This window comes from Eubalaena glacialis, chromosome X (assembly GCF_028564815.1).
Source record: "Eubalaena glacialis isolate mEubGla1 chromosome X, mEubGla1.1.hap2.+ XY, whole genome shotgun sequence".
Taxonomy (NCBI): domain Eukaryota; kingdom Metazoa; phylum Chordata; class Mammalia; order Artiodactyla; family Balaenidae; genus Eubalaena; species Eubalaena glacialis.
This window is the reverse complement of record NC_083736.1, coordinates 95,222,398-95,294,486: the sequence shown is the minus strand read 5'-3', so window position 1 is coordinate 95,294,486 and position 72,089 is coordinate 95,222,398. Positions and strand designations below refer to the sequence as shown.

The following is a 72,089-nucleotide window of genomic DNA, read 5'->3' as shown; positions in this document are numbered from 1 at the left end:
TCCATTCCTCAGAAGAAATCTGTGAGGGCTATACTATCAATGTACCCATTTTACGTAGAAGGAAATTGAGGCACATAGAGATTAAGCAAATTACCTGTAGTTGTATAGCTAGTAAGTTTTAAAACCAGGATATAGCCCAAACTATTGGGTCCAGAATCAATGCTCTCAGCCTCTCAATAAAACAAATACCTAATCCATTAAAGCAATGATTGGAACAGCCACCTATTTTCTTAAATATAATTTTAAAATGGCTGTTTTTTAGATATCTTAGTAGTGGCAAATTCCAATCCTATTGTTTCCTCTAAAGGGAGACGGGTTTCCCCTCACATTGAATAAAATTAGGCATAGTAGAGATAATCAGGCCATCGATGTTGGGAACCAAAAAGGAAAAAAAGCAAAAGGAAAAAAATGGAGTCCCTAATATTGAGGACTTGAGAGGTAATCATGTTAAGTCCAAGGAGTTAAGGAACACCTGGAGACAGCCACCTATTTTCTTAAATATAATTTTAAATTTTTGTTGTTTTGAAACATATTTTAGTAGCAGCAAATCCTAATCCCACTGTTTCTTCTAAGAGGAATTGTATTTTCTCTCACATTGAATAAAACTGGACATAGTGGAGATAATCAGGCAATCGATGTTGGGAAGCAAAAAGGAAAAAAATGGAGTCTCTGACTGGAGAGGTAATCATGTTAAGTCCAACTTGTGAGGAAGATGAAATTAGGGGAGAGCAGAAACTATGAAGAAGTAGAAGCAAGGACACAGAGAAAAGCTTTCCAGGAGAAAATTAAGTCACCTGTCAGCAGTGGGTGAAGATAGGCATTTGTTGTATGAATGCATATTTTGTGGGAAAGGACGTGCCAAGTAGACTTTGTCAATCTCTTTGATTCATATACATTTTCAAAACTGAATAGGTACTGTGGGGTAGATAATATCTCCTAACTTGTTTTTAAAAATAATGACAGATTTATTTTTCTCTTTTAGCAAAACTTGGATGTCTAGTGAAGAAACTTATAAAGTAAAGGGTCACCTTTGTGACCAGAGCCAGCATTGCAGCTTGAACATCACTGAGCTGGAAGCCTGGGACAGAGAAACAGTGTTAATCTTGATTAATGGTGGAACAAATTTTGGACCTGTTGAGACTAAGGTAAGTTTGGGACATTCAGGAGGAAAGGTCCACTAGAGAATTGGATAAAAGTCTGTAGGGCCAAAGAGTAGTTTGGGCTGGACATGTGGAATTGTAGTGACAACTGCAGAAGTGAATGGGATCAGCCAAGGAGAGCATGGAGACTGAGAAGAGAGAGGACTTGCAATATTCAGGGAAGCAACACAGCTCAGGCTCTAAGAGTCCAGGTGTTGGAACTTGTCACTTCTAATTGGGTCTAAATCTCCACTCGGCCTCTCAGTATTCCAGTAAAATAAAACTATGAGATGGTTATATAAGATTCACGTTGAATATAAGAACAGAGAAAGGGTGAAACCAAGAGAATGCTGCAAGGTATATTATGTAAATTGTATCTGTAAGAATGCTGGTACCGCTTTTTAAATATCAAACACAAGGTAGAATTCAAGGCAATGGACATTTGTATAGATAAAGAGGGACATTTAATAAAGAGAAAAGATCAATCCACCAGATGGTATCCTAATCCTTTATTTATATGCACCTAAAGGCATAAAGCAAAAAATAAAAATCAGAATACCAGGACAAGTAGAAAAATGCATACTTGTAGTGAGAAAGAATAATACAAGGGATTTTTTTGGGTAACTAATAGTATTTTCAAAAAATATCAGTAAGGACCTCAAAGATTTTACAAAATTCTTAACATATTTGACCTTATCACATATATAGAGCCCAGCAAATAACAACTATTGAATAACTGGGGAGCTGCAGGTTGAAACAGTTTCAGAGCTTGCACAGGTGGGAAATCATTCAGTTGTCATCAGCCAAATTGCAGAGTCCTCCTGAATACTGGGAGCATTCAGTAGAGTCCTCAGAAGGAAAATATTTTAGTATTAGTAATAAAATAACCCTAGATTAAAACGTACCGTAAACATGCCTGATAAAGTTTAAAGATAAGCCTCAAAAGAGTTAAGATGTTCTGCCTGCCAGAACAAAATCCTGCACCCTTTAAAGGAAGAAAACATAATCCCGATATTCAACCACATAAAATTCACAATGTCCAGCATTTAATAAAAAGTTTCTAGCAATACAAAAACAGTAGGAAAATATGACCAATAATCAAGAGGGAAAAATAGTCAATATAAACAGCCCAGAAATTATAGCAGCATCTAAGTTGAGGTTAACATCCAAAGACTTAAAAGAGCTATTATAAATGTGCCCAAGGATTTAAAGGAAAATATTAATATAATAAGGAGTTAAATAGCAGATATAAAGGCTACCAAGTGAAGCTTTGAGAGATTTAAAAATACAATTTCTGAATGAAAATTTTATTCATTGAGGTTAATGGTAGACTCGACACTGCAAAATAAAAGGTCATTGAGTTGGCTGGCCTAGCAGTAGAAGCTAAGAGCTTCCTCAGTTATCTGTGGGACAATACCAAGATGTCTAATATATATATATATATATATATATATATATATATATATATATATACATAGTTAGGGAACAATAAAAATATTTGAAAAAATAATGGCAGAACATTTCCCAAATTTAAGGAAAACTAAAAACTCAGAGATTCAAGAATCTCAATGAAGCCAAGCAGGATAAAAACAAATAAGGCCACACCAAAGCATATAATGACAAAATATCTGAAAACTAGTAATAAAATCTTAAAAGCAGCTGTAGAAGTATGACAAAGAAACAGAAAGAAAAACAAAGGTAAAAATCACCATGCATGGATTACTTATCAGAAATAGTGTAAGCCAGAATACAAGGGAAAGTCATGTTTGAAGTGCTTAAAAAAAAAAAAACTGTCACACTAGAATTTGATGTCTATGTAAATATCCTTGAAAATAATGATAAAATACTTCAGTATTCAACAAAGCCTGAGAGAGTTTGTTGCCAGTAGACTAGCAATATAAGAAGTATTTTTAAAAATGTACTTCAGACTGAAGGAAAATGATGCCAGATGGAACACTGAATCTGGGCAAAGGACTAAAGAACACTAAATATGGTAAATATGTAAGTAAATATAATTTTTCTCAGTTTTAAATATTTTTAAAAGATTATTTTAAAACTAATATAAGATAAATATATTATGGAATTTATATGATATATACCAGTAAAACATACGACAAAAATACCACAATAAGGGAGAAGAAAATGGAATACGATTATTGTAGGATTCTTACATTTATATGTGAATTGCTAAATCAGTATTTGAAAGTAGGTAGTAAGAAGTTAAAAATACATTATGCAAATTCCACAGAAACTAGTAAAAATAAAGTGTACTAACAAGCCAACAGAGGAGATGACATAAATTACTAAAAATGTTCAAGTAATTCAAATGAAGGCAAGAAAAGAGGAAAAATTAAAAAAGAGACACAATCAAATAGGAAACAAATAGCAAAATATCAAATTTGAACCAAATTGTGTTGAAAATTACATTAAACATAAGTGTTATGAACACTCCAGTTAAAAGGCTAGCTTGTCTGACTGGATGAAAAGGCAAGACTCAAATATTTGCTCTACAAGAAATAGACTTTAGGGACTTCCCTGGTGGTCCAGTGGTTAAGACTTTGCCTTCCAGTGCAGGGGGTGCGGGTTCGAGCCCTGGTCGGGGAGCTGAGATCCCACATGCCTCGCAGCCAAAAAACCAAAACATAAAACAGAAGCAATATTGTTAACAAATTCAATAAAGACATTAAAAAATGGTTCACATCAAAAAAAATCTTAAAAAAAAAGAAATAGACTTTAAATATAAAGACACAAATAGGCTAAATTCAATGGGTAGAAAAGTATATTAAGAAAAACGCTAATCACAAGAAAGGCTTGTGGTTATGTTAACATTAGACAAAGTATACTTCAGAACAAGCAATATTACTTCAGAAAAACAAAGACATTTTTATAATGATAGAAAGATTAATTCATCAAGAGGTCATAGAAATCGTAAATATGCTGCACCCAATAATATGCTTCAAAATGCTTGAGCAAATCCTAACACTGAAAAGATACATAGACAAATCTGAAATTATAGTTGTAGATTTCAATGCTCCTCTCTCAATAATTGATGGAGCAAGTAGACAAAAAATTAAGGAAATAAAAACCTGAACATTAACACATGAAAATCTGCACACAAATATTTGTAGCAGTTTATAATTGCCAAAGTGTGGAAACAACCAAGATGTCCTTCAACAGGTGAATGGATAAACAAACCATAGTTCATCTATAAATGGAACAGTGTTCAACAATAAAACTACATGAGCTATCAAGCCACAAAAAGACATGGAGGAAACTTAAATGTTTATTTCTAAGTGACAGAAGCCAAACTGAAAAGGCTCCATACTGTATGATTCCAACTATATGACATTCTGGAAAAGGCAAAATTATGGAGACAGTAAAAAGATCCGTGGTTGCCAGGGGCCAGGGAGAAGAAAGCAAGGATGAACTGGTGGAGCACAGCGGATTTTTTGGGCACTGAAAGTATCCTGTATGATATTACAATGGTGGATAAATGTCATTATACATTTGTCAAAACTCATAGAGTGTACAATACAAAGAGTAGACTCATATAAACTCTGGACTTTAGTTAATAATAATGCATCAATATTGGTTGGTTCATCAGCAGATGTTAACTAAACTTATCGTGGTGATCATTTTGCAGTATATACATATAATCATTGTTGTACACCTGAAAGTAATATAATGTTAAATGTCAATTATCTCTCAATAAAAAATAAAATAATAAAATGAAAAAAATATTGGCTCATCAGTTGTAGCAAATGTACCATGCTAATGCAAGATGTTAATATTAGGGAAACTGTTGGGGGCAGAAGGTGTTTATGGGAACTCTGTACTTTTGATTTACTGTTTGTGTAAACCTAAAACTGCTCTAAAAAAATAAAGCCTATCAATTAAAAAAAAAAAAACCTGAACAACACTATTAACTTGACCTAATTGAAATTTGTAGAACAAATTTCAACCAACCAACAACAGCAGAATAAGTATTTTTGAGTAAACATGGAATATTCAAAAACATTCAACCATATTCTTAAGACAGACAAGTTTAAAAAAATATGAGGATTAAAATCATACAGAGTATGGTCACTGCTGGCAGCTGAATTAAGTTAGTAATGAATAACAGGAAGATATCAGAATATTCTCTAATACTTGAATTTTAAACAACATTATTATAAATAATCCATGGATCAATGAAGACCTCACAAAGAGAATTATAAAATACTTTGACCTGAGTAATAAGAACATAATATATCAAAATATGTGGGGTGTAGATGTGTCCATGCCATGACCAAGTGGTGTTTATTTTAGGGATGCAAGGCTGATTCAACACTCAAAAATCAACCAATGTAATCCACCAAATTAAAAAAAAATCATTTCAATTAATGCATAAAAAGCATTTGAGGGACTTCCCTGGTGGCACAGTGGTTAAGAATCCGCCTGCTAATGCAGGGGAAATGGATTCGAGCCCTGGTCTGGGAAGATCCCACATGCTGCGGGGCAACTAAGCCCGTGCGCCACAACTACTGAGCCCGTACTCTAGAGCCCGCAAGCAACAACTACTGAGCCCGCATGCCACAACTACTGAAGCCCGCATGCCTAGAGCCCATGCTCCGCAACAAGAGAAGCCACCGCAATGAGAAGCCTGTGCACCGCAACGAAAAGTAGCCCCCCCTGCTCCCCGCAACTAGAGAAAGCCTGTGCGCAGCAATAAAGACCCAACGCAGCCAAAAATAATAAAAATAACAATAATAATAAATAAATAAACTAAAAAAAAGCATTTGACAAATTCCAAACCCTTTCATGATTAAAAACTCTTAGTAAGTTAAGAATAGAGGGAAACTTCCTCCACTTTATACAGAGTATTGACAGTGACCTACAGATAACACTGTACTTAATGCTGAAAGACTGAATACTTTCCCTCTAAGATAGTGTCAGTCGCTGTTAGACTGAGGAACAAGTCCTGAGAGCAGGTGAGGGGATTAAGAAGAGACAGGGTCAGGATGGTGGTGGACAAGCACACACACTTTATTTCTCGTCAAACTTGTTTTTATATATTGCAGTAGACAATACATGTTTTTGTTAAAATCACCAAACCGAATCATCAGACAGTATTTCCTTAATGTTGAAATTATAGTACAAAACATTCTGCGAACCAGGATATAAACATGCGTGAGAGCAGACTGTGACTACCGAAGCATGCCGAGTACAAACTATTGTTAGAGAAATCGCAAGCAACCTCACGGGCTAAGACTCATATCTTCTCTAATAACTCTTTCGGGTCCTGTCAAGAATTAAGCAGGACTTTGCCATGCTTTAAGCTGCAAGGACTGTGTCAGCTTGCAGCTGGTTCCCGACAAGACAGGGTGCAAGACAAGAATGTCTGCTCTCTTCACTCTTATTAAACATAGTGTTGGGAGTTCTAGCCATTGCAGGAAGGCCAGAAAATGGAATGAAAAGCATACAAATTAGAAAAGAAGAAATAAAGGAAGAAATAAAACTGTCCCTATTTGCAGATGACATGCATGATTGCCTATATATTGTAGAAAATCCCAAGGAACCTACATTTTGTTATCTTTTAAATAACTCCCACATGAACTTGCAAAGAAATGTGTTTCAAAGAAGAATATATTCAAAAAATAAAATAAAAGAAGACCATTATTTGCTGACGTGTAAAGGATTCCTCTACTCTATACAAGTGTGTCATCAGGCTACTTATGAAATGTTAAGAGGCTTGGTTGTGTTGACTCTCCACCAGGCTGCAGCCTCAAAGTTCATGTTAAGCTAGGGGAAATTTGAAGTAGCCAGGAGAAATCATTCCATCTCACCAAGTTGTACACCCAGGACCACAAAGGACTGTCACACTCTATGCCCACCAGGGAACATCAAAGGGGAGAGTGAGTGTCTGGGGGTCATATGGTGTGGGTTTGAGTCCCAGCCTTGTCACTTATAATTAGCTGGTGCTGCAGACAAACCCCTTCAGCCTCTACTTCCTCTTCGGTAAAACAGGTATAAAAGTGGCACCTACCTCAGAGACGTGTGCTGAGGATTAGATGACTCAAGTAGAGCACTTAACACAATCCCTGTCACATAGTATAGGGTATTTACAGTAAAGGCTACTTACAAAACCTGTACAAAATGAGAAACTTCAGAGATAATGACAAAAATATGCAGAGGCAGAGACAAGGAAATTTGCTGATCTTTATGTTTTCTGCTCTTATGTCACATGGCGTGGAGATCTGTGGTTCTTTGAGCAAAGCCAGAGCCAGTTATTCAATGCCAAAAGGTGATGGTAATGGACTACATGATCTTCTCTTTCAGCCTGTTCTTTGTCTTTTTCTTCTGAGAGCTGCAGACACCAATGGAGTTTGAGAATCTTTCATCTTAGAGAGGCTGCATCTGCTGGAGTTAAGTTGTCCGAAGTTGTTTCCACATTTGAAAAGCCATGCGGGACGCTAATGAGATGAGGAGCAGAAGAGAGAGAATCAGCTGCAACATGAAAAAGTCATAGAGAATCATGTCTGACCAACCACCCATTGTGATGGACAGATTTTCACTCAGAGAAGGCCCTCTCTTCACTCTGCCAACAGCAAGGAGTCTATAATTTTAAAGTGTTGGAAGAGGAGCTGTCCCACAGTCACAAACTCTCTGGGTTGTCGTCTCCTCTTTCACTCAGTCTAAGTTCACAGCGATGGGTGATTTGGGCAAGAGGCTTAAAGGGAGGCTGACCAGAGGAGTTCAGTGTCTGTTGACCTGGCAACGGGGTGGCTCCATTATTACCTGCCTCCATTATTACCTGCCTCTTTTTTTCTCCTCTGAAACTTCCATTATTACCCTAGCATGCAGAGCTGCTTATCAGAGTCTTGGTTGCCAGTTCAGCCTTGGGTGGAGGAGCTACTGCTAGTTTTCCTAGAAACTTTATTCACTGACTAATTTATTTGGTGTTTCCCATTTTGTACTGAAAAAATGACTCGTGATTCTTTTCTGCCAGTATATGGGGTGGGAAAAGAAATGTTGTAGCACTCATCAAAAGTGTCCAGCCACTGCTTTGTCACATGTAGTTATCTCCTTCTGGGCTTCACTATAAATCCTTACTCTTGTTTTGGGTGGATTATGCTAGACATGGGGTTCTTTGTCCCCCAGGGCCCTCAAGGAAAGACCTCATCCACCCTCCTCCCCAATTAGTCTCAGGGAGAGGAGGTCATTTCTCAGAAGCTCTTTGCCTGGCTCTCATCAGAGGCAGCTCCCTTCACTTTGCCAGGAGGCCTAAATTAATTCCTTTAAAAGAATCTACCACATGAACAACCTTACTCTGTGACTCTCTCCATGTCTAAAACTGCTGGAACTGAATACAACCTCTGAGTTCTAATTCTTGCCTAGAAACAGCCTCCTTCCAAAGGAGGATCCCGCCACCTCCCTGCTCTCCTGGAGTGATCCACCAGCATCAGAAAGATGCTCATCAGGAGGCATCCAGAACCCTGGGAATGTGAGGACGGTACAGTCACTGTCTGACTTAGGGCCTTGGTCCCATTCCCTTCCAGCCTCAATGGGCCTGTGAAGACAGAAGCCGAGCCATACATTCAAAGGAAAAAGGAAGAGGGACTCACAATTTTTGAGGACAGATCTGCAGAGAGTCAGAAATCTGGTGGAGCTTTACCCTACTAGTAGTGGAGGGGGCAAGAGAGTGTGAACTACAGATGTGAATATATTTGAGGGGCAGCATGATCTGGAGAGCAGGTGGAGAGAAGAAGGAAAATAGACACACGTTTCCATTTTGACTGTGAGTCAACGCCGTTTCATGCGGTGGAATAAGTGCCCTGAGGGCTGGGGGAAAAAGGTGTTTGCACCATTTCCATTCAATTGAGTCATGTGCCCCATGAATGGAGTTTGGGGTAAGGGAATGAACTCACCACTGACTCCGTTTCCCGTGTTTCCCATGTTTTCCTGTCCCCTTATCTTATTTCCTTGTTTCACATGAGAGAAGAGTGATTCCTTTGAGATCCTGAAGGGTGAGATCAAAGCCACTTGTCTGCCAGACAGGACACTGGACACTGGATCAAGAGAGACAGGAGACCTCCCTGTTCATGTCTGTAAGTCACTTCACTCCTCTTAGTCTCACTTGGAAAATACATATTTGTGTTATGTGTGAGCTTCATTGCTATGGGGTAGAGTGATGGCACTGCAAACAGAAACAGGTGGAAACTGAGAGCTTGATGGATGAACCAATGGCCAGGGCATGGACTTCAGTACCTGTGTTTCCTGATGCACCATTCTGGTTGTCAGGCACCTCCCACCTTTCTGTCCCCACTATCAGGGCACCCCAGGTTCCTGGCTTCTGTCTACATTCCTCTAATGTCACAAAGGGCTGGGCTGGAGCAAAGGGGTAAGAAAGGGGGCAAAGAGAGAGCCCCTGGAAAACCTGCTGTTTTCTGCTCTCCTCCCCTGGAGAAGCTGGGGAAAAGGAAGAAAGTCATCATCCTGTTTGTTCTCGTTCCATGTGCTGTCATATTCTCTTACTTCTCCCTGCAGATAACTTCAAGAAAATACTTTTCCATTGAACCTTTGAAAGGTAGGGTGCTACATAGGATCAAAAACTATTTCTGTGTATTTTGTACAGGACCCTACAGTACCAGCCAGGAGATCTCCCTGGGTCCCAGCAGCAGACCTCACCTCAAAACTCTGGGATGACCTTGGGTAAGTCACCGCCCAAGGAGGAGGTGGTCTCACCTGTCAAAGAGGATCACACCAGCCTCTTCTCCCAGCCAGCTAGGTCTGGGCCAGAGAATAAAGTCATTTCTATTCAGAAAAACGCTTTGAGTTTCTAGAAGGGAGATATTTTTCCATGTAAGTTCAAGGAATTATTTTAAGAGTCATGCTGCAGGCTCACAAGAATTCTACATTCAGTCACTATATCTAAGTTCAATTCAGTTAAAAAGTCACCGAGTTCCAGACCCTGGGCAAGGCTTTAGAGATATCTGTTGATGCATGGTAGGATATCTTTGTGGTTAATATCAATGGGCTTTAATACCATACAGTCCTGGGAAGGGCCCTTCCTCTGTCTCCTACTAACCGTGTGACCTAGACAAGTTCCTTAACCTCTCCATGCCTTGAATTTCTGATCCATAAATGGTGATAAAACCTTAAAGGGCTGTTGTGAAGATCAAATATGTTAATGTCATTAAAGTAGTTAGCATGGCGTCTGTCACAGAAATATAGGGTACACTGGACCTTTAGTCTTCTGTTCCACCATCTTAATGTTGAGTTCTGGCTCTGGCTTTACCTGGTGGTAGTGTAACTCACTTAGACATGTTCTTCCATTTCAAATACATTACTTTTACAAAGGGAAACAAAAGCTAAGCAATAAATGTTGGGTTGAAAATGCAGATTTTGATAAAGTTTATAAGAATGATCCTACTTCAGTTTGTAGAACTGGTATAAGGATAGAAAAAGGCTTGACGACTCTCAATTTTATAAGCCATTTGCATTTATTTAACAAATATTTATAGGGCATCTATTACATGCCAGGCTCCATTAAGCCTACAAATCTTGTCTTCATCTCAGGACTTTTTTCTAGTCTCCAGACCCATGTATCCAACTACCTGTCAGAAATGTATATCTAGAGCAGTAGTTCTCAAATGGTGGTGATTTTGTTCCCCAGCTCCAGGAGACATGTGGAAATGTCTGAAAACATTTTTGGTAGTCACAACTGGGGGTGCTACTGAAATCTTGTGGGTAGAGGCTAAACATCCCACAGTACATAGAACAGCCTTCACAACAAGGAGTTCTCTGACCCAAAGTGTCAACAGTGCTGAGGTTGAGAAAACCTGCTCGAGAGCAAGGTAAACGTTACTACCCACCCTATGTGCACAGATTCAGGGTAGAACCCAACTTTGGAATCCAACAACCCTGGATTAGAATAACTATGCTGCCTCTTACCAGGTGTGTCCTTGGAAAATGTATTTAACCTCTCTGAGCCTCGGTAGAGTGTGCCTTGGAGGAGGAATGAGTTGTAACAGGGAATACTGATACTTAACTTACAGAACAGTTGTAAGAAGTTATAAAAACAGTATGTAGAGTTCTTAACACACTGTCTGGCCAGTAGTAGGCCCTTGAAGTGTTAGTTTCCTTCCTACCCCACTTCCTAACTTCTGCTTCCAAGATTACTTTAACCTAAACTACATAGCCCTAAACAGCATAACTATGTCCTAAAGAGCTTCTGGAACTATGACAACAAGAAGGAATGTAACTCACACAGACCCACCTTGTGTTTAAGAGTTGGTGCCACTTTTGTGTTGTAAAGTTGTCTAATGGAGGTGAGCTAGGGGAAAAATTGTCACCCCATTTCCATGGAAGCAGTGTACCTTTACTGAGCTCTTATGAGGCCCTCTTGGAGAGTTAACATCAGGAATGCCCATTAACTGGGTATGTGAGTTCATCTTGTGGCTCAGTAAACATAAACACCCAGAGAAGCACAAGCATGATGATGGGTGTTCTGGAGAAAGCAATGGAGCAAAAGGAAGGAAATGTTGGTCCCTAACTATTTTCTGTATGACCCTGGGTAAGATGCGTAACTTCTCCTGGCTTTTGACTCAGTTTTAGGGCATAAGATTTGAATTGATCTTCTATCAGGCCAAATTTGGGTATAAGCCATTTAGCTTCTCTCTTCACAAGCATTCCTGTCATCATTTAAATTCTCATATTCTAGTGTTACTGAAAGATTAGATGAGTGAAACTACTTCACAAGAAATCTGGGACATTCTGAGGCAGAGGGAAAAAAGAGTACTGACGGAACCTCTCAATGGTTCTTAACACTTCCACTCAAGGGGCATATTTGATTTCCTCTTATATTTGGCCACATCTAGTCACATGCCCAAGCCTGATGTCAGTGGGGTGGGATCAGTGAGCCTGGGAGTGATCTCAGGGACCAGCCAAACTGTGTGACCCCACCGCTAGGCATCTTGGTCCAAGGAGCAGGATTTAATCATCTATCATCTTCCTCAACAAGAGAAGTTGTTGAGTGTGTACCCATGAGGGCACAATACTGGGGAAGTGTAAAACTATCATCTTCTAAATGGGAAGCTCCTGGTCATACTGTGGAGAGGGAAAGAGATGGGACCTCATCCCATCCTGCCATTTATCTGAAAAGGTGACATAGGCTCTGTCAGCCTGAGCTTGGTTATCTGTGACTTATCTTGATACCTTTCTCACAGTGCTGTCCTGGGCTGTAAATGAGAAAACCTGTAAAGTACATATGGGACGTAGTAAGACTTCAACACGTGTCAGTTCTGGCCCACTGGGCTCCTCCCTTCCAGAGAGGAGATGACATTAACCTAATCCAAAGAGCACTACTGCCATAAAGAGCATTTGGAAAGGTAATAGCAAGAGCTGAAATATATCCCCATAATGTATTAGCTTTAGTGCCAGTTATGAATTACGGGATGAGTTACTTGTGGAAGTTGGGGAAAGAGAAGAAAATCACCGTTCCGTCTCCTGTTAAAGTGTATGCTTTCCTGTCCCCTTAGTTTATCATCTAGTTTGACACTAAAGGAAGAGCAGTTTCCCATTGATTCTGAGGTAGAAGAGATAGTACAGAGCAAAATAATGTGGATGCTGGAGAGGGAATTGGAGTCAGGAGACCAGACATATCCCTGACTATAGAACCTCGTTTGAGACACTCCCTCTGTTCTGGCCTCAGCCCTAACAATATGATGTTCTATACCAGTAGCCTGAGCTTTGGGTCAGAAAACTCAGTTTAAAGCTGGATATCACTGATTAAAGGTTGCACAACATTTTTTGGTCTGAAACTCCATGTGGTAGGCAGGATTCTAAGATGATCTCCAATGATCCTCAGACTTGTATAATCCCCTCACCTTTGAGTGTGGGTGGAACCAATGAATACGAAGAGATATCACTTCCATGATTATGGTATGTTATATTGCAAAATGGAGACTATCTGGGTGGGCCTGACCTAATCAGACAAGCCATTTAAAGCAGATAATTTTCTCTGGCTGTTTACAGGAGGAGAAGTCAGAGATTCAAAGTACAAGAAGGATTAAATGTGCTGTTGCTGGCTCAAAGAAAGAGGGGTCCACATGACAAGGAATTAGAGTTGCCTCTAGGAACTGAGAGCACCCTGAGCTGACAGCCACCAGACAGCCAACAGATATGCACTGTAGTCCTTGACCTTTGTGACAGTTCCAATGTAGCACTGCTGGGTGGATAAGTCTATCTGATTCTAGGTTCATTAATAGGAAATGCGGTGCCTGTAGATCTAAGCCACTTTCTCAATATCACTTTTATAAGGAATAAAGTTGATATATTCTTCTTATTCTTTTTTCATATTTCTTAATTGGTTTAGAGCTCAGATGTGGAACAGTGATGTATTAGGGGTGGGGGAGCCCTTAGAAGCCCAAGCATTTTGGAGCAAGACCATAGGAATAATTGGGAGCCAGCAAGACACAGAAAGGGGAGAGAACTGTGGGCCAATTGTAAGACCCACCTATGAGGGCAGAGCAGAACGTGTGCTCCATAAGGGCAACTCACCACCAAGAGTTTTGAAGGGAGCGGGCCTGGGCTGTGCAATTAGTTTCTCCTTCCAGTCTCACTAATCAGGTAAGTCGTTCCTGTGATAGAGAAGAAATGAGTGTATGGAGAGGCTAGAAGTGTTTTGGTCATGGATGCCCCTTTATATAGAAGAAGTTAACAGGAATGGAGGATTAGAATTCCCCAGGACAAACCAATGTATGGTCCAACTGACTAAGTTTCTGCCTACTAAATAACTATAATATTCTAGGCCTGCTTTCTTTAAATAATTCCCAAATTGCCTAAATGGCATTTATTTTGTGTGTTCCTCGATCATTCAGTCACATGATTACAGTCAGTCTCTTAGTTTTCTGCCACAGATAGCTAACTGCTTAGCATGGCCTTTGATTTTACACGTTCACCCTCCGAGGGCTAGTTCACCTCCAAGAACCCTAGGACACCTCCCTGAGTTTTGTTATACTTCCCTCCTGTCTCATTTTAAAGAACACAAAATTCCTGACGACAGGCACATGCCTTGTTACAACAACGTGGGCAGAATTCCGCCAACCGCCCGGGTCCCAGTCTAGTGCCTCTATTTCTCCGGTGGCAGCCTGAAGAGCAAAGGTACTCCGCTTTCAGCGAAATCCAGGGTGTGGATGGATGACTGTGAAGAGGCATTTCCGGTGTGGAGAAACAAGCCTGCGCCTCGCGGTTGCCATAGAAACCTGACGTCAATATGGCGACCGTGACGATTTTTTGTTACAGACGGGCGCTGCTTGATGAGAGAAGCAGGTCCCGCCTTCAGGTTTTTGGGACTCAGCTGAGAGTGTGGGTCCGTGAGGTGGGGGCTGGGCTGCCCTGGGGTGTGGGGAGATTAAGGGATCCACATCCAAGTCACCTCTTTCCCGCTTTGGGGCTCGGTGCCTCCGCTGTCTCGTAGGTAAAGCCATTGGGGTCCCTCCTGGCCCCAGTGGGTGCGGTGTCCTGCTCCAGGGGTGTCCTGGAGCCACTTTCCTTCTAAAGGCAGGGGCGCGGGAGGTGAGACAGGTAACGACTCTTTCTGAGCCTCAGCTTTCCCCTCTGTAAAATGGGGATAAGAATGCTTTCCCCACAGGATCGCTGTGAACGTTTAGCGATAACACGTGAATAAGCCGATGGTCCTGTGGTTATTGCACAGGATGTCTGTATGAATTCAGGCCACTTCTTATTCCTTTTCCACTTTGTTCTTAGGGGACATATGAGGAAAGGAGAAGAAAAAGGCCCTGGTGGGAAGCTCATTGTACCTTCTGGTGGTTAGGATCACTACCCAGTTGTTTCACTGTCATTGTCACTAACCCAGTGCTTAGCACGGTGCAGGGCACACAGTTACACCAGTAAAGCATGGTAATTGCTGGATCTGTCTCTCTCTGTGCAACTCCTCATGCCGATGGCCTTGCTCATATCACGTGTCTGAAGGGGGCAGGTTCTGAGGATCTGTGTCCTGATGGCTTCTGAAGCTTCTACTCCAGATTCAAAGGCAGCAGTCTTCAGGAGAACCCAACAGTTCACATCTTTATTTGGTTATGCCGCCTGGCTCAAGTGAGTTCACAGATCTGATAAAAGCATGCTGTGGAATAGCTCCTGTGAGGTTCACAAACTAGCCTAAAAGTAGAGAAGCTACTTTGATCTTATCATGGAAGAAGAGTTTTAGCAGGTGGAACTCCATTCTGTCAGCACCTGCATGCTTTGTAATAGCCCTTGAGGTCCATTAGAAATGTCTTCTTTTGTCTGAAAGCAATTATTTGTCCAGTCTGAGGGAGGAACTTGATCTTTAACATGCATTTGGAATAAATATACCTAAATTGTTCTCACTGGGTAAATATTATTCAGTGATTCCCATGTTTCTCTCAGGTGGTTGTTGAAATATTCATTTGGTTAGAAAGTCTTCCTAGCGATTTGAGATTGTAATATAGTTTCTTCCCTGGAAGCCACGTTTTTATCCATTCTATAATGAAAAGTTTTAAGAAGGCAGAAAATTTCCAAATGTAAGTTTAAAATACGTTTTAAGAATTTATATTTTTAAATAATTACTTTAGAGTGTCTTATTAATCTGCTAAAATAACCAGATACTCTTAAATATAGTTACGTTTACTTTCCCAGTACATAACAGTTTCAGCTCTTTATTACCTGGCCTCCCTCCCCCTCCCTCTGCAGTGTACCGAGGTAACCACTGAACTTCTCTCACTATAGATTAGTTTTCATATCCTGGAATTTTATTCAGATGGAATCATAAAGGTTTTTTTAGTTCATTGGTTTTGGTTTGGCTTCTTTCATTCAGCCTATTTATTTTAGATTTATCCCTTTTGTTGCATGTATCAATAGTTCATTCTTTTTTATTGATGACTAGTATCCCAGTATACGGATATACTGCAATTTGTTTGAAATTTGTTGTTGTTTTCTAATTATACCTCCAGTGAATATTTGTGTATTAGTTTTTGCATGGACATATGCTTTCTTTCTCTCAGGTAAATAGTTAAGAGTGCAGTGTCTGGATCATATGGCAGATGTAAGATTAACATTGTTAAGAAACTGCCAAACTGGTTGCACCATTTTTCATTCCCTCCAGCAGTGTGTGAGAGTTCCATCCTCCACAACCTTGCCAATGCTTGGGATGATCAGTCTTTTTAATTTTAGCTATTCTCATGTGGATGTAGTGGTATCAGATTGTAGTTTTAATTTGCAATTCCCTAATGATGTTGTTGAGCATATTTTCATGTGCTTATTTGCTAATTCTATATCTTCTTTGGTGAAATTTCTATTAAAAAATTTCCCCCATTTATTTATTATAGTATCTTTGTTTTCCTAAATGACTTTTGATAGATTTTCTATATTTTGGATATAGGTCCTTTGTCAGATATGTAATTTGCACATATTTTCTCCCACTCAGTGCCTTGACTTTTCATTCTCACACCAGTATCTTAGGAAGGGCAGTTTTTAACTTAGAAGCCCAGTGTATGTATTATTCACTTATGGATTATAGTTTCGGTGTCTCATTTATGAAATCTTCACCTAACCCAGGGTCACAAGGATTTTTCTCCTATATTTCGTCTAGAAGGTTGATAGCTTTAGGGTATATTTGGGTCTATGATCCATTTTGAGTGGACTTTTGTGTATAATGTGATATGTGGGTCACAGTTTATATTTGTGTATATGATATCCACTTGTCCCAGCACCGTTTGTTGATAAGACTATCATTTCTCCACTGAATTGCCTTTGCCTCTTTTTCAAAAATCAGTTTTCCATGTATGTTTGCATCTATTTCTGGACTCTTTATTATTTTCCTTCAATCTACTTATCTACCTTGATTCCAGTACCACACTGCCTTGATTGCCGTAGGTTTATAGTAAGTCTTCAAATCTGGGAGTGTTCATCCTTCAACCTTATTCTTCTTTTTCAAAGTTGTTTTTCATAGTCCATGGCCTCTGCATTTCCACATGAACTTCAGAATTGGCCCATAAATTTATTTTAAAAGATATTTTCTAAGATTTTTATTGGGATTGCACTGAATATATAGACCAATTTGGGGAGAAGTGCCATCTTAACAATACTGAATCTTCTGACCCTTAACGACAGTTGTCTCTCCATTTATTTAAGTCTTCTTTAATTTTTCTGAGCAATGCTTTGTAGTGTTCAGTACAGGCCTTGCATATTTGTGGACAGATTATCCATAAGTATTTCAGACTTTTTGATGCTATTGTAAAGAGCATTATTTTGTAAATACAGTTTCCAATTACTATATTTTCACTGAACTGTCAGCAGCCAAATGCTTAATAATAGCCATTGCAGGAACTTTTTGGTTGAAAGCATAGGCTACCCTAGGGTGGAAAAGCTACTTAATGCATAACATGCTTTTGACTGTGTTTCTATATCAGCTTTTAGATGTTATTGGCAATGTGCTGAAACTAGGCACGAAAATGTCATGGAGATAATTCTACATGACATCTCCAGAAAAATTAGCCACTGAAAGAAAATAGTTACGGTAGCTTTTAACTTCATGTGTGTGGTTAGAATTGAACCGATTTAATTGTGGGGTTCTTCTTTTCTGTCCCCCAGCAAGTCCTCCTCAATGAATTCCTGGGTTCTCGGATGGTGAAACAGACAGAAGGAGAGAGCATGTATGTATATGAGCATGTATGTTTGTATGTATATTGGGGAAGCTGCCAGGAATCTTTATTATAAGGAATACTTGAGATTAATCCTGTGGTCATGTCAGTCCTGTTAACTTCCTAGCACATAATCGGAACCAAATCACAGTGGTTGTTGTTCGTTTTTTTTCCAGCTTCACTTGGCCAGCATGGTTACCATGGTGACTCAGTGACTGCTGTGGGATTTGGCGCAGATTGAACATCATTTTATAATTCTAACCTGAATTATTTATTACTATGATAGTTGTCAAGTGTTGCTTTTCTGATTTGCTCATTCCTTTCAGTTTGTTCATTGAAATTTGACTGGAGGTAGAGCTTTCTCTTCTCTCTATTTTAAAATTTATATCAGTATGACTCATAGATTCCTATTTTGCTCAAAGGGCTACCATCTGATGCTATATTTATTTATTTATTTATTTTTAATTTTTTTAAAGGGAATGCACATTTTTATTTATTTATTTATTTATTTATGGCTGTGTTGGGTCTTCGTTTCTGTGCGAGGGCTTTCTCTAGTTATGGCAAGTGGGGGCCACTCTTCATCGTGGTGCACGGGCCGCTCACTATCGTGGCCTCTCTTGTTGCGGAGCACAGGCTCCAGACGCGCAGGCTCAGTAGTTGTGGCTCACGGGCCTAGTTGCTCCGCGGCATGTGGGATCTTCCCAGACCAGGGCTCGAACCCGTGTCCCCTGCATTGGCAGGCAGATTCTCAGCCACTGCGCCACCAGGGAAGCCCTATATTTATTTTGATGCTCAAAATGTCCCAGAATCGGCCGATAGAGGCCGCTTTAAGTTGGCTTCTGTGTCTATTTGATACTTCCTTAGAATTCTTTGAACATGTACTTTGTTCTCTAAACCTGAGTATCTCCTAATGTGTAGAAAGAAAATTATGATCCCCACCTCAGAACATCCCTTTGAGGAACTGAAGAGAAAAAGTCTGATAATTACAGCCTTCAGTGTGTGGCACCTATTAGGCCCTCAGCAATGTTAGTTCCCCATTCCAACTTTGCTTACTTCATTCTGTCAATGTGATGCCTCTGGCATTACCATAGTAGCATGACCTCCAGAGAGAATACTTGCAGGGATAAGCGCACATGCAGGGATAAGCGCACATGTCCATGACGTGTGAGCTTCAGTGTCACTGCTGTGTGTGCAGAGGGGGCTGTGTGATGGAGCTGGGGAAGAGGAAAAGCATCACTGCACAGCTTCCAGTGAACTGAGAGGGGGCAGGCAGAACATCCTCACCTCTTCCCCTGTGTTTCATGTACTTTCCCTTCATCTCTCTTTCCTCTCTATTCCATGTGCTGTCTTATCTCCTTACAGTGGAACATCAGAGAAGGGTGTGGACTTCGAGTCCCAGGAGCAGGATCCAATAGAGAAGAACCAAGTGTGATGTCAAGTCTACTAGACAGGTTCCTGGAACAAGAGGGTAAGGTAAGTCACCAGCCTTCCCTCCATTGTCTTCTATACATCAGGATAACAGTACTCAATGTTTCTGACCACCCAGGAGTATTGTGGGCTTTAGGTATGAGCCCATGTGGGAAAGCAATCTGTGCTCATAGATGGGAGGGAAGGACCAGTGCACATTCAAGTAATAACATTAACAGATACACCCCAGATATCATAGAACTCTGCATGGTAGGCATTAAATTAATGCTACGCAAATGTTAGCTGTTTGGGTCAGGATTTCTCCAAGTGGGATCCTCAAAGCACTTTATTAAACTCACTTGGGGTCTTGTTAAAAATCCCAGATTCCTGGGCCCACCCCAGGTCTGCTGAATCAAAACCAGGGAGGTAGAATGCAAGGTGTCTACATTTTGAGTAACATCTCCAGTGTTTCTGGTATTCATCCCATTTTAAACAGCTCTGCTGCAGATTTGCAACAAACACTTCTTAAAATTTTGAATCCTTTAATGTCTAATTTCCTTGTCAACTTCTCTTGTACCTCAGTCTTAAATATTTGTCTCTGCTCCTGTATGTCAAATAGGTAACAGTTCCTTCATGTAAGTAATATTTATTCAGAGATTTATATGTGAAGCACTGAACTAGGCACCAGGGACACAGCACAGAGAACAAGACAGGCAAGGTCTCTAGTGACATGCTCTGATTCACGTGCTCACAAGGTGACTCTGGCTGCTGTGTGGGGAATGGACTGGACAGGGACAGGATAGCTATGGGGATAACCATTAGGAGAATTTGCAGGGTCCAGGGGAGAGACGAGGGTGGATCGGCCCTGAGCTGCAGTGGTGTGCAGAGGATGGGTGACCTGGACAGGGCGTGTTGGAGGTAGGGCTGGAGGGACCTGCAGTGGATGTGCACGGGAGGTATGTGAGGATAAGGCAGGATCCTGCATGGGGCCTCAGCTTTATGTTTGGCCACGTGCAGAAATGGTGGTGTATTTCCTGAAATCAGTTGTTCCAAGTACTTTGAGATGTTCTCATAATTAGTTAGGTATCCAACAGTGGTTAACAGTGAAAGTTAATGATATACAAAATCTAACATTTGATGAAGAGGATTCAGTTGTAAGACTATTAAGCTTCATTAAACATATGTGTAAACTATAAAACTATAAAAATATCATATTGTCAGTATTTGTTTAAAGCAGCTAGCATTTAGTGAGCTGTTATTGTGTGCCTAGCACTGTTCTAATGGTTATGTATTAACTCAGTTCTTAAAGCAGCAGCCCATGACGTAGGGATGGTTGTTTTCCCCCTTTTACAGAAGCGGTAACTGAAGGGCAGAGTGGTTCTTTCAATCTCCCAAGATCACAGAGAGCCAGGTATCCCAATATCTCTGCAGTAGAATTTTTAAAATATTGGTATTCAGGACCATTTATCCTTGTAAAGACCAAAACACAAAGCCATATTTGTTTAGAAACGTTTCGTCTTCTACAGTAAGTACTGCACAATCCCAATTTTATACATAAGGCAATTGAGTGACTATAAGGTGAAGTAAGAGTATTCCAACTCACACAGTTTATAAGTGGCAGAAGGACGGTTTGGACCTGGTCTGTCTCCACAGCCCACACTCCTAACCAATACACTTAGGAAGAAGAAAGAGACATTTGTTGAACTATGTCAGCCCACGATGGGTGATGTTAGGTTAGGGCCATCCGTATCTCTTTGGGTGGAAACTATGCTTCGTTAGGCATTTTGCCATGTACTAGATGGTATTTATTTAATAAAAAGGTAATGATTATAGAAAAAAATGTCAAAGATGAACAAAGCCAGACCCTAGTTAAAGTGGTAAGGACATATTTTAATCAGTAATATACTATTATGACAGGGAAAAGAGTCCAGCGTGAACTGACCCCAACTTCAATTTGTGCAGAGGTGACTAGGCTTTTCAAAGTGAGCGTGAGGGAAAAGGGAGGGGGTGAGTAGGGGCCAGTACAGGCAGGGAAGTAAAAATTACAAAAAGCAGGAAAGGGGTGTTCATCCATGTGAAACCCATTTGGGTTTCTAACTGGCACTTGAATTCAAGTTAGATTTCTACCCTCCCACAGAGTCTGGGAGAGAAGGTCCTCTCCTCATGTGTTAGCTGGAACAAATAGTAAATTGTCCTGGAAGCCTTGAGTGTTCTCAGACAATCACTTTAAGGGAATTTAGAGTCATCTTAGGGATGCAGCCTTGAGCTGTTAGAAACTACGTTAGTGTTTTGTTCAAGACTATTGACCAGGTTGAGGCCTGGTTCAAAAGAGAGCTAAGAGGAGTGTAACTAGTGTTTAGTCAAGGAGAGAATCTTTTTCAAGGGCAATAATTATTTATTTATTTATTTTTATTGAAGTATAGTTGATTTAAAATGTTGTGTTTGTTTTGGTGTAAGCAAAGTGATTCAGTTTTATGCATATATATATATGTATATATTCGTTTCCATATTCTTTTCCATTATGGTATATTATAAGATATTGAATATAGTTCCCTGTGCTATATAATAGGACCTTGCTGTTTATCTATTTTATATACAGTAGTTTTTATCTGTTAATCCCAAACTCCTAATTTATCTCTCTCCCCCAACATCCCCTTTGGTAACCATAAGTTTGTTTTCTATGTCTGTGAGTCTATTTCTGTTTTGTAAATAAGTTCATTTATATTATATTTTAGATTCCACATATAAGTGATATCATACAGTATTTATCTTTCTCTTTCTGACTTACTTCACTTAATATGATAATCTCTAGTTGCATCCATGTTGCTGCAAATGGCATTTTTTCATTCTTTATTATGGCTGAGTAGTATTCCATTGTATATATGTACCACATCTTCTTTATCCATTCATCAGTCGATGGGCATTTAGGTTGCTTCCATGTCCTGGCTATTGAAAATAGTGCTGCAATGGACATAGGGGTGCATGTATCTTTTCGAATTATGGTTTTCTCTGGATATATGCCCAGGAGTGGGATTGCTGGATCATATGGTAGCTTTATTTTTAGTTTTTTAAGGAAGCTCCATACTGTTTTCCATAGTGGCTGCACCAATTTACATTCCCACCAAGAGTGTAGGAGGGTTCCTTTTTCTCCACACCTTCTGCAGCATTTATTATTTGTAGACTTTTTAATGATGGCCATTCTTACCAGAGTGAGGTGATACTTCATTGTAGTTTCGATTTACATTTCCCTAATAATTAGCAATGTTCAGCATCTTTTCATGTGCTTTTTGGCCATCTGTATGTCTTCTTTGGAGAAATGTCTATTTACGTCTTCTGTCAAGGGCAACAATTATAAAAACAAATGGAAAAAGGGAATACTAATTATAGTTCCTATGCATTAGACAACTTGGATGTTAAAATAATTACTTGGACTTCAATTATGAATTATTTTCCCTTTTATGAACTCAAGGTGCTTTTCAGATGGGAATCACATTGCTCTGTGCTCTAGGCTTCACTGGTTGGGAGGCAGGGATGGTCTGATAGGTGAGGCCAGAGGAAAAATTCCTGGAAATATGCAGCATGTACTCTTGAGTATGGTTCCTTTTAATCAACATGATGTATATATGAGTGATTTACGTTGCTGTCATTTAGAGTTGTAGATCATTCATTCTCATTGTGTATAGTATAGTATTACATTGTGTGGATATTTCATAATATATGTATCTGGACTTTTTGATGATGGCCATTCTGACAGGTGTCAGGTGATACCTCATTGTAGTTTTGATTTGCATTCCTCTAATGATTAGTGACGTTGAGCACCCTTTCATGTGTTTGTTGGCAATCTGTATATCTTCCTTGGAGAAATGTTTATTTAGGTCTTCTGCCCATTTTTGGATTGGGTTGATTGATTTTTTGATATTGAGCTACATGAGCTGCTTGTATATTTTGGAGACTACTCCTTTGTCAGTTGCTTCATTTGCAAATATTTTCTCCTATTCTGAGGGCTGTCTTTTCGTCTTGTTTATGGTTTCCTTTGCTGTACAAAAGCTTTTACGTTTCATTAGGTCCCACTTGTTTATTTTTGTTTTTATTTCCATTTCTCTAAGAGGTGGGTCAAAAAGGATCTTGCTGTGAATCATGTCATATAGTGTTCTGCCTATGTTTTCCTCTAAGAGTTTTAGAGTGTCTGTTCTTACATTTAGGTCTTTAATCCATTTTGAGTTTATTTTTGTGTATGGTGTTAGGAAGTGTTCTAATTTCATTATTTTACACGTAGCTGTCCAGTTTTCCCAGCACCACTTACTGAAGAGGCTGTCTTTTCTCCATTCTATATTCTTACTTCCTTTGTCAAAGATAAGGTGACCATACTGTGTGGGTTTATCTCTGGGCTTTCTATCCTGTTCCATTGATCTATGTTTCTGTTTTTGTGCCAGTACCATACTGTCTTGATTACTGTAACTTTGTAGTATAGCCTGAAGTCAGGGAGCCTGATTCCTTCAGCTCTGTTTATCTTTCTCAAGATTGCTTTGGCTATTTGGGGTCTTTTCTGTTTCCAAACAAATTGTAAAACTTCTTGTTCTAGTTCTGTGAAAAATGCCATTGGTAATTTGATAGGGATCACATTGAATCTGTAGATTGCCTTGGGTAGTATAGTCATTTTCACAGTATTGATTCTTCCAATCCAAGCACATGGTATACCTCTTCATCTGTTTGCGTCATCTTTAATTTCTTTCATCAGTATCTTAAGTTTTCTGCGTACAGGTCTTTTGCCTCCTTAGGTAGGTTTATTCCTAGGTATTTTATTCTTTTTCTTGCAATGGTAAATGAGAATGTTTCCTTAATTTCTCTTTCAGATATTTCGTTGTTAGTGTAAAGGAATGCAAGAGATTTCTGTGCATTAATTTTGTATCCTGCGACTTTACCAAATTCATTGATTAGCTCTAGTAGTTTTCTGGTGGCATCTTTAGGATTTTCTATGTATAGTAGCATGTCATCTGCAAACAGTGACAGTTTTACTTCTTCTTTTCCAATTTGTATTCCTTTTATTTCTTTTTCTTCTCTGATTGCTGTGGCTAAAACTTCCAAAACTATGTTGAAAAATAGTGGTGAGAGTGGGCACATTTGTCTTCTTCCTGATCTTAGTGGAAATGGTTTCAGTTTTTCACCATTGAGAATGATGTTGGCTGTGGGTTTATCGTATATGGCTTTTCTTATATTGAGGTAGGTTCCCTCTATGCCCACTTTCTGGAGAGTTTTTATAATAAATGGGTGTTGAATTTTGTCGAAAGCTTCTACTGCATCTATTGAGATGATCATATGGTTTTTATCCTTCAATTTGTTAGTATGGTGTATCACATTGATTGATTTGCATATGTTGAAGAATCCTTGCATTCCTGGGATAAACCCCATTTGATCATGATGTATGATCCTTTTAATGTGCTGTTGGATTCTGTTTGCTAGTATTTTGTTGAGGATTTTTGCATCTATGTTCATCAGTGATATTGGCCTGTAGTTTTCTTTTTTTGTGACATCTTTGTCTGGTTTTGGTGTCAGGGTGACGGTGGCCTCGTAGAATGAGTTTGGGAGTGTTCCTCCCTCTGCTATATTTTGGAAGAGTTTGAGAAGGATAGGTGTTAGCTCTTCTCTGAATGTTTGATAGAATTCACCTGTGAATCCATCTGGCCCTGGGCTTTTGTTTGTTGGAAGATTTTTACTCATAGTTTCAATTTCAGTGCTTGTGATTGGTCTGTTCATATTTTCTATTTCTTCCTGGTTCAGTCTTGGAGGGTTGTGCTTTTCTAAGAATTTGTCCATTTCTTCCAGGTTGTCCATTTTATTGGCATATAGTTGCTTGTAGTAGTCCCTCATGATCCTTCGTATTTCTGCAGTGTCAGTTGTTACTTCTCCTTTTTCATTTCTAATTCTGTTGATTTGAGTCTTCTGCCTTTTTCTCCTGATAAGTCTGGCTAATGGTTTATCAATTTTCTTTATCTTCTCAAAGAACCAGACTTTAGTTTTATTGATCTTTGCTATTGTTTTCTTCATTTGTTTTTCATTTATTTCTGATCTGATCTTTATGATTTCTTTCCTTCTGCTAAATTTGGGGGTTTTTTGTGCTTCTTTCTCTAATTGCTTTAGGCGTAGGGTTAGGTTGTTTATTTGAGATGTTTCTTCTTTTTTGAGGTAGGATTATATTGCTATAAACTTCCCTCTTAGAACTGCTTTTGCTGCGTCCCATAGGTTTTGGGTCATCGTGTTTTCATTGTCATTTGTTTCTAGGTATTTTTTGACTTCCTCTTTGATTTCTTAAGTGATCTCTTAGTTATTTAGTAGCGTATTGTTTAGCTTCCATGTGTTTGTATTTTTTATGGTTTTTTTCCTGTAATTGATATCTAGTCTCATAGTGTTGTTGTCGGAAAAGATGCTTGATATGATTTCAATTTTCTTAAATTTACCAAGGCTTGATTTGTGACTCAAGGTGTGATCTATCCTGGAGAATGTTCCATTTGCACTTGAGAAGAAAGTGTATTCTGTTGATTTTGGATGGAATGTCCTGTAAATATTGATTAAGTCCATTTGGTCTAATTTTCATTTAAAGCTTGTGTTTCCTTATTTATTTCCTGTTTGGATGATCTTTCCATTGGTGTAAGTGGGGTGTTAAGGTCCCCTACTATTATTGTGTTACTGCTGATTTCCCCTTTTATGGCTGTTAGCATTTGCCTTATGTATTGAGGTGCGCCTATGTTGAGTACATAGATATTTACAATTGTTATATCTTCTTCTTGGATTGATCCCTTGATCATTATATAGTGTTCTTCCTTGTCTCTTGTAATAGCCTTTATTTTAAAGTCTATTTTGTCTGATATGAGTATTCCACCTCCAGCTTTCTTTTGATTTCCATTTGCGTGGAATAACTTTTTCCATCCCGCCACTTTCAGTCTGTATGAGTCCCTAGATCTGAAGTGGGTCTCTTGTAGACAGCATATGTATGGGTCTTGTTTATGTATCCATTCAGCCAGTCTGTGTCTTTTGGTTGGAACATGTAATGCATTTATATTTAAGGTAATTATTGATACGTATGTTCCTATTACCATTTTCTTAATTGTTTTGGGTTTGTGTTTTTTTTTAATTTATTAAACTTATTTATTTTTGGCTGTGTTGGGTCTTTGTTGCTGCATATTGGCTTTCTCTATTTGCGGGGGGGTGGTGGGGTCCCCTTTTTTGTGGTGCGCAGCCTTGTCATTGCAGTGGCTTGTCTTGTTGTGGAGCTTGGGCTCTAGGCACGCTTGGGCTTCAGTAGTTGTGTCGCATGGGCTCAGTAGTTGTGGCTCGCCGGCTCTAGAGTGCAGGCTCAGTAGTTGTGGTGCATGGGCTTAGTTGCTCCACAGCATGTGGGATCTTCCCAGACCAGGGCTCGAACCCATGTCCCCTGCATTGGCAGGCGGATTCTTAACCACTGCACCACCAGGGAAGCCCCTTGGGTTTGTTTTTATAGGTCTTTTCTTTCTCTTGTGTTTCCTGCCTAGAGAAGTTCCTTTAGCTTTTGTTGTAAAGCTGTTTTGGTGGTGCTGAATTCTCTTAACTTTTGCTTGTCTCTAAAGCTTTTGATTTCTCCATCGAATCTGAATGAGATCCTTGCTGGGTAGAGTAATCTCGGTTATAGGTTTTTCCCTTTCATCACTTTAAGTATGTCCTGCCACTCCCTTCTGGCCTGCAAAGTTTCTGCTGAAAGATCAGCTGTTAACCTCATGCGAATTCCCATGTATTTTTTGTATTCCCATGTATTTTTGAATTCCCATGTATTCCCATGTTACTTTTTGCTTTTCCTTTGCTGCTTTTAATAGTTTTTCTTTGTATTTAATGTTTGTTAGTTTGATTAATATGTGTCTCGGCATGTTTCTCCTTGGGTTTATCCTGTATGGGACTCCCTGCGCTTCCTGGACTTGATTGAGTATTTCCTTTCCCATGTTGGGGAAGTTTTCGACTATATTCTCTTCAAATATTTTCTCAGACCCTTTCTTTTTTTCTTCTTTTCCTGGGATGCCTATAATGCTAATGTCAGTGCACTTAATGTTGTCCCAGGGGTCTCTAGACTGTCCTCCATTCTTTTCATTCCTTTTTCTTTTTTCTGCTCTGTGGCAGTTACTTCCACCATTCTATCTTCTAGCTCACTTATCCGTTCTTCTGCCTCAGTTATTCTGCTATTGATTCCTTCTAGAGTATTTTTTTCATTTATTGTGTTGTTCATTACTGTTTGTTTGCTCTTAAGTTCTTATAGTTCCTTGTTAAACGTTTCTTGTATTTATTCTATTTCCGAGATTTTGGATCATCTTTACTATCATTACTCTGAATTCTTTTTTAGATAGATTGCCTATTTCATCTTCATTTATTTGGTTTTGTGGGTTTTTATCTTGCTCCTTTATCTGCAAGATATTTCTCTGTCTTCTCTTTTTGCCTAATTTACAGTATTTGAGGTCTCCTTTCCCTAGGCTGCAGAGTTGTAGTTCCTCTTGTTTCTGTTCTCTGCCCCCGGTGTTGGGGTTGGCCCAGTGTGTTGTGTGGGCTTCCTGATGGGAGGGCCTGGTGCCTGTGTTCTGGTGGGTGGAGCTAAGTCTTTTCCCTCTGATGAGCAGGGCCCATGTCAGGTGGTGCGTTTTGGGGTGTCTGTGAAATTAGTATGACTTTAGGTAGTCTGTGTGCTGATGGGTGGGTTTGTGTTCCTGTCTCTCTTGTTGTTTGGTGTGAGGTGTCCATCGCTGGGAGCTGCAGGCAGTTGGGTGGAGCTGGGTCTTGGATTCAGAGAGAGGCCTCCGTGAGATCTCTCAGTGATTAATCTTCCGTGGGGCCAGAAATTCTCTAGTGTTCCAGCGTCCTGGACTTGGTGCTCCCACCCCAGAGCCTCAGGCCCAACTTCCGGTCGAGGAACCAAGACCCCGCAAGTCATTCAGCCTGGCAGTAAAGGGGATTAAAAGAAAAAAAGAATAACAAAACCCCAGACGAATGGTAAAAAGTAGAATCAAACAAACAAAACAGAAATAAGGAAATACACACACACACACACACAAAAGAAACAAAAACAGAACCAAATAAAACAAAAAGCAAGAGAACAACCACACAAACAAAAGAACTGCAGAACGAAATCAAACAATTAAAAAGAAAAGTAAAAAAAACACAAAACCAAAAACGAAACCAAAGCAGAGTACCAACTGATATGTGAAGCAAAGAAAAAACAAACTGACAAAAATGATTTTAAAAAATTAAAAAAAGAGAAAGGGGAAACAAGACAGAACAATAGAAAAGCAATGTAGAAATAGAAACATAAAAAATGAAAGATATATATATTAAAGAACGAAAAAAAAGACAAACAAAACCCCAGAGAAATGGTAAAAACAAAATCAAACAAACAAAAACAGAAACAAGGAAACACACACATGCAAAAGAAACAAAAACAGAACCAAATAACACAAAAAGCGAGAGAACCACCAGACAAACAGAACCCCCAAACGAAATCAAACAATTTGAATCAGAACTCAGAAAAACACAAAACCTAAAAACGAAACCATAGCAGTGTGCCAATGGAAGAATAAAGCAAGGAAACAGAACAATCTGATAAAACCGATTTTAAAAAAATAAAATAAAATGAAAAGGAAAAAAACACAGAACAACAGAAGAGGAAAGTAGAAATGGAAATATATAAAAAAATAAAAATATGTTATAAAACGCGAAGATCTCAAAAGACTGAATAAAAAAAATTTTTTTTTAAATACTAAAACAGGGACTTCCCTGGTGGCGCAGTGGTTAAGAATCTGCCTGCCAATGCAGGCGACATGGGTTAGAGCCCATGTCCAGGAAGATCCCACACACTGAGGAGCAACTAAACACATGTGCCGCAACTAATGAGCCTGCGCTCTAGAGCCCGCGAGCCACAACTACTGAGCCCGCGTGCCACAACTACTAAAGCTCGCACACCTAGAGTATGTGCTTCGTAACAAGGGAAGCCACTGCAATGAGAAACCCACGCACCGCACTGAAGAGTAGCCCCCGCTCGTCGCAACTAGAGAAAGCCCGCATGCAGCAATGAAGACCCAATGCAGCCAAAAGTAAATAAATAAATAAGCAAACAAATACTAAAACAACAACAAACAAACAAAAAAAGAGTGCTTATATAAATTAAGTATACTTTTTTCAGAAGTTTAGAAACTAACTGAAATATTTTTCAAATTCAAGTGATCTAGGTTAATCTTTAGTAAATGAAAAGCTTAATTTGTTGGTTTAATTAAAATAAACACATCAGAGTTATCAGTATTAAATATAATGCAGACATACAACTTTCATTTTATCTGGGTATAGTAGTCATAAGTTCAGGTTATCTGTTACAGAATTTGTTGGCAAGAAAAATAAATTAAGATTGTTTAAAACATGACAACAGGTCCAAAATGGAGTCACTTATGGTAAGCCCCGCCAAACCAGACTTCATTACTGTTTTGGCTTTCCCAGAAATGGAACCTTATACCAGTCAATCAGGAATTGCCTGATCAGCACTTGTTTGGTAATCTGCCTAATAGATCTCTTCTGTCCTCTGAAGAAAAGTAATCTGGCAATAACCAATCTACTTTGTTGCCTATATAACCTCCTTATTCCTACTCTCTTCCATGTATAAGTCATTTTGTACAGCTCTTCAGAGCTACTTTCTATCTGCTAGATTGGATGCTGCCCAATTCATAAATCACTGAATAAAGCCAATAAGATCTTTAAAATATACTCAGTTGAATTTTGTTTTTTAACAAGATGATGGTCAGCTGTTTAATGCCTCATGAAATTTTCATGAGTAATCTAAACATAATTGTTAAGAACAAGTAAATTAAATAGATGTAAGTAAGATAAAAGTTTACAAATGAACATTTCAATAAAAACTATGCTTTATGGTATATCTACTTAAAAATAGTCTCCAAAATCTTTTTGGTAACTTGAAACCTTAAAGTAACTAAATTAAGTTAAATGATGAATATTCATTGAATATCTAGATCATTTCCATATAAGATAATATACTGAAACATTGGTTACTGAACATAGGCTTATCTACTTTTTATTACAGAGGAACTAAAGATATTTGGGTCAGTTAGTCAACATATTTTATGGCAAATTAAAAAAATTTACTATGAGGAAGAATACACTTCTTGAAATTATGAAATGTATCTATAAATTTGCTAATCCACAGAATGGTAATGTAACAGGCAGTCCACGATTACTTCTTGGTTTTCACTAGAAATTAAGAATTCTAAGGGTTAAGAATTCTTATCACTCCAATAAAGATGTTAAAAAAAAATGGTTAAGATGGTTAAAAAAAAAAAAATTCTTATCAGTGTATGTAATTAAAACTTTGAAAGTAATAAGGGCAAAAGAAAACAACTGTGTATGAAAAGTGGGTAAGGGTATTAGAATGTGTTTTTTGAATAAGGAAAGGTATTAAGGACATGTTTTTTTCCTGAGGGAAAAGGAAAGTAATTTTGTCCTAAAGTAGACGGGCTGCTTGTTCCAGAATGAAAGAGAAGAGAAAATACAGGACAAAACCTGAATGTATAGAAGGTTTGTGGAAAAGGAATCTTGAGAAAAGAATTGTATGTGTGGTCAAGCTTGCTAAATTGGAATGAATTTATTTTTGTTTTTAAAGAATGAGTCTTAATATCAAAAGTACATTGGTGTAAAATCAGAATTTGGTTTTCTCTCTGTTAAAAAAAAACATTTTCTTGGACTATTGGTCTTATCTTGATAAGCTGTTGGGAAAGGTTTTTCTTTACCTTTTGGTAGTCTGCCTGGTCAACAAAGATTTTATGTCATACCAAAATGATTTCCTGTGCTTCTTGTTGTCTTTATCAGGTCTTTGGTTACTTGGGAAAACTGAGTCTTCTCAATATTAAAAGTGTTAAGTTTTCTTCACAACTATGTCACCTTCTGTATTTGCCTTTAAAATCTTCTATTGTCACTTTGGTTAAATAAATAATTAATTATTTCATAATGATCTATGATCCTATATAATCAAATGTTCAAACATTTTGACATTTTTGACAACTTCCCCAAACCAAATTATGAATGGAATCTTTTTAACTTTAAATTAACTTTGAGATTTCCTAGAGGGCTTCTGGAAAATCTCAAAGGTTTTGTCTCTCACCTGGTAAGATGTTAAAATAATTAGGTTTATTGGATATGGTGAAATACATGGGAAGCATTGTCAAATAAGTGATACTAAACCTTCTTAGGTTATATTTGTATGGATATACGTTTTTAATATGTGTTCCAGAAATTGTATGAAAGTCCTAGAAATCTAATATGTCCTGGTATAATGTTATCAGTCATAATCCTGGTTATTATCTTGATATGTTTTATGTCACATAAATAACCAAATTTCGTAGTCAATTTCATTATAATAAACTCTCATCAGATATTTAATCATGGGCATTTAAAATTTTTTTGTCATTTACAGACAGTTGTTGTTTTACTCTGATGCTTTTGCAAAAGTGATTCATCTTCAGAGAGATTCATGGAAAAAACTCTGAAAAATACTATAGAATACAGGTTTCTGAAAACTTTAAGAACGTACTACTGCCTGGGTAAGAATTTCCAGAGCTCTAGTGGAAAAACTAGATTCAAGCAGAACAAGAATTAATAACATGGGTTGAATGAACTGATGGGGATGATTATAATTTTTATGACTTTTTATGTGAAACATTGCTGGTTCTTTAATGTTTTATTTACAGGTTTAAAGAAACCTTTTTCTTTTAAGCTATCTATGATGTATAGCAATTTGATAAAGTATACCTTTGTAAACAGAATTGAAACATTTCATTTTTCTCCGTATCTGATCCCTCCAGAATTGGGAAATTTGTTGAGTGTTCTTATTTTCATGGCAATTTAGTTATTTGTATAAATTCAGTAAGAATCTGTTTTTAGAATACAATTTGAAACATTGTTTATATTATGGCTTTGACCGAATATCATATTTCAGAATATGCATAGAATATAGACCACACAACTTTAAGGAACTGAGGCTGACTTTGTGGAGCCAGTAAAGCCTCTTGGAAAACCAGCCAGTTACTTTGCTTGCTGGGTTCCCAGCAGCTTTCCCAGATAAGTAAGGAAGGTCTCTTCCTGCAGGCCCGGAAACCTCAAGAAATTGAGGAGACTTCAAGGAGAAAGGAATTAACCCAGATCTATAGGTATTGTAGGCAAAGTTTGATGGCAAGTCTTAGGCTTGGCTTCTTAGCCTCAAGAGGCTTTTAAATGTCCAATTGAGATTCCTTATGAAAAGTTCCAGCAAAGAAAAATTTAAAATAGCCTCTGTGGTCAGTCACTACTCTTGCTACAGTTATGTAAACATCAGGCCGAGTTTAATGAGACTAGACCTATTTTGCAAACAAATTGGTCTTACTGTGATTATCTTTAATAGAAGTGAGAGAGTGGTTGTAGAGAGAAGAAGATGTTTAGTAAAAAAGTATAAGACATCCTTGTGGATATCAGGTTCTATTCATGTTCATTATCTTTGAGGTTTTGTTATCTACCTGTAAATTGGACTGGATCCTGAATTCTTCCAGTTTCCTCAGATACTGGCTACAACTCTCCAAACTAACACTTCCAATTTTCTCCCACCCTTCTGATCTGAAATCAATAAGAACAAAGACTTCCGTTCAACCTCCTTGAAAGGGACCATACCATGTCCCCATCACTATCCAGAAAGCAGCCAAACTGCAGGCACTTGAATCTTGACCCAGGATTCAAGAGTCAAGTTTCAAGAATCACTTCCAGACTCTTGAAACTGCATACCAGCTGGAGATCTAAACTTAAAATTGACTAGGGAGGTTCCTCAGCATCTTGAGGCATCTAGAGGTGGACAGCTCTCCCAAGATCACAGATCAAGATCTTTATCTCCAATATGAAACTTTTATTCCTTTTGCCTTTTGGTACTTGCTTTTTGTCTCTGTTAATGCATGGGAAGACAATGCCTCTTAACTCTGGCAACTATTGCTGAATACAAAAAAAGGCCATAGTTATACAACAGAGTCCCTAGACTTTTCTTGCTAAGATGGCTTTAGATAAGAGATTTCCTTTAGATTACTTATTGGCTGAACAAGGAGCAGTCTGTGCCATAACAAATACCTATTGTGGTACCTGGATAAACACCTCTGGTATTGTAGCCAATACAAGGAATTAACAAACAAGACACTTATCTAAAACAAGTTGATGCCTTTTCAGGTACATTCTTTGATTTATTTGATGCCAACTGGTTTGGTTCATGGGGGCCCTAGCTAAAGAGTATACATTACTCTCTTGGTATTATCCTCCTGATAGTCATCATTGTAGTCTCCCTGGTGCTCTGTGTTCTCTCAAAGGTCTTAAATGCATGTTCACAGCCATCAGATGGTCTCACTGTGCTTGAAGAAACAGGAACAAGATGAACAATGAGATAAATAGCAAAAGTAATGCTTCTATGGACCTGATATCATAATCTACAAGGTTTCATGGTGAGACAGGAACAATTTTGATGGTGACTGAGAGTGACACTAATACCAAAAGGTGGAATTGTTAAAGTAATTAAACAAGGGGGCCATTAGTGGTGGCCCTAATGTCATGGTGGCCTATGTAAGCAAACCAAAATCTAAGCCTGTAAATCCCTCAAGGTTACAAAATCAAAAACCAAGGACAACCAACCACAAACAGCCAAGTGAGCTTTAAGCTGTTGCCAGCCAAATAATTTCTTTTCTTTGCTTCCATACCTTCCCTAAGTAAGTCATTCTCCTGGCTCCTGTCAGTGGAGCACCCCTATTCACTTCCCATTTGGTGCTCAATTAGAATCAATCTTTGTTCAATTAAATTTGTAAAAATTTTACTATGCCTCAGTTTATCTTTTAACAGAACTCAAGAAAAGAAGAACAGTCTATTATATTTACCCAGGTATTTACCATCCTGTTCCTTTTCCTCTGCAAGTATAGTCATACTTCTGTCTAAAAATAAAATTTAATCTTTCTTACAGTGTTATACCCTGCCTTTCTTCACTAGCAACACGAATTGAATGTCATTCAATGTCAATAAACATCCATTTGCATCATAATTTCAGTGCTTACAAGAATACTAATGGCCCATAAAAACATGAAAGTATTAAAATTAGCCAACATTTGTTTTGGGTCAAGTAACATTTATTCTCAGAATTGCAGTGTGACATTTTTCATTCTTATTTTACAGATGAAGATAGTAAAGAACTGGGAGGTTAAGTACTTTGCCTAAGCTAGCATACTTAGAAAGCGACACATCATGGATTTGAACCCAAATAGCATGGCTCCAGAGCCCATGAATATTTAGGGTGATAGAACTTGAGGCACAGAAGCACACAGATTAACTATCAAGTTTCAGCCACAGAAACCCAAACTGAGACACACTTACACATACAAATGCATTATCAAAAATTGTACTCAGCTTCTTTCCTCCATAAATGGGTACTCTTTGAGTATATTTCCAAAACACCAAAATCTCAAGTAACTTATTTATCTGTAAAAAGTATTTTCTATTTTCAAATTTTTCTCTTAATAAATTTTCCTGTTTACAGTTCTTCAAACAATACAGAAATGTATATTTATAATATGAAACTACCCTGACTCTCCCTTCTGCTTGATACCTGTCCTCTGACCCAAAGGTGTCCACTCTCAATAGATTGGTGCATTTTCTCCAGATGTGTTTGTCTGTAGGTGATACATTATCATAATCAGAGATACACAAAAATATTTATTCATACATGTTTTCTTTTTCAGTATAGAATCCCATTATTCATATTCTGCAACTTGCCTTGTTTTCATTGAAAATAACAGCTCTTCATGTTTTCATGTATTTTGTTAGCTAATGTGTCTTCAAATGTTACTTGGTATATATATTGTTCTTTACATGAATACTCCATTTATATTTGTACTATCCATTGCTGTGAAGGGTAGCAGAACATGCCACCCAAAATATGCTTCTGTGGTGTAAGGAATATTTTGAGCTGACTATTTTAAGAAACAGCAGACACAAGAAAATCTCTAAAAACAGAGTAGAAGTTACCCTTTTGTAAGGGACATTTACATTTATAAGGGAAATCTCCACTAGTAAGTGTCGTGTCTCCCTCTCTGTTCTTCCCTCTGAAGGAGGACTTTAAATCACATGAAACTCTTGTCAATGGAGAAGGCACCAACTTTAATCTGCATAACAAACCTTACCCTTGTTAACCTTGCTTTTCTTGGTAACCTCGAATAACTGGCCTCTCCTCCCACCCCCAACATCTTTCTTTGCCTTTGGCTGAAGATTGTTTTTAAGGTGGTGGCATGGGCCATTTCAAGGAGTTATTCAGTTTCCCTGGGTATCTCCCATGTGTACATGAAGTATACATATTAACAAACTTATTTGTTTTTCTCTTGTTAATGTCTTTTATTACAGGGGGTCTCAGCCAAGAACTCTGAAGGGTAAATTATTTTTCCTCTCCTACCATTTTGGCAACCATGAAGGGCTCCACTGGGGCACCTCACTTGCTCTGGAGTCTACAGATGGGATCCTGAAAAACTGGCAGAAGCTGGCTAAGGGTAAGAATTCTTACCAAAGTCAGCTCTCCTGGATCTCTGTCTGTAGTGTCCAGTCAAGAGGGGAAGGTTAAAATCTTACAGTGTCTCTTCATTTCCAAATTCCAATTGGCAGAAGAAAAACATTTGTAAGATTTAATTCTTTGAATTGTGACTGGTGAATTTGGTTTTAAGTACCCGTTGGCTATTGATCCTTTTCCTCCCAGGGACAGCTATCACTTTCCTGTTTGTCTTGTATGTTCTGAGAACTTGGCTTGGCTTTCTGCCTGCCCAGGGCACATAGGTTGTCATTTCTTGTGTGTGCAGGTGGCTCGAATGTCAGGATGTAGGTCCCAAGAATACAGTCAGACAGAAATGTGGGTTGCACCCCATTTGCAGCTAGTGTCCTACTGACTGTTGCCTACTCTTACGGGGCATATCGATAATTACCTTGAATGTAAATGGATTAAATGCTCCAACCAAAAGACACAGACTGGCTGAATGGATACAAAAACGAGACTCGTATATATGTTGTCTACAAGAGACCCACTTCAGACGTAGGGACACATACAGACTGAAAGTGAGGGGATGGAAAAAATATATACCATGCAAATGGAAATCAGAAGAACGCTGGAGTAGCAATACTCATATCAGATAAAATAGACTTTAAAATAAAGACTGTTACAAGAGGTAAGGAAGGACACTACCTAATGATCAAGGGATCGATCCAAGAAGAAGACATAACAATTGTAAATATTTATGCACCCAACATAGGAGCACCTTGATACATAAGGCAAATGCTAACACCCATAAAAGAAGAAATGGACCATAACACAATAATAGTGGGGGACTTTAACACCCCACGCACACCAACAGACAGATGATCCAGACAGAAAATAAATAAGGAAACACAAGCTTTAAATGACACAGTAGACCAGATAGATTTAATTGATATTTATAGGACATTCTACCCACAAGCAGCAGAATACATTTTCTTCTCAAGTGCACACGGAACATTCTCCAGGATAGATCACATCTTGGGTCACAGATCAAGCCTTGGAAAATTTAAGAAAATTGAAATCATGTCAAGCATCTTTTCTGACCACAATGATATGAGAGTAGAAATCAATTACAGGAAAAAATATATATAAAAAACACAAACACATGGAGGCTAAACAATATGCTACTAAAGAAGAGATCACTGAAGAAATCAAAGAGGAAATTTAAAAAATACATAGAAACAAATGACAAAGAAAAAGAAGGAAAATTTAAACAATAATTATCCTAGGCCTTTGATAATAGGCAAATATGCACCAAAACTCATTCTTAGAGAAAATTTACATCTTTTCTCAGTGCCTTTGAGATGTAGACTTTCAACTCTGTCTTCTCTAGGACCTGAGAGCATCTCTTTTAAATGCAAACTTCAGGGAGGTGATTCTTGTCAGAAGTTAAAGAAATAAAAAAGGAGCTATTTGGAAACTAGACAAATGAAAAAATCTTAAAAGTCTTCTCTACAAATAGTGGTAAAAAGCTTTAGCCATCTGAGCAGATAACCTTAACTTTTCCATCTGCCAGAAACACAGTTTGAATCCAAGTGTTCTATTATAAATTAGTGAGTTTTAAACTATTGCACCTATATCATTGCTAAATTTTAAAATGAAAGCTATATCTTTATTTGTCTGTATGTCTATGTGTATGTTAGAGATGTGTGATACTTCTCTACCTCCAAATGGTAAAAGATTTGTAAAAGATCTCTATTTGATTGGCTTAAAGAAAAATAAGTGCTTATATAAATTAAGTATCGCTAAACTCTCAGAAATAAAATAGAAACTAACACAAATGTTTTTCAAGTTCACATAATCTAAGATAATCTAAAGTAAATAAAAACTAGTTTGTTTGTTGGATTAATTAAGACAGACATGTCTTCAGAGTTATCAACATTAAATATAATGCAGATACAACTTTTGTTCTACCTAGATGTACTAGTCATAAGTTCATGTTAGCTCTTACAATATTTGTCAGCAAGAAAAATAACAAGATTATGGCTAGCTGCTTAATGTCTTGTTAAAATTTCATGAGTGATCTCCACATAATTGTTAAGAGCAAGTGAATTAAGTAAATGTACATAAGATAAAAGTGTATAAAAGAACTTTCAAACAGTAATTCTTTTTTAAAAAATATTTATTTAATTTATTTTTGGCTGTGTCGGGTCTTAGTTGTGGCACGTGGGATCTTTCATTGTGGCGCGCAGGCTCTTCACTGCAGCACGCGAGCTTCTCTCTAGTTGTGGTGTGTTGACTCCAGAGCACGTGGGCTCAGTAGTTGGGGCACACAGACTCTCTCGTTGTGGTGCATGGGCTCCAGAGTGCGTGGGCTCTGTAGTTGTGGAGTAATTATGTTTTCTAATGTCTCCTTAAAAATAGTTTCCCGGGCTTCCCTGGTGGCGCAGTGGTTGAGAGTCTGCCTGCCATTGCGGGGGACACGGGTTCGAGCCCTGGTCTGGGAGGATCCCACATGCCGCGGAGCAACTGGGCCCATGAGCCACAATTACTGAGCCTGCGCGTCTGGAGCCTGTGCTCCACAACAAGAGAGGCCGCGATAGTGAGGGGCCCGCGCACCGCGATGAGGAGTGGCCCCCACTTGCCACAACTAGAGAAAGCCCTCACACAGAAACGAAGACCCAACACAGCCATAAATAAATAAATAAATAAATAAATAATTCCCATTTTAAAAAAAATAGTTTCCCAAATTAGTAACTTTTAGTAACTTCCAACCTTAGAATTTTGCTGAGTTAAATTATGGATATTCTTGGAATATCTAGATCATTTCAAAATAATACACGGAAACATTAATTGCTAAACATACGTCTAGATTTACCTACTTTTGTCCCCTTATTTAAAAGGAACAAAAGATATTTGGTCTTGTTAGCAAAAATGTCTTGTGCCACATTGAAAGTTTGCACTATGAGGAAGCACATGCTTTTAAAAATTATCAAATGTATTCATAAATTTACCAATCTACAAAATGTTGGTATGGAACAGACAGTTCACAATTGCTTACTTCCTGGTTTTCACTATAGTTTATGGTTTGTAAGCATTAAGAATTCTAATTAATACATATAATTAAAACTGCTAAAATTACTATGGGAAATTATTTCATCTCTGTATGTAAGAAAAGTAGGATGTTTGGGGATAAGAAAAGGTGTGAGGTATGGAGATGCATTTTTGGTAAAGGAAAAGGTAATTTTGTCCTACAGTAGAATGACTTATTGTTTCAGAATGAGAAAGAGGAGAATACAGGACACACTAAATGGATATAGAAAGTAGAGGAGAGAGAAAGAAATTTACTTTGTATGGTCAAGCTGGCTAAAATTGAATGAATTTATTATAAAGGTTTAATTTTTTTATTTTATTTTTTTGGATGTATTTTTTTAAACTTTTTATTTTATATTGGTGTATAGCTCATTAACAATGTTGTGATAGTTTCAGGTGCACAGCAAAGCGACTCGGCCATACATATACATGTATCCATTCTCTCCGAAACTCCCCTCCCATCCAGGCTGCCACATAACATTGAGCAGAGTTCCCTGTGCTATACAGTACACCCTTGTTGGTGATCCATTTTAAATATAGCAGTGTGTACATGTCAATCCCAAACTCCCTAACTATCCCTTCCCTCCACCCTTCCCTCCTGGTAACCGTAAGTCTGTTCTCTAAGTCTGTGAATCTGTTTCTGTTTTGGAAATAAGTTCGTTTGTATCATTTCTTTTTAGATTCCCCATATAAGCGATATCATGCAATATTTCTCTTTCCTGTCTGACTTACTTCACTCAGTATGACAGTCTCTAGGTCCATCCATGTTGCTGCAAATGGCATTATTTCATTCTTTTTTACGGCTGAGTAATATTCCATTGTATATATGTACCACTTCTTCTCTATCCATTCCTGTGTCGATGGACATTTAGGTTGCTTCCATGTCTTGGCTATTGTAAACAGTGCTGCAATGAACATTGGGGTGCGTGCATCCTTTCGGACCATGTTTTTCTCTGGATGAATACCCAGGAGTAGGATTGCAAGATCATGTGGTAGCTCTATTTTTAGTTTTTTAAGGAACCTCCATACTGTTCTCCATAGTGGCTGTACCAATTTACATTCCCAACAACAGTGTAGGAGGGTTCCCTTCTCTCCACACCCTCTCCAGTATTTATTGTTTGTAGACTTTTTGGTGATGGCCATTCTGACTGGTGTGAGGTGATATCTCATTGGAGTTTTGATTTGCATTTCTCTAATAATTAGCGATGTTGAACATCTTTTCATGTGTTTGTTGGCAATCTGTATGCCTTCTTTGAAGAAATGTCTGTTTAGGTGTTCTGCCCATTTTTGATTGGGTTGTTTGTTTTGATGATATTAAGCCGCATGAGCTATTTGTATATTTTGGAGACTAATCCCTTGTCGATCACATCATTTGCAAACATTTTCTCCCAATCTGTGGGTTGTCTTTTTGTTTTATTTATGGTTTCCTTTGCTGTGCAAAAGCTTTTGAGTTTAATTAGGTCCCATTTGTTTATTTTTCTTTTTATTTCCATTACTCTGGGAGACGGATTGAAAAAGATATTGCTGCAATTTATGTCAGGGTGTTCTGCCTATGTTTTCCTCTAGGAGTTTTATAGTGTCCAGTCTCATATTTAAGTCTTTAATCCATCTTGACCTTATTTTTGTGTATGGTGTTAAAGAATGATATAATTTTATTTTTTTTACATGTAGCTGTTCAGTTTTCCCAGCAACATTTGTTGAAGAGACTGTCTTTCCACCATCGTATAGTCTTTCCTCCATTGTCGTAGATTAATTGACCATAGGTGCATGGGTTTATTTCTGGGCTTTCTATCCTGTTCCATTGATCTATATTTCTATTTTCGTGCCAGTACCATACTGTTTTGATGACTGTAACTTTGTAGTATAGTCTGAAGTCAGGGAGCCTGATTCCTCCAGCTCCATTTTTCTTTCTCAACATTGCTTTGGCTATTCAGGGTCTTTTGTGGCTCCATACAAATTTTAAGATTTTTTGTTCTAGTTCTGTGAAAAAATGCCATTGGTAATTTGGTAGGGATTGCATTGAATCTGTAGATTGCCTTGGGTAGTATAGTCATTTTGACAATATTGATTCTTCAAATCCAGGAACATGGTATATCCTTCCATCTGTTTGTCTCTTCTTCGATTTTTCCATCAGCATCTTATAGTTTTTGGAGTACAGGTCTTTTGTCTCCTTAGGTAGGTTTATTCCTAGGTATTTTATTCTTTTTGATGTGATGGTAAATGGGATTGTTTCTTGAATTTCACTTTCTGATCTTTCATTGTTAGTGTATAGAAATGCCACAGTTTTCTGTGTATTAATTTTGTAGCCTGCAACTTTACCAGATTCATCGATGAGCTCTAGTAGTTTTCTGGTAGCATCTTTAGGATTTTCTATATATAGTATCATCTGCAAACAGTGACAGTTTTACTTCTTCTTTTCCAATTGGATTCCTTTTATGTCTTTTTCTTCTCTGATTGCCATAGCTAGGACTTCCAAAAACTATGCTGAATAAAAGTTGTGAGAGTGGACATCCTTGTCTTGTTCCTGATCGAAGAGGAAATGCTTTCAGCTTTTCACTATCGAGTATGATGTTAGCTGTAGGTTTGTCATATAAGGCCTTTATTGTGTTGAGCTATGTTCCCTCTATGCCAACTTTCTGGAGAGTTTTTATCATAAATGGGTGCTGAATTTTGTCAAAAGCTTTTTCTGCATCTATTGAAATGATCATGTGGTTTTTATTCTTCAATTTGTTGATGTGGTGTATCACACTGATTGATTTGTGGATATTGAAAAATCCATGCATCCCTGGGATAAATCCCACTTGATCATGGTGTACGAACCTTTTAATGTACTGTTGGATTCGAATTGCTAGTATTGTGTTGAGGATTTTTGCATCTATGTTCATCAGTGATATTGGCCAGTAATTTTCTTTTTTTTGTGGTATCTCTGTCTGGTTTTGGTATCAGGGTTATGGTGGCCTCACTTGAATGAGTTTGGGAGTGTTCCTTCCTCTGCAATTTTTTGGAATGGTTTGAGAAGGATAGGTGTTAGCTCTTCTCTAAATGTTTGATAGAATTCACCTGTGAAGCCATGTGGTCCTGGGCTTTTGTTTGTTGGAAGATTTTTAATCACAGTCTCAATTTCAGTGCTTGTGATTGGTCTGTTCATATTTTCTATTTCTTCCTGGTTCAGTCTTGGGAGACTGTACCTTACTAAGAATTTGTGCGTTTCTTCCAGGTTGTCCGTACAGTTGCCTGTAGTAATCTCTTATGATCCTTTGTATTTCTGTGGTGTCAGTTGTAACTTCTCCTTTTTCATTTCTAATTTTATTGATTTGAGTCCTCTCCCTTTTTTTCTTGATGAGTCTGGCTAAAGGTTTATCAATTTTGTTTATCTTTTCAAAGAACCAGCTTTTAGTTTCATTGATCTTTGCTGTTGTCTTCTTTGTCTCTATTTCATTTATTTCTGATCTGATCTTTATGATTTCTTTCCTTCTACTAACTTTAGGTTTTGTTTGTTCTTCTTTCTCTAGTTGCTTTAGGTGTAAGGTTAGGTTATTTATGTGAGATTTTTCTTGTTTCCTGAGGTAAGATTGTATTGCTATAAACTTTCCTCTTAGAACGGCCTTTGCTGAATCCCATAGGTTTTGGATCATTGTGTTTTCATTTTCATTTGTCTCTAGGTATTTTTTTATTTTCTCTTTGATTTCTTCAGTGAACCATTGCTTGTTTAGTAGCATATTGTTTAGCCTCCACGTGTTTGTGTTTTCTATAGTTTTTTTCTTGTAGTTTATTTCTAATCTCATAGCATTGTGGCTGGAAAAGATGCTTGATACATTTTCAATTTTCTTAAATTTACCGAGGCTTGCTTTGTGGCCCAGCATGTCATCGGTCCTGGAGAATGTTCCACGTGCACTTGAGAAGAATGTGTATTCTGCTGCTTTTGGATGAAATGCTCTATAAATATCAATTAAGTCCATCTGGTCTAATGTGTCATTTAAGACCTGTGTTTCCTTATTGATTTTCTGTCTGGATGATCTGTCCATTGATGAAAGTGGGGTATTAAAGTCCCCCACTCTTATTGTGTTACTGTCGATTTCTCCCTTTATTGCTGTTAATATTCCCCTTAAATATTGTGGTGCTCCTATGTTGGATGCACATATATTTACAATTGTTATATTTTCTTCTTGGATCGATCTCTTGATCATTATGTAGTGTCCTTCTTTGTCTCTCATAACAGTCTTTATTTTAAAGTCTACTTTTTTCTGAGATGAGTATTGCGACTCCAGCTTTCTTTTGATTTCCATTTGCATGGCATACCTTCTTCCATCCTGTCACTTTCAGTCTGTATGTGTCCCTAGGTCTGAGGTGGGTCTCTCATAGACAGCATATATACGGGTCTTGTTTTTGTATCCATTAAGCCAGTCTGTGTCTTTTGGTTGGTGCATTTAATCCATTTACATTTAAGGTAATTATCGATATGTGTGTTCCTATTGCCATTTTCTTAATTGTTTTGGGTTTGTTTTTGTAGGTCTTTTTTCTTCCCTTCCTCTTTCGTTCTCTTCTCTTGTGATTTGATGACCATCTTTAGTGTTGTGTTTGGGTTACTTTTTCTTTTTTGTGTGTGTATCTATTGTAGTTTTGGGGTTTGCTCTTCCCATGAGGTTTTGATATAGCCATCTGTATATGTACAGGGTTGTTTTAAGTTGCTAGTCTCTTTCCCACCTAGGGGAGTTCCTTTAGCATTTGTTGCAAAGCTGGTCTGGTGGTGCTGAATTCTCTTTGCTTTCGCTTGTCTGTAAAGCTTGTGATTTCTCCATTAAATCTGAATTAGAGCCTTGCTGGGTAGCGTATTTTGGCTGTAGGTTCTTCCCTTTCATCGCTTTAAACATATTGTGCCATTCCCTTCTGGCTTGCAGAGTTTCTGCTGAGAAATCAGCTGATAACCTTATGGGAGTTCCCTTGTATGTTATTTGTCATTTTTCCCTTGTTGCTTTTAGTATTGTTTCTTTGTCTTTAATTTTTGTCAATTTGATCACTATGTGCCTCAGCGTGTTCCTCCTTGGGTTTTTCCTGCCTGGAACTCTGTGCTTCCTGGACTTGGTTGACTGTTTCCTTTCACATGTTAGGGAATTTTTCAGCTATTATCTCTTCAAATATTTTCTAGGGTCCTTTCTCTCTCCTCCTTCTGCGACCCCTGTAACGCGAATGTTGGTGCGTTTAATGTTGTCCCAGAGGTCTCTTAGGCTGTCTTCATTTCTTTTTTCTTTATTCTGTTCCACGGCAGTGATTTCCACCATTCTGTCTTCCAGGTTACTTATCCGTTCTTCTGCCTCAGTTATTCTGTTATTAATTCCTTCTAGTGTATTTTTAATTTCAGTTATTGTATTGTTCATCTCTGTTTGTTCTTTAGTTCTTCTAGGTCTTTTTCAAACATTTCTTGCATCTTCTCCATCCCTGCCTCCATTCTTTTTCCGAGATCCTGGATCACCTTCACTTTCATTATTCTGAATTCTTTTTCTGGAAGGTTTCCTATCTCCACTTCATTTACTTTTTTTTCTGGGGTTTTACCTTGTTCCTTCATCTGGGACATAATCCTCACCTTTTCATTTTGTCTAACTTTCTGTGGTTGTGGTTTTCATTCTGCAGGCTGCAGGATTGTAGTACTTCTTGCTTCTTCTGTCTGCCCTCTGGTGGATGAGGCTATCTAAGAGGCTCGTGCAAGCTTCCTGATGAGTGGAACTGGTGGTGGGTAGGCAGGGCATGCTCAGTAAAACTTTAATCCACTTGTCTGCTGATGGGAGGGCTGTGTTCCCTCCATGTTGGTGTTTGGCCTGAGGCAACGCTGCACTGGAGCTTGCAAGCTGTTTGGTGGGGCTAATGGGGGCCTCCGGGAGGGTTCACACCAATGAGTACTTACCAGAAGTGGTGCTGCCAGTGTCCTTGTCCCCATGATGAGCCAAAGCCACCCCCCACCTCTGCAGAAGACCCTCCAACACTAGCAGGTAGGTTTGGTTCAGTCTCCTGTGGGGTCACTGCTCCTTTCCCCTGGGTCCTGGTGCGCATAAGAGTTTGTGTGTGCCCTCCAAGAGTGGAGTCTCTTGTTTCCCCCAGTCCTGTGCAAGTCCTGCAATCACATCCTGCTGGCCTTCGAAGTCCGGTTCTCTGGGGATTCCTCCTCCTGTTGCCGAGCCCCCAGGTTGGGAAGCCTGACACGTGGCTCAGAGCCTTCACTCCAGTGGGAGAACTTTTGTCGTATAATGGTTCTCCAGTTTCTGAGTCGCCCACCCAGCAATTATGGGATTTGATTTTACCATGACTGTGCCCCTCCTACCATCTCATTGTGGCTTCTCCTTTGTCTTTGGATGTGGGGTATCTTATTTTGTGGGTTCCAGCGTCTTCCTGTCAATGGTTATTCAGAAGATAGTTGTGATTCCGGTACTCTGGCAAGAAGGGGTGAGCACACATCCTTCTACCCCCCCATCTTGAGCCAATCTTCCATAAATGTTTAAATGATAAGCTTTAATATCAATAGTATATTTATGTTAAAATAAAACTTAATTTTCTTTCATCTGCTATGAAGACAGGGTTTCTTTGACTGTAGGTCTGCTCTTGATAAGAGATTGGGAAAGGCTTTTCTGCACCTTTTAAATAATCTGCCCAGAAAGGAGATAGTTTTTCTCTTTCCAAAATAATTTCCTGTGCTTCATGTTGTGTTTATCATGTCTTTAACTACATAAGAAAACTGTCTTCTCAGTATTAAAATAGCTAAGTTTTGCTCACAACTATGTAACCTGCTGTATTTGCTTTTAAATTCTTTTATTGTCACTTCGGTTAAATAGATAATTAAATATTGTTCCATAATGATCTGTGATCCCATTTAGTCAAATGTCCCTTTCTCTTAAACTATCTAGAACCCCATGTTATTTTGGGGATCGCAAGAAGAGATAAAAATAGCAAAAATCATTAGAAAACCTTGGTGTCTACTATTCATGGATAAGTACTCTTAAGAGGTGAGTGTGTATTTGTTTTCAGAAATTTTGTTATGCAAATATAACCTGCATTTTTAAGATGAGCAATGAGATGATACCCTACGTATGGTTTTGTACACTGCTTTTTTTCTACAAACACCATATTATGGAGGTCAATTCACGCCAATCAGTATAAGCCCACATAATAATAAAATGGCCTTAAACACTAATGGTCAATTTAGGTATGAAAATCATAAGAACTGTTAATTATAACTGCTGACTCGCTCAGTTCCCCACACTGTGGTAAGTGCTAAACCTGTACTTGCTCATTTAATCCTCATCACAACCTATGAGGAGGAGCTCCTGTTGCCCGACTAACCATCAGGGAACTGAGGCACAGTGATGGCAGTGCTAGCCAGTCACAAGATTAAGATATGAACCGGAGAGGGGCAAGATGGCGGAAGAGTAAGACGCGGAGATCACCTTCCTCCCCGCAGATACATGAGAAATACATCTACACGTGGAACTGCTCCTACAGAACACCCACTGAACGCTGGCAGAAGACGTCAGACCTCCCAAAAGGCAAGAAAATCCCCACGTACTTGGGTAGGGCAAAAGAAAAAAGAAATAACAAAGACAAAAAAATAGGGACGGGACCTGCACCAGTGGGAGGGAGCTGTGAAGGAGGAAAGGTTTCCACACACTAGGAAGCCCCTTCGTGGGCAGAGACTGCGGGTAGCAGAGGCGGGAAGCTTCAGAGCCACGGAGGAGAGCGCAGCCACAGTGGTGCGGAGGGCAAAGCGGAGAGATTCCCGCACAGAGGAGCGGTGCCGACCAGCACTCACCAGCCGGAGAGGCTTGTCTGCTCAGCCGCCGGGGCGGGTGGGGGCTGGGAGCTGGGGCTCGGGCTTCGGTGCTAGCCGGGAGGGAGTCCGGGAAAAAGTCTGCAGCTGCCGAAGAGGCAAGAGACTTTTTCTTGCCTCTTTGTTTCGCGGCGCGCAAGGAGAGGGGATTCAGAGCACCGCCTAAACGAGCTCCAGAGACGGGCGCGAGCCGTGGCTATCAGCGCGGATCCCACAGCAACAGGGACGCAGAGGGAAAAACGGAGAGATTCCCGCACAGAGGCTCGGCGCCGAGCAGCAGTCACCAGCCCGAGAGGCTTGTCTGCTCACCCGCCGGGGCGGGCGGGGGCTGGGAGCTGAGGCGCGGGCTTCAGTCGGATACCAGGGAGAGGACTGGGGTTGGCTGCGTGAACACAGCCTGAAGGGGCTGGCGCACCACAACTAGCCGGGAGGGTGCCTGAGAAAAAGTCTGCAGCTGCCGAAGAGGCAAGAGACTTTTTGTTGCCTCTTTGTTTCGCGGCGTGCAAGGAGAGGGGATTCAGAGCGCCACTTAAACGAACTCCAGAGACGGGCACGAGCCATGGTTATCAGCGCAGACCCCAGAAGGGCATGAGACGCTAGGGCTGCTGCTGCCACCACCAAAAGGCCTGTGGGCGAGCACAGGTCATTCTCCACACCGCCCCTCCCGGGAGCCTGTGCAGCCCGCCACGGCCAGGCTCCCGTGATCTGGGGACAACTTCCCCGGGAGAGCGCACGGCGCGCCTCAGGCTGCTGCAACGTCACGCCGGCTTCTGCTGCCGCAGGGTCGCCCCGCCTCCTCCGTACCGCTCCCTCCCCCCGGCCTGACTGAGCCAGAGCCCCCGAATCAGCTGCTCCTTTAACCCCGTTCTGTCTGGGCGGGGAACAGACGCCCTCAGGCGACCTACATGCAGAGGCGGGTCCAAATCCAAAGCTGAACCCCGGCAGCTGTGCGAACAAAGAAGAGAAAGGGAAATCTCTCCCAGCAGCCTCAGAAGCAGCGGATTAAAGCTCCACAAACAACTTGATGTGCCTGCATCTGTTGAATACCTGAATAGACAACGAATCATCCCAAATTTAGGAGGTGGACTTTGGGAGCAGGATATATTAACTTTTCCCCTTTTCCTTTTTTTGTGAGTGTATATGTGTATGCTTCTGGGTGAGATTTTGTCTGTATAGCTTTGCTCTCACAGTTAGTCCTAGGGTTAGGTCCGTCCGTTTTTTTTTTTTTTTTTTTTTTTTTTTACTTAAAAAAAATTTTTTTCCCTAATAAATGTTTTTCTTAATAATTTTTTCCTTATTTTCTATTTTTAAAAAATTTAAAAAATTTTTTTAATAAGTTTTTTCATATTTTTTATTTTAAAAAATTAAAAAATTTTTTTTCTTAATAACTTTTTTCTTAATATTTTTTTCTTATTTTTAGTATAAAAAATTAATAAATCTATTTTTAAAAATTAAAAAAAAATTTTTTTCTTAATAAATTTCTTAATAATTTTTTTCTTATTTTTTATTATAATTGCTTTATTTTATTTTATTTTATCATCTTTCTTTCTTTCCATTTTTTTCTCCCTTTTATTCTGAGCCGTGTGGATGAAAGGCTCTTGGTGCTCCAGCCAGGCATCAGGGCTGTGCCTCTGAGGTGGGAGAGCCAACTTCAGGACACTGGTCCACAAGAGACCTCCCAGCTCCACGTAATACCAAACGGCGAAAATCTCTCAGAGATCTCCATCTCAACATCAAGACCCAGCTTCACTCAATGACCAGCAAGCTACAGTGCTGGACACCCTATGCCAAACAACTAGCAAGACAGGAACACAGCCCCATCCATTAACAGAGAGGCTGCCTAAAATCATAATAAGGCCACAGACACCCCAAAACACACCACCAGACGTGGACGAGCCCACCAGAAAGACAAAATCCAGCCTCATCCACCAGAACACAGGCACTAGTTCCCTCCACCAGGAAACCTACACAACCCACTGAACCAACCTTAGCCACTGGGGACAGATACCAAAAACAATGGGAACTACGAACCTGTAGCCTGTGAAAAGGAGACCCCAAACACAGTAAGATAAGCAAAATGAGAAGACAGAAAAACACACAGCAGATGAAGGAGCAGGGTCAAAACACACCAGACCTAACAAATGAAGAGGAAATAGGCAGTCTACCTGAAAAAGAATTCAGAATAATGATAGTAAGGATGATCCAAAATCTTGGAAATAGAATAGACAAAATGCAAGAAACATTTAACAAGGATGTAGAAGAACTAAAGAGGAACCAAGCAACAATGAAAAGCACAATAAATGAAATTAAAAATACTCTAGATGGGATCAATAGCAGAATAACTGAGGCAGAAGAACGGATAAGTGACCTGGAAGATAAAATGGTGGAAATAACTACTGCAGACCAGAATAAAGAAAAAAGAATGAAAAGAACTGAGGACAGTCTCAGAGACCTCTGGGACAACATTAAACGCACCAACATTCGAATTATAGGGGTCCCAGAAGAAGAAGAGAAAAAGAAAGGGACTGAGAAAATATTTGAAGAGATTATAGTTGAAAACTTCCCTAATATGGGAAAGGAAATAGTTAATCAAGTCCTGGAAGCACAGAGAGTCCCATACAAGATAAATCCAAGGAGAAACACACCAAGACACATATTAATCAAACTATCAAAGATTAAATATAAAGAAAGCATATTAAAAGCAGCAAGGGAAAAACAACAAATAACACACAAGGGCATCCCCATAAGGTTAACAGCTGATCTTTCAGCAGAAACGCTGCAAGCCAGAAGGGAGTGGCAGGATATACTTAAAGTGATGAAGGAGAAAAACCTACAACCAAGATTACTCTACCCAGCAAGGATGTCATTCAGATTTGATGGAGAAATTAAAACCTTTACAGACAAGCAAAAGCTGAGAGAGTTCAGCACCACCAAACCAGCTTTACAACAAATGCTAAAGGAACTTCTCTAGGCAAGAAACACAAGAGAAGGAAAACACCTACAATAACAAACCCAAAACATTTAAGAAAATGGGAATAGGAACATACATATCGATAATTACCTTAAATGTAAATGGATTAAATGCTCCCACCAAAAGACACAGACTGGCTGAATGGATACAAAAACAAGACCCATATATATGCTGTCTACAAGAGACCCACTTCAGACCTAGAGACACATACAGACTGAAAGTGAGGGGATGGAAAAAGATATTCCATGCAAATGGAAATGAAAAGAAAGCTGGATTAGCAATTCTCATATCAGACAAAATAGACTTTAAAATAAAGACTATTACAAGAGACAAAGAAGGACACTATATAATGATCAAGGGATCGATCCAAGAGGAAGGTATAACAATTGTAAATATTTATGCACCCAACATAGGAGCACCTCAATACATAAGGCAAATACTAACAGCCATAAAAGGGGAAATCGACAGTAACACAATCATAGTAGGGGACTTTAACACCCCACTTTCACCAATGGACAGATCATCCAAAAGGAAAATAAATAAGGAAACACAAGCTTTAAATGATACATTAAGCAAGATGGACTTAATTGATATTTATAGGACATTCCACCCAAAAACAACAGAATACACATTTTTCTCAAGTGTTCATGGAACATTCTCCAGGATAGATCATATCTTGGGTCACAAATCAAGCCTTGGTAAATTTAAAAAAATTGAAATCGTATCAAGTATCTTTTCCGACCACAACGCTATGAGACTAGATATCAATTACAGGAAAAGATCTGTAAAAAATACAAATACGTGGAGGCTACACAATACACTACTTAATAACGAAGTGATCACTGAAGAAATCAAAGGGGAAATCAAAAAATACCTAGAAACAAATGACAATGGAGACACGACAATCCAAAACCTATGGGATGCAGCAAAAGCAGTTCTAAGAGGGAAGTTTATAGCAATACAAGCCTACATCAAGAAACAGGAAACATCTCGAATAAACAACCTAACCTTGCACCTAAAGCAATTAGAGAAAGAAGAACCAAAAAACCCCAAAGCTAGCAGAAGGAAAGAAATCATAAAGATCAGATCAGAAATAAATGAAAAAGAAATGAAGGAAACAATAGCAAAAATCAATGAAACTAAAAGCTGGTTCTTTGAGAAGATAAACAAAATTGATAAACCATTAGCCAGACTCATCAAGAGAAAGAGGGAGAAGACTCAAATTAATAGAATTAGAAATGAAAAAGGAGAAGTAACCACTGACACTGCAGAAATACAAACGATCATGAGAGATTACTACAAGCAACTCTATGCCAATAAAATGGAGAACCTGGAAGAAATGGACAGATTCTTAGAAATGCACAACCTGCCGAGACTGAACCAGGAAGAAATAGAAAATATAAACAGACCAATCACAAGCACTGAAATTGAAACTGTGATTAAAAATCTTCCAACACACAAAAGCCCAGGACCAGATGGCTTCACAGGCGAATTCTATCAAACATTTAGAGAAGAGCTAACACCTATCCTTCTCAAACTCTTCCAAAATATTGCAGAGGGAGGAACACTCCCCAACTCATTCTACGAGGCCACCATCACCCTGATACCAAAACCAGACAAAGATGTCACAAAGAAAGAAAACTACAGGCCAATATCACTGATGAACATAGATGCAAAAATCCTCAACAAAATACTAGCAAACAGAATCCAACAGCACATTAAAAGGATTATACACCATGATCAAGTGGGGTTTATTCCAGGAATGCAAGGATTCTTCAATATACGCAAATCAATCAACGTGATACATCATATTAACAAATTGAAGGATAAAAACCATATGATCATCTCAATAGATGCAGAGAAAGCTTTCGACAAAATTCAACACCCATTTATGATAAAAGTCCTGCAGAAAGTAGGCATAGAGGGAACTTTCCTCAACATAATAAAGGCCGTATATGACAAACCCACAGCCAACATTGTCCTCAATGGTGAAAAACTGAAACCATTTCCACTAAGATCAGGAACAAGACAAGGTTGCCCACTCTCACCACTATTATTCAACATAGTTTTGGAAGTGTTAGCCACAGCAATCAGAGAAGAAAAAGAAATAAAAGGAATCCAAATCGGAAAAGAAGAAGTAAAGCTGTCACTGTTTGCAGATGACATGATACTATACATAGAGAATCCAAAAGATGCTACCAGAAAACTACTAGAGCTAATCAATGAATTTGGTAAAGTAGCAGGATACAAAATTAATGCACAGAAATCTCTTGCATTCCTGTATACTAATGATGAAAAATCTGAAAGTGAAATTAAGAAAACACTCCCGTTTACCATTGCAACGAAAAGAATAAAATATCTAGGAATAAACCTACCTAGGGAGACAAAAGACCTGTATGCAGAAAATTATAGGACACTGATGAAAGAAATTAAAGATGATACAAATAGATGGAGAGATATACCATGTTTTTGGATTGGAAGAATCAACATTGTGAAAATGACTCTGCAATCTACAGATTCAATGCAATCCCTATCAAACTACCACTGGCATTTTTCACAGAACTAGAACAAAAAATTTCACAATTTGTATGGAAACACAAAAGACCCCGAATAGCCAAAGCAATCTTGAGAACGAAAAATGGAGCTGGAGGAATCAGGCTCCCTGACTTCAGACTATATTACAAAGCTACAGTAATTAAGACAGTTTGGTACTGGCACAAAAACAGAAATATAGATCAATGGAACAGGGTAGAAAGCCCAGAGATAAGCCCACGCACATATGGTCACCTTATCTTTGATAAAGGAGGCAAGCATATACAGTGGAGAAAAGACAGCCTCTTCAATAAGTGGTGCTGGGAAAATTGGACAGGTACATGTAAAAGTATGAAATTAGAACACTCCCTGACACCATACACAAAAATAAACTCAAAATGGATTAAAGACCTAAGTGTAAGGCCAGACACTATCAAACTCTTAGAGGAAAACATAGGCAGAACACTCTATGACATAAATCACAGCAAGATCCTTTTTGACCCAGCTCCTAGAGAAATGGAAATAAAAACACAAATAAACAAATGGGACCTAATGAAACTTAAAAGCTTTTGCACAGCAAAGGAAACCATAAACAAGACCAAAAGACAACCCTCAGAATGGGAGAAAATATTTGCAAATGAAGCAACTGACAAAGGATTAATCTCCAAGATTTACAAGCAGCTCATGCAGCTCAATAACAAAAAAACAAACAACCCCATCCAAAAATGGGCAGAAGACCTAAATAGACATTTCTCCAAAGAAGATATACAGATTGCCAACAGACACATGAAAGAATGCTCAACATCATTAATCATTAGAGAAATGCAAATCAAAACTACAATGAGGTATCATCTCACACCGGTCAGAATGGCCATCATCAAAAAATCTAGAAACAATAAATGCTGGAGAGGGTGTGGAGAAAAGGGAACCCTCTTGCACTGTTGGTGGGAATGTAAATTGATACAGCCACTATGGAGAACAGTATGGAGGTTCCTTAAAAAACTAAAAATAGAACTACCATACGACCCAGCAATCCCACTACTTGGCATATACCCTGAGAAAACCATAATTCAGAAAGAGTCATGTACCAAAATATTCATTGCAGCTCTGTTTACGATAGCCAGGACATGGAAGCAACCTAGGTGTCCATCATCGGATGAATGGATAAAGAAGATGTGGCACATATATACAATGGAATATTACTCAGCCATAAAAAGAAATGAAATGGAGGTGTTTGTAATGAGGTGGATGGAGTTAGAGTCTGTCATACAGAGTGAAGTAAGTCAGAAAGAGAAAAAGAAATACAGTATGCTAACACATATATATGGAATCTAAGGGGGAAAAAAAGGTCATGAAGAACCTAGTGGCAAGATGGGAATAAAGACACAGACCTACTAGAGAATGGACTTGAGGATATGGGGAGGGGGAGGGGTGAGATGTGACAGGGTGAGAGAGTGTCATGGACATATATACACTACCAAATGTAAGATAGATAGCTAGTGGGAAGCAGCTGCATAGCACAGGGAGATCAGCTCGGTGCTTTGTGACCACCTAGAGGGGTGGGATAGGGAGGGTGGGAGGGAGGGAGATGCAAGAGGGAAGAGATATGGGAACATATGTATATGTGTAACTGATTCACTGTGTTATAAAGCAGAAGCTAACACACCATTGTAAAGCAATTATACTTCAATAAAGATGTTAAAAAAAAAAAAAGATATGAACCAATTCTGTGTGGCAGCTGAGCCCCACATCTAACTAGTGTACACTAGTGCTTCTTATCTGATAAGACCCTCAACCTTACTGTTCATCAGGGCGCAGCAAAATAAAACTAACATCCCATATTTTTTTCTCAGCTGGGCAAAAGTTTAAACAACAGATCTTAATCAGTGTGGTTTGGAATTTGGAGACCTGTGTCCTGTTATATTGTGGAAGGGGCTCCTCCAACATTCTGTCTCCCTTCCTGTGCCTCAGGGATATTCCCCTACTAAAGTGGATAACTCTCCTGTGCTTGGAGCAGAAAATGTTTATGTTTCTCCAGCCTTTTTAATATTTTGTATAATTGCAAGGGCAATAGGAATTTACTACAGTTAAAAATAGATAACATACAAAGGGAAATAAAATAATAATACCTCAAAGCCCACCATCTGAAGAAAAGCCCTTCTAGGCACTTAGCGCCGAGCCGGCTGAGAGGAAGATGTGTTGGGTGCAGGGCTTGGGCTGCTGCTCTCGCCCCTTCGGTCACCGCCCGTGGAAACCCCTTTTGTAAAGCCTATACAGTTCAGACCCCCGATCAGACCCCCGAGAGTACGTCTCCAACTGCTGCTACAGAGGTTTATTCAAAAGCTTTAGCTGTTTGCCATGGACCACTGGACCTCTCTGACTTTCTGATCAAAGCTCGTGAGCTAAAGGACGATGAACATCAAAGAAGAGTCATACAGTGTTTGCAGGAATTACATGAGGACCTTAAAGGATACCGTATAGAGGCAGAAGGCCTTTTTTTCTAAGGTACAGGGAAAACAATGGTGATGGACATGTTTTATGCTTATGTGGAAATGAAGAGGAAAAAACGGGTTCATTTTCATGGTTTCATGCTAGATGTTCACAAAAGAATACACCGCCTTAAACAGAGTTTGCCAAAAAGGAAACCAGGACTCATGGCTAAATCATACGATCCAATAGCTCCTATAGCTGAAGAAATCAGTGAAGAAGCATGTCTCTTATGTTTTGATGAATTTCAGGTCACGGACATTGCTGATGCCATGATTCTGAAACAGCTTTTTGAAAACCTGTTCAAAAATGGGGTCGTCGGGGATTAACCAAGATGGCGGAGTAGAAGGACGTGCTCTCACTCCCTCTTGCGAGAGCACCAGAATCACAACTGGCTGCTGGACAATCATCGACAGGAAGACACTGGACTTCACCAAGGAGGATACCCCACGTCCAAGGACAGAGGAGAAGCCACAGTGAGACGGTAGGAGGGGCGCAATCAGAGTAAAATCAAATCCCATAACTGCTGGGTGGGTGACTCACAGACTGGCGAGCACTTATACCACAGAAGTCCACCCACTGGAGTGAAAGTTCTGAGCCCCACGTCAGGCTTCCCAACCTGGGGGTCCGGCAACGGGAGGAGGAATTCATGGAGAATCAGACTTTGAAGCCTAGTGGGAATTGATTGCAGGACTTCGACAGGACTGGGGGAAACAGAGAACCCACTCTTGGAGGGCGTACACAAAATAGTGTGTGCATCGGGACCCAGGGGAAGGAGCAGTGACCCTGGGGGAGACTGAACCAGACATAACTGCTGGTGTTGGGGGGTCTCCTGCAGAGGCGGGGGCTGGCTCTGTTTCACCGTGGGGACAAGGACACTGGCAGTGGAGGTTCTGGGAAGTACTCCTTGGCGTGAGCCCTCCCAGAGTCTGCCATTAGCCCCACCAAAGAGCCCGGGTAGGCTCCAGTGTTGGGTTGCCTCAGGCAAAACAACCAACAGGGAGGGAACCCAGCCCCACCCAGCAGCAGTCAAGTGGATTAAAGTTTTACAGAGCTCTGACCGCCACAGCAACAGTCAGCTCTACCCACCTCCAGAGCCTCCCATCAAGCCTCTTAGATAGCCTCAACCACCAGAGGGCAGACAGCAGAAGCAAGAAAAACTACAGTCCTGCAGCCTGTGAAACAGAAACCACATTTACAGAAAGATAGACAAGATGAAAAGGCAGAGGGCTATATACCAGATGAAGGAACAAGAAAAAACCCCAGAAAAACAACTAAATGAAGTGGAGATAGGCAACCTTCCAGAAAAAGAATTCAGAATAGTGATAGTGAAGATGATCCAGGACCTTGGAATAAGAATGGAGGCAAAGATTGAGAAGATGCAAGAAATGATTAACAAAGACCTAGAAGAATTAAAGAACAAACAAACAGAGATGACCAATACAATAACTGAAATGAAAACTACACTAGAAGGAATCAATAGTAGAATAACTGAGGCAGAAGGACGGATAAGTGACCTGGAAGACAGAATGGTGGAATTCACTGCTGTGGAACAGACTAAAGAAAAAAGAATGAAAAGAAATGAAGACAGCCTAAGAGACCTCTGGGACAACATTAAACGCAACAACATTCGCATTATAGGGGTCCCAGAAGGAGAAGAGAGAGAGAAAGTACCAGAGAAAATATTTGAAGAGATTATAGTCGAAAACTTCCCTAACATGGGAAAGGAAATAGCCACCCAAGTCCAGGAAGCGCAGAGAGTCCCATACAGGATAAACCCAAGGAGAAGCACGCCGAGACACATAGTAATCAAAGTGGCAAAAATTAAAGACAAAGAAAAATTATTGAAAGCAGCAAGGGAAAAACGACAAATAACATACAAGGGAACTCCCATAAGGTTAACAGCTGATTTGTCAGCAGAAACTCTACAAGCCAGAAGGGAGTGGCATGATATACTTAAAGTGATGAAAGGGAAGAACCTACAACCAAGATTACTCTACCAGGCAAGGATCTCATTTAGATTTGATGGAGAAATCAAAAGCTTTACAGACAAGCAAAAGCTACGAGAATTCAGCACCACCAAGCCAGCTCTAGAACAAATGTTAAAGGAACTTCTCTAAGTGGGAAACACAAGAGAAGAAAAGGACCTACAAAAACAAACCCAAAACAATTAAGAAAATGGTCATAGGAACATACATATCGATAATTACCTTAAACGTGAATGGATTAAATGCTCCAGCCAAAAGACACAGGCTTGCTGAATGGATACAAAAACAAGACCCATATATATGCTGTCTACAAGAGACCCACTTTAGACCTAGGGACACATACAGACTGAAAGTGAGGGGATGGAAAAAGATATTCCATGCAAATGGAAATCAAAAGAAAGCTGGAGTAGCTATACTCATATCAGATAAAATAGACTTTAAAATAAAGAATGTTACAAGAGACAAGGAAGGACACTACATAATGATCAAGGGATCAATCCAAGAAGAAGATATAACAATTATAAATATATATGCACCCAACATAGGAGCACCTCATTACATAAGGCAATTGCTAACAGCTATAAAAGAGGAAATTGACAGTAACACAATAATAGTGGGGGACTTTAACACCTCACTTACACCAATGGACAGATCATCCAAAATGAAAATAAATAAGGAAACAGAAGCTTTAAATGACACAATAGACCAGATAGATTTAATTGATATTTATAGGACATTCCATCCAAAAACAGCAGATTACACGTTCTTCTCAAGTGCGCACGGAACATTCTCCAGGATAGATCACATCTTGGGTCACAAATCAAGCCTCAGTAAATTTAAGAAAATTGAAATCATATCAAGCATCTTTTCTGACCACAACGCTATGAGATTAGAAATGAATTACAGGGGAAAAAGCATAAAATACACAAACACATGGAAGCTAAACAATACGTTACTAAATAACCAAGAGATTACTGAAGAAATCAAAGAGGAAATCAAAAAATACCTAGAGACAAATGACAATGAAAACACGACAACCCAAAACCTATGGGATGCTGCAAAAGCAGTTCTAAGAGGGAAGTTTATAGCTATACAAGCCTACCTAAAGAAACAAGAAAAGTCTCAAGTAAACAATCTAACCTTACACCTAAAGAAACTAGAGAAAGAAGAACAAACAAAACCCAAAGTTAGCAGAAGGAAAGAAATCATAAAGATCAGAGCAGAAATAAATGAAATAGAAACAAAGAAAACAATAGCAAAGATCAATAAAACTAAAAGCTGGTTCTTTGAGAAGATAAACAAAATTGAAAAGCCATTAGCCAGACTCATCAAGAAAAAGAGGGAGAGGACTCAAATCAATAAAATCAGAAATGAAAAAGGAGAAGTTACAACAGACACCGCAGAAATACAAAGCATCCTAAGAGACTACTACAAGCAACTTTATGCCAATAAAATGGACAACCTGGAAGAAATGGACAAATTCTTAGAAAGGTATAACCTTCCAAGACTGAACCAGGAAGAAGCAGAAAATATGAACAGACCAATCACAAGTAATGAAATTGAAACTGTGATTAAAAATCTTCCAACAAACAAAAGTCCAGGACCAGATGGCTTCACAGGTGAATTCTATCAAACATTTAGAGAAGAGCTAACACCTATCCTTCTCAAACTCTTCCAAAAAATTGCAGAGGAAGGAACACTCCCAAACTCATTCTATGAGGCCACCATCACCCTGATACCAAAACCAGACAAAGACACTACAAAAAAAGAAAATTACAGACCAATATCACTGATGAATATAGATGCAAAAATCCTCAACAAAATACTAGCAAACAGAATCCAACAACACATTAAAAGGATCATACACCACGATCAAGTGGGATTTATCCCAGGGATGCAAGGATTCTTCAGTATACGCAAATCAATCAATGTGATACACCATATTAACAAATTGAAGAATAAAAACCATATGATCATCTCAATAGATGCAGAAAAAGCTTTTGACAAAACTCAACACCCATTTATGATAAAAACTCTCCAGAAAGTAGGCATAGAGGGAACCTACCTCAACATAATAAAGGCCATATATGACAAACCCACAGCAAACATCATTCTCAATGGTGAAAAACTGAAAGCATTTCCTCTAAGATCAGGAACGAGACAAGGATGTCCACTCTCACCACTATTATTCAACATAGTTCTGGAAGTCCTAGCCACGGCAATCAGAGAAGAAAAAGAAATAAAAGGAATCCAAATTGGAAAAGAAGAAGTAAAACTGTCACTGTTTGCAGATGACATGATACTATACATAGAGAATCCTAAAACTGCCACCAGAAAACTGCTAGAGCTAATTAATGAATATGGTAAAGTTGCAGGATACAAAATTAATGCACAGAAATCTCTTGCATTCCTATACACTAATGATGAAAAATCTGAAAGAGAAATTATGGAAACACTCCCATTTACCATTGCAACAAAAAGAATAAAATACCTAGGAATAAACGTACCTAGGGAGACAAAAGACCTGTATGCAGAAAACTATAAGACACTGATGAAAGAAATTAAAGATGATACCAACAGATGGAGAGATATACCATGTTCTTGGATTGGAAGAATCAACATTGTGAAAATGACTATACTACCCAAAGCAATCTACAGATTCAATGCAATCCCTATCAAATTACCAATGGCATTTTTTACGGAGCTAGAAAAAAATCATCTTAAAATTTGTATGGAGACACAAAAGACCCCGAATAGCCAAAGCAGTCTTGAGGGAAAAAAACGGAGCTGGAGGAATCAGACTCCCTGACTTCAGACTATACTACAAAGCTACAGTAATCAAGACAATATGGTACTGGCACAAAAACAGAAACATAGATCAATGGAACAAGATAGAAACCCCAGAGATAAACCCACGCACCTATGGTCAACTAATCTATGACAAAGGAGGCAAAGATATACGATGGAGAAAAGACAGTCTCTTCAATAAGTGGTGCTGGGAAAACTGGACAGCTACATGTAAAAGAATGAAATTAGAATACTACCTAACACCATACACAAAAATAAACTCAAAATGGATTACAGACCTAAATGTAAGACTGGACACTATAAAACTCTTAGAGGAAAACATAGGAAGAACACTCTTTGACATAAATCACAGCAAGATCTTTTTTGATCCACCTCCTAGAGTAATGGAAATAAAAACAAAAATAAACAAATGGGACCTAATGAAACTTCAAAGCTTTTGCACAGCAAAGGAAACCATAAACAAGACGAAAAGACAACCCTCAGAATGGGAGAAAATATTTGCAAACGAATCAACGGACAAAGGATTAATCTCCAAAATATATAAACAGCTCATTCAGCTCAATATTAAAGAAACAAACATCCCAATCCAAAAATGGGCAGAAGACCTAAATAGACATTTCTCCAAAGAAGATATACAGACGGCCAAGAAGCACATGAAGAGATGCTCAACATCACTAATTATTAGAGAAATGCAAATCAAAACTACAATGAGGTATCACCTCACACCAATTAGAATGGGCATCATCAGAAAATCTACAAACAACAAATGCTGGAGAGGGTGTGGAGAAAAGGGAACCCTCTTGCACTGTTGGTGGGAATGTAAATTGATACAGCCACTATGGAGAACAATATGGAGGTTCCTTAAAAAACTAAAAATAGAATTACCATATGACCCAGCAATCCCACTACTGGGCATATACCCAGAGAAAACCGTAATTCAAAAAGACACATGCACCCCAATGTTCATTGCAGCACTATTTACAATAGCCAGGTCATGGAAGCAACCTAAATGCCCATCAACAGATGAATGGATAAAGAAGTTGTGGTACATATATACAATGGAATATTACTCAGCCATAAAAAGGAACGAAATTGAGTCATTTGTTGAGACGTGGATGAATCTAGAGACTGTCATACAGAGTGAAGTAAGTCAGAAAGAGAAAAACAAATATTGTATATTAACGCATGTATGTGGAACCTAGAAAAATGGTACAGATGAGCCGGTTTGCAGGGCAGAAGTTGAGATACAGATGTAGAGAACAGACATATGGACACCAAGGGGGGAAAACTGCGGTGGGGTGGGGATAGTGGTGTGCTGAATTGGGCGATTGGGATTGACATGTATACACTGATGTGTATAAAATTGATGACTAATAAGAACCTGCAGTATAAACAAACAAACAAAACAACTAATACTAAACTTTCATTGGGTTATTTGTATGGAAATATGTTAATATAAATGTTTCAGACATTACATGAAATTTCTAAAAATCTTATATGTTCTGGTATAATGTTATAAGTCATAATCCTAGTTATTACTTTAAAATGTATATCTCAGAAATAACTAATTTTCTTGTCAACTGCATTATTATGAACTTTCATCAAATCTTTAACCGTGGTCTTTTTTAAGTCTTTTGTCATTTACAGACAGTTCTGGGTGTACTCTGATGCTTTTGTAAATATGTTCCTATAAAAGGGTTTCATCTTCAGGAAATTCATGGAAAAGACTCTGACAAGTACAAGTTTCTGGTACCTGACTGTACTGCTGAACTGAATGAATAAGCATTTTTAGAACTCTAATGAAAAACTGATGAGGTCATAAAAGTGCTAACAAAAGATCAAGATGAAAAAAAAATTAATTACATGGGACTGAGTGAACTGATGAGGATGAGTATAATTTTTGTGACTTTCTGGTTGAATTTAAAAAAAGAAAAAAATCCCACAAGAACTCAGAGGCAAAGAATATACAAATCAATTTTCACTGCAAAGTAAAGGAGCTGTTGCAGTGGAGGATTACTGGACTGAATGTCAATATTATGACATAGTATGAGTGTGTTTCATGTTTGGTAATTGCAATCATTGTTGCTTTTGTTGTGGTCATCCATGTACAATGCTTGGTGTCAGTCTATTTATCTCTTGTAAAAATAAAATACAGTGTGTGTGAAAAAAAAAAAAAGTAAAAAAAAAAAAAAATGGGGTCGTCGTTGTGGCAACATCCAACTGGCCACCAGATGATCTCTATAAAAATGGACTCCAAAGAGCTAACTTTGTACCATTCGTAGCTGTCCTGAAGGTCTCTGAGGCAATGAGAGAGTGGAATGCATGTATGTGGGCAATGCTGTATTTCTTTCTGGAATACTGTAATATGGTCCAGCTAGATTATGGGATAGATGATCGGAAAAAGGAACTTCCTGCTGCAGGAGAACTCTACTATCTCACAAGTGAAGCTGATGTGGAGGCTGTCATGGATAAGTTGTTTGATGAGCTGGCTCAGAAACAAAGCGATTTAACTAGACCAAGGACTCTAAAAGTGCAAGGCAGAGAGCTGCGGCTGCATAAAGCCTGTGGAGCCGTTGCCGACTGCACATCTGAAGAGCTATGTGAGAGAGATCCCATCCAGGACACCACATTACCTTTAGTCATCATGCCTCCTTAGATTCCTCTTAGTTGTGACAATTTCTCAGACTTTCCTTCTTTTTGATGACCCTGACAGTTTTGAGGAATACTGGTCAGTTATTTTGTAGACTGTCCCTCAAATGGGATTTGTCTGATGTTTTTCTCATGATTTGACTGGAACTGTGGGCTTTGGGAGGAAGACCACAGAGGTCAAGTGCTATTTTCATCAGATCATATCAAGGGCACATATGATCAATATGACTTAACACTGTTGATGTTAACCTTGATCACACTTGTCTGAGGTAGTGTTTGTCTCCACTGTAAAGTTACTCTTTCCCCCCTCTTTCCATAGTGAACTCTTTGGAAGGAAGTTCTTGCTGAGTTTTCATGTAGCAGCAAAGAAGAAAATCCACAATTATCTAACAAGGCTGTTAAAATACTTTTCCCTTTTCCAACTACATACTTGTGTGAGGCTAGATTTTCTTATATGACTCAACCAAAGCAACGTATAAATATAGTCTGACTGTAGAAGCAGGTATGAGAATTCCACTATCTTCTATTACGCCAGACATTAAAGAGATTTGCCCAAAGTATAAAACAATGCTACTCTTCTTACTATTTTCATTTTAGAAATATAATTATTTTCATAAAAATGTTATTTCTGTTAATTTTATGGGTTGAATATAATGGTTTTATCATTGTTGTTTTAAATAAATTAATAAATATTTTATAAAAAAAGAAAAGAAAAGCCCTTCTAATGTTTTCATCTGCATTATATTCCTCCAGAATTATTCTTTTGCAGGTATTATATATTTATACATGTATGCATACATTTATATATTTACATACAAATCATAAGATCTCATCTTACATTTAATTTTATAACTTATCTCACTGTAGTGGGTTGAATTGTGTGCCCCCCAATATTGCCAAATCGTAACACCCCCATACCTTAGTTGGAAATAGGGTCTTTGCAGATATAATTAAGTTAAAGATCTCAAGAGATGATAGGATTTAGGATGGTCCCTAAACCCAATGACTAATGTCCTTATAAAAGAAAGGAAGGGGGCTTCCCTGGTGGCGCAGTGGTTGAGAATCTGCCTGCCAATGCAGGGGACACGGGTTCGAGCCCTGGTCTGGGAAGATCCCATATGCCGCGGAGCAACTGTGCCCATGAGCCACAATTACTGAGCCTGCGCGTCTGGAGCCTGTGCTCCGCAACAAGAGAGGCCGCGATAGTGAGAGGCCCGCACACCGCGATGAAGAGTGGCCCCCGCTTGCCACAACTAGAGAAAGCCCTCGCACAGAAACGAAGACCCAACACAGCCATAAATAAATAAATTAATTAATTTAAAAAAAAAAAAGAAACGAGGGAGATTTCACACACACAGGGAAGAAGGCCATGTGAAGACAGAGGCAGAGACAGGAGTTATGCTGCCACAAACCAAGGGAAGCCAGGAGCCACCAGAAGCTGGAAGAGGAAAGGATGAATTCTCCTCTGGAAGCTTCAGAGGAAGCTTGGCCCTGCCGACACCTTGATTTCAGATTTCTGGTCTCTAAAACTATGGGATAATGCATTTCTCTTGTTCTAAGCCACGAAGTTCCTGTTAATTAGTAACAGCAGCCCTAGGACACAAACACACTCACTAACCATATACCCCAAATGTCATTGATTGTGAATAAACACCACTCTGTATCCTATTTTTTTGTGTGTGCCTGTGGGGATAGTAATGATAATAAAGGTATATACGAAAAATAAATATGGCTAAAGTTTTTAACTCCTAATGATTTTTACTGTATTGATTCATTTAATGCGCCAGGCACCCCTATGAGGGAGGTGCTGTTGCTCAACCCCATTTTGTAGATGAAAAACTGAGGGACAGAGAGAACCTGGCCTAGGACTACACAGTTAGAGAACAGGAAAGCTTGGGTTTGTACCTCACGCTCCAGAGCCTGGGAAACTGTCAAAGCTTTGTTGTTAAGTAACAGAAGCAGTCTGCATAGCATGTATAATTTAGGAGGTCATTAAGGCAATTTTCATGTATTAACATATTTATACAAATAGCTGGACCTAGTGACCTTGGTGAGAGCACGTTCATTGCAAGATTCAATAGTGCAGTGAGATAAGAGGTTAGTGGGAAGTGAAGAATGTTAACCGGGAATGCAGAAAATGCTTTCTGGAACTTTAATTTTGAAGGACGGGGGAGAAAGGGAGAGAGAAACAGAGACAGACACAGAGAGAGAGAGAGAGAGAGAGAGGGAAACAGAGACAGACAGAGAGAGCGAGAAGGCCTGTGACTGAATGGGGAAAAGAGGTCCAAAGAGGGATTTTTTTTTTACATCTTCAGTTCCTTGAAAGTATAAAAGTTAATATTGCAGGAGTCATGTCATCTCAGATTTAACCTTTGAAAGAATTTCCCCATATTTCCCTCTTATTTCCACTTTAGAGTTAATGGGATGCCTCCAATGAACAGTATGTGTTTTTGAGCTCAATATATATTTAGCTATGAGTAATAGGAAGAATGGATAATCGTGTGTCAAAGGAATGGTAGTAATTTGTGGATTTTTGCCTCTCAGGGAGGCAGCACATGGCTGAAATCCTTGTGTGACATGATCTGAGGACCCCTGCACAGTTGAATGGGAAACAGGTCTAGAATTTTCCTATAAACGTATTAACATGCAGAGCAGTCCAGGAGCAGCAGTTAGGCAAACACCACAGCTTGCTGCCCTGGTGCCACCTCTCACTGAGCTCACCACGTGAGTCAAAGGCAAGTCTGTCTTCCCAGCATGGGGAACTGGATTAGGGTCTTCTCAGAGGCACGATGTTGGGCAGCTCTTAGGAGCTTCTGAGTCTCCCAAGAAACTAGAGATCCTTCTGTCTTTAAAACTTTGAACCCAAGGCATACCAGAGAGAGATTTGCTTCCTTCATAAAGGTATCTATATTCTCATTAGGAGAAACAATGAAAAACACCTTTCCACAGTGCCTGCCTTAGCCCTAAGGCTCAGCCAGCCCCTGCTACTGAGTCTTGACTTTTAAAGAGCCCTCGAAGTCCCACAATATGCCATATACTTTGGGCAGGTTTTCTCATTTTCTCCTTGGGATGGCTGTGTGACAAAAGGATCCTGAGTCCCATTTCATAGACAACAAAGCTCAGGCTCATAGAACCGACAGCACCTCTCCAGATAAGTGGCAGGATTCAAATGAAGTTACATCTCTTGCCCTAAGGAGAGGACACAGAGCAGCCTCCCTTTGAGAAAATGGGCTTCCAAGGCTTGAGAAGTGAGCCTCTTACACTCCCCTGATATTGTGGCCCCATGGGTACTCACCCAAAAATCCCTCTTGACGATGAAGATGATAGTGCACATATGTGTGCACATACATTCTTCACGTTATAAACATTCATTATATTCAATTTTATAGAAGAACAAAGTAGATTTTAAAATTGAATTGACAGTGTGTGTATGTGTGTGTGTGTGTGTGTGTGTTTCTGTATGTCCTATGGCTTGTACACTCCACAATCTTTACCTTCATATCAGACCAGAGCTTGATTCCTATCTCAGATTTAGATATGCCAGAAAAATGGTAGATACAGAGAAATTGCCACCAGCAAGTGAAAAATTCCGGAAAACACTGGCTAAAACCATTAACCCAGAGCCCAAACTTCGTCCTCACTCTCCTTTGCCAGGCTCCCTGGTCGGAGCCTCAGAGCTGCAATCCTGGATCTGGCCAGCAGGTGGCTTCCACCTCCATTTTTCTTTTACAAAGAAAATGAGCACATGACGCCAAGAATAAGATCTTGGAATGTTTTGTTTACTAAGACACTAATTATGTTTGTGAAACTTATATGTATTACTAGAGCAGTCCCATCTGCTGTTGACCCGAAAAGAACATCGAGTTCATTGAGGTATCTCCTTCCCTCCTAAGTGTACGTTGAAGTGTCCACACTGCAGAGGGGGGGTCCCTCCCAGAGAGTAGGGTATTCACCCTCCAACCCCACCCACCCCGTAGAGTCTGTCCAGAACTTTTCCCACTCCTTGTCTGTCATACCCTGTCCATGACACTGGACACAGCCGCCAAGACCCCGCTCTGGAGCCCCATTCTCTCTTCCTCCTCCCACCAGTCCTGCAAAGCCTTTCAACAGCCGACCATTGCCAACACGCTACTGCCACCTGGTATTTCGTCTTCGTATTCAAGACCCGGAGTATATGTTTTTACACTCTCCTTTTACACCTAACAGGTTTTTCAGGCAAAATTAGAATCATTCTGTACATAGGTTCATGGGCTGGGTTTTGAGGAAGAGGATGGTATTTTCTTTGCTCTTTGAATGAACGTCTTTGTAGAGAAGTTTGACAATGGAGGTACGATGGTGCCACCTCGTGACAGTGGACTGAACTGCAGCATGAACATCGCTGAGCCAGAAGGTGGGAGGGAAAGGCCTAAATCCAGAGAGCTTTCTGGAAGTCTGGGTGGAAAAGGGACACACTCCGGGTACAGGGCTACTGAGGTATCTAGACAGAAAGTGCAGCCTCTTTCTATGCTGAGTGGAAAGCTCTATGTGATTTCAACAGAAAGACCATTTTTATTTTTATGTTTTAACAGAAAGATTTTTTTTTATTATTTTTAAAGACCTCTGGATAAAGAGGTATACACCTATATAAGCAAAACTGGATCCCTGTCATTTATGATCATTGTAACCCACCTTGGCACTTCTTGTGACCGTATTTCCATGTAAATGAATTTCTGTGATAACATTTTAAGTTACTTGACAATAAAATTTCACTTATTTTTTTATATTGACCTGTTGTTGCATGATATGGATGCTCCAGAATTCACTTTTCCAGTACTAGTGATGTAAATATAGTTCCTTTACCACGTTTTCTATTACAAACTATAGTGTACTTAACATTCTTGTTCATATACATGCAGGTATCTTAGTAAGCATTTTTATAAGTTCCCGAAGTGTTCTTTCAAAACAATGAAAAAACTATTTTATTTGAACAAACTATTACTGTTTTATATTTCTAACAATACTATATGAAAATTCCTGTTTCTGCACACTTTAGAAATAATGTGAATCGTTGCTAATCTGATAGGCAACAAATCCTCTCTCCTTGTCATCACTATAACTCGTTTTTGCTGCCTGACTAGAATTCCATCCTATGGATGTAACATAATGGATTCTCACTACCTCGTGTCATTTGGAATTCAGTGTTTCTTATATTCCCCATTGTCAAGGCTGTGTGGATGGCATTTAACTGTGCTGAAGGGCACAGTTCAGGATTCATGTGGCTATTTGCACATGAGCTGAACGTGTCCTCTTTGAGCACACATTGCACTCTCTTGTGAGAGTCCTAGGATTCAAAACGCAGCCTGGTCGATGTATGAATATATGTGGTGTGAGTGTGTCAGTGTATGGGTGCATGTGTGTGTGTGCGCACTGACAACCACATTTCCTTCTGTTTCTTTCAACCCCTTCATGGCCTTGCTTCTCATTCGTTCTCCCTTCCTAAATCCAGGCCCAGGAATGAAGGTAGGGAATTATCAGGATGGCAATCCTTATAACCAACTCCTATCGCCATCCTTAACTACGTCCGTCCTGAATGTAATTTGCTTGTTATGGTGGTACAAAAGAAGACCAGGACAACATCATATTTTATTTTTATTTTTTTTTTAATTTTAAACAGCTTTCTTTGGGTAAAATTTACAGGCAATAAAGTTCACACATTTTAAGGGTACAGTGTGATGATTTTTAGTAAATGAATGCAACCATCAACATAATTGAATTTAGGCATTTCTGTAGTTCCCCAAACTTCCACAATCCTTGAAAACACTAAAGCCCCATACCCAGAGTTAGTACCAGGCAAGCACTGATTTGCTGTCTGTCTCTATGGATTTGCCTATTTTGAACATTCCCTATAAATTGAATCATATAGTATTTGGTCTTTTATGTTTGACTTTGTACATTTAGCATAATGGTATCAAGGATCATATATGTTGTACATGTATCAGTGCTTCATTCATTTCATGGCTGAATAACAGTTTGTTGTATGGCTATGCCAAATTTTACTTGTGCATTTATCAACTGATAGGCATTTGAGTTGTTTCCACTTTTTGGCTGTTATGAGTAATGGTACTATGAATATTTTTCTCCGAGTTTCTATGTAGACGTGTTTTCATTTCTCTTGAGTATGTAACTAGAAGTGGAACTGCTGGGCCATATGGCGCCTCAACACGTGAGACAACATTACAATTTAGATGATTTCATTCCATAATTGGAAATACCTTGAGAAAAAAAAAAAAAGAGACAGGTGAGGCACAGTCTAGTGAAGCGACCCTAATAAACATTGTTATCCTGCTGTAGACCTATTCGTAAAATCCCTTTCAATGATGCAAAAGTATGAGACATGTGGGGGACATTTTCAACTTCATTTGAAAGCCTACTGTCTATAGCACACACTTCCCCATTATCTGACTTGGTCTCCATGGAAGGTGTTTTACAATTCTAGATTTCAGGTAACTGACAGTATCAGTTTGCAATGTAATCCTTGCCTGTAGACAAGCAACTTAATTGTATCTTGGGAAGAGAAACCTCTGTCTCCATTTGACCATGCATTTCAACACTCATGATGTATAAATGTGACAAAAAGGTGGTTGTTGACTTTGGCAAGATAAATTTCAGTGGAGGAGTGGAGGGACGTCCCCATTAGATGAGAGATGAAGGCTGAGTTGGAGGGGAGGTCGGGGGATGTGACTTGAGTATCAAGAATTCATTGTAGATCTTTGGTTGCAGAGTGCAGAATATATATGTAAAGAGGTCAGTAACCAGAGATGTAGACAGAGGTCCACAGCATTAAATGATGTTCTATAATCACCATTTATAAGATACTTGAGCAGCTTGAAATCTTAATGAGAAGGATCTATCTCTTCTTAGACTTAACATCTGAATTTACCACACCAGCCTTCCCACACTTTATTTCCTTGTTTCCATTCTGGAGAAGCCTAAAACTTACTGAAGGGATAGTGTAGAGTTTCTTCTTAATGTCTGTTAAACGTATGAACGGATGAATAGGTGGACGCACGACGTGTCGAAGATGTGCTAAGAATTTAAGGATTTTTATCCCTGAGTGCAGAGCTCCTCATGCAGATGACTGAACCCATGGCGGTGGGTGGCTGAGAGGATGCAGCTTCTCAGGACTCTGCAACTGACAGCTGCAAGATGGGAGCCCTCAACTTCAGTGTTCAGAAGCACATTTAGGCAGACTGCCACACCTTATGTCCTGGAGGGATCCATCCCTGACCTGAGCAGGTGAGTTCACAGACAGGCTTGCCTTCCACCTGGGGGAACGAGACTACTGTCTGCTCAGAAGCTTGCTGTGGTCCAACTCTTGTGCCATTTCGAAAGACTCAAGAACGAGCAGATCCAGCTCCTCTCTAAACTTGAACTCAACATATATCACAAAGAGATATTTTCAATCTCTTTCTAGGGATACACATTGTCCTTAGGAGCCCCCAGAGGACACACACACACACACACACACACACACACACACACACACACAACCTGGAGCCTTCATGCAGGCAGTAGCCCTAGGAGAACTTGCTGGCTTATAAGGCCGTCACTCATTGTTTGTTAGGTTGCAGATGTCACTGGACCTTTTTGCATTAATAACTAATGCAAACGATGATTAGCAGAATAGTCTGCATACTAGGAATACTTTTAAATAACCTTACTATCCAATTAAATCTGATGACAATAAGAGAATTTCTATGTTCATGTTTTTCAAGTGTAACAATAAACTACTGAGAATTTCCAGTGTGGGTGTGCATAGGGGGAATCCTACAAAGTCTGATATTGCTGGTGGGGATTGCACTTAGTACAACTTTTTCACAGGTTGATTTATCAATATGCATGAATGAATCCAGGAACTTTTGACCTTCACGCATTTGGAGACTGTTCCTTCAATTATTCATCCTCAGCATAACACCTGTCCCTCTATTATACTGTGCATATTCCTTATGCTGTCTGGGAATTCACTTTCAAACACCAATGACCTAATCACATTCCCTTGTCTCTACAGAACAGGAAATTGAAGTACAATTGATGTTCACCGACTTGCATAAATACAAGCAGGACTATCAGCCTGGCATCGGAAGTGAAGATAGATTTCAGAAGTGACACGGATCAGCAGGAAAGCAAGACTTATTTGAATACGGTGTCATGTGCAGCTGAGCATCATGCAGTCTGCACTTGGACATATAGGGCGTCAGTCTCTGCTTTTCCTCTTAAGAGAAGGATGACCCCCAGCCAAGTTGCTTAACCTCTGTACATCACTGTTTCTCCAGCTACAACATGATGTAGAGAGATGTTATTCTCTACCTTCCAGGAATGTTGTGGAGAATGCATGAGAGAGAAGAAATGCATGCATTCACAACAGATAAGTCCCTATGACTTTCTGGGTCAGAGGTCCTGCCCTAATATATAACTTTTCAGTTCCAACCACCCTAAGACTATTCACAAATGGCCGTTCAAGTACAAAGTAATGCAAGGACTTATGCCTATTGAATTCATTCAACACAGAGTATGATAATATCTGAAGTGTAGATTGGAAAGTAATTACGTAGAAATAATAGCTTCCTCCATCCTATCTAAGGTCTCAAAAGTGCTTTCCCAGATGGTATCTCATTAGCCTCTACATCTGAGAGGTTTTATCCAAAAAAATGGCCAGCATGGGGGAAACGATTTACCCAAGAACCTATGATGTGCCTGGCCCCCAGTGATCTACTGTAGTGTTCTTCTGCAAAGCCCATTCTTGCTGGGTTACAGTACATGTTATTCTTTTTTTTATTATTATTGAAGTATAGTTGATTTACAATGTTGTGTCAGTTTCTGCTGTACAGCAAAGTGATTCAGTTATACATATATATACCTTTTTACATTCTTTTCCATTATGGTTTATTACAGGATATTGAATATAGTCTCCTGTGCTATACAGTAGGACCTTGTCGTTTATCCATTCTATATGTAATAGTTTGCATCGGATAATTCCAAACTCCCAATTCGTCCCTTCCCCACCCCCTCTCCCCCTTGGCAACCACAAGTGTGTTCTCTGTCTGTGAGTCTGTTTCTGTTTCATAGATAAGTTCATTTGAGTACACATGTTATTCTTAAGAAATTAACATAATTATTAAAAGTGGAATGGGAAAGGATATGAAATAGTGTGAAATGGACCAATGGTTTTCTTTCACACACCCAATGGAAATGCTAGAGTCAGTTTCCCTTTTTCCTAAATTATCTGAGAAATGACTCCAGCACAGAGAAATGACACTGAAGTGAATACGGAATGAAAACTTATACATTTCCCTTCCATTTAATACTGCCACATTATTGTCTTATAATCATGCTGTTTGGATTGTATCAAGGGAATCTCCTTTAAAGGAAGGTCAGGTATGAAATAAGACTATTCATACCTATTCAGTACTGTATGTATCATCTGCCCGATTGACTTTTTGCTCCTCACAGTAATTGTCTAATATGGATAGAATTGTTTCCATTTTACAAGTGAGGAAAGGCAAATTCAGGGACACTGTGACGCAGCTATTATAAAATTTCCCATCTGCTTTTCACATCCCTTTTTTGCAGCCTCTAATGATCACTGCCTAGAGCTACATTTCATAAAAGGTTGCAAAAGCATGATGTACAAATTCTTTAATTACTTCTGCATGTATTAGCGGAAATCCTTTTATAAAAGAATTCTTCCCTCAACAACCATGCGTAGGTATAACATGCGCAGGAAAGGCAAGGTGTATATACAATTCATTGGCAATATTTCCACTTTCAAAAACCAGGTGTTTCCCTAGGACTCTCAAAGGTGAGCAGTGAGTTGGTTTTGTTGGCTTTTTTTTTTAAGAGTGTCCTAGATGTTTCTATATTTGACTTGTTTTAGTGCACGATACTCATTAATGTTTTTGATGTTCAAATTGTTCTACCTTTGGCCAATG

General features: G+C 39.1%; 1 protein-coding gene and 2 long non-coding RNA genes across 3 annotated transcripts in view; 2 read left to right on the top strand and 1 right to left on the bottom strand.

The window, feature by feature from the left end:
- The window catches only part of LOC133082231 (uncharacterized), an 11,866-nt gene extending 1,984 nt beyond the window's left edge, over window positions 1-9,882 (top strand). Inside the window, exons 2-4 of the long non-coding RNA XR_009698924.1 lie at window positions 983-1,145; window positions 7,458-9,226; window positions 9,754-9,882. This is a non-coding gene — a long non-coding RNA (uncharacterized LOC133082231). The remainder of the gene's footprint in view (window positions 1-982; window positions 1,146-7,457; window positions 9,227-9,753) is intronic.
- On the bottom strand, window positions 6,795-13,747 carry LOC133082232 (uncharacterized). The gene is made up of 3 exons (XR_009698925.1): window positions 13,680-13,747; window positions 9,047-9,187; window positions 6,795-7,591 (listed from the first exon to the last, which is right to left on the bottom strand). It is a non-coding gene; the product is annotated as an uncharacterized LOC133082232 (long non-coding RNA).
- A 32,530-nt stretch (window positions 13,748-46,277) lies between these two features.
- Window positions 46,278-62,128, top strand: LOC133082638 (AFG1-like ATPase). The gene is given in 3 exon segments (XM_061179308.1): window positions 46,278-46,288; window positions 54,354-54,981; window positions 61,661-62,128. Coding segments are annotated over 3 exon segments (1,107 nt in total).
- The last annotated feature ends 9,961 nt before the right edge of the window (window positions 62,129-72,089 follow it).